The sequence below is a fragment of the Cupressus sempervirens genome, chromosome 10, assembly GCF_028749045.1.
Source record: "Cupressus sempervirens isolate cs-2001-9-10 chromosome 10, ASM2874904v1, whole genome shotgun sequence".
In the NCBI taxonomy this organism is placed as follows: domain Eukaryota; kingdom Viridiplantae; phylum Streptophyta; class Pinopsida; order Cupressales; family Cupressaceae; genus Cupressus; species Cupressus sempervirens.
The window spans coordinates 475,163,001-475,235,089 of record NC_143127.1 but is presented as its reverse complement, the minus strand read 5'-3'; the positions used below and the strand labels follow the sequence as shown (position 1 = coordinate 475,235,089).

At 33.1% G+C, this 72,089-nt stretch overlaps 1 pseudogene; it reads left to right on the top strand.

The window, feature by feature from the left end:
• Nucleotides 1-44,086: 44,086 nt before the first annotated feature.
• On the top strand, nucleotides 44,087-66,871 carry LOC149534750 (monothiol glutaredoxin-S11-like; annotated as a pseudogene).
• Nucleotides 66,872-72,089: the final 5,218 nt, after the last annotated feature.

Sequence of the window (72,089 nt, the reverse complement as noted above, 5' to 3'; positions counted from 1 at the left end):
TACTGATATTTAAGAATTCACAAAGATTTAACATGCATGCATAAAATAAATAACATGAACACAAGAGACACCAGATTTAACATGGAAACCTAATATGTGAAAAACCACCAAGTAACTAGCTACTGATTTTCACTCTTATGAAGTGAGCCCTGTTAGGAGCCAACCTTGTTAAAGGTTACAAAAAACACTATTAGGTGTGACCCTATTAGAGGATTTAATCACCCTGCTAGGAGTGGCCTTCCTAGAGGACTTTAGAACAATTCAATAGAGTTGTCACCTTGTTAGAGGATTTAAAAAATGGTTGTTAAACCAACTCTGCTAAGAGATTTAGAAATCACTACTACAATTGTGAGAAAGTAACAATGAGTTGAATTGAATGAGATGCAATTGAACTTTGTTGATACAGATCTCTATTCTACTTCACTAGATCCTCTCTAATCAAATGCACCTTTGCTGCTCCTCAAGGATATTTGATCCTTCTTCAAAATTTTCTCACACTTTCCTCTTCACACAATCAAATCACTTGCATGCTCCCTCATTATATTTTAGATTTCACAACTTGAATTTTTATTTATACCATACAAATTGTCAAGTCAACTCATTTACAAGTTACAATTACAAATAATCATTACATCAGTCAGCTACAATTATTACATGAAACAATAAAACTTTATTTCCCAAAACAATGAAATCCTTTATTGGTTGACCCTGCTTGGTAAACATTGCTCTAGAAATCCTTTGGAGACTGAGTGAACTTGGTAAACACACTTGGTAAACATTGACCGTCCTTCACTAACCTTGTGAGCTTGGTAGAAACTGACTTTTTCCATAGGAACCTTTGATGCTCGAGTGAGTTCAGTAGAAACTGTTTCCACAAAGTAACTTTCAAGAAAGCTCGATAGACTTTGTAATTCACTTTGCTAACCAATTGAGCTTGGTAGACTCTATTTAATAACTAATATGACATTTTTGTAACATCAAAGACAACACACAATTGAACAATTGTATCCAACAATCTCCCTCTTTGGCAATGATGGAAACACAACATGTCATAGTAGAATGAAATTTGAGAATAGGTCTTTTCTAATAGAATATTTCTCCCTCTTAGATTTTATGCCACAAACTTCTCAAATATAGTAATCTCCCTCTATAAAGGAATTACATAGCTTCTTTTTAAACAACAAATTCTTCACAAAGAAATTCAAATTTCAGAAGGATATGACAGTACACTCTCCCTCTTTGAAAACACATGCCAAAGACAACACAAACCAAATGAGTAACAATGTACCTTGATTACTAATTCATATGCAATGTTTCCATGATTATGCTACATCAACTGATAGATCTTCAACTTGGTATTTGTTGATGCATCACTAAAACTTCATTTTAGTGAGCTTTAGATAGAGGAATGACCCCTAACTTACCTCTTAGATACAAGAATGCATCCTTAGGTAATGTCTTGGTGAATATGTCAACAATTTTTTCTTTTGTATGGACATATTCTACTCTAATCTCCTTATCCTACACCAGTTCTCTAACAAAATGATATTTTATTGCAATGTGCTTGGTTTTTGAATGCATCACTAGATTTTTAGATATGTTGATTGCACTTGTATTGTCACAACACATAACATCTAGTTCTTTGATTTCCACCTTCATGCCTTCCAATAATTACTTAAACCAAATACTATTAGAACAATTCAATACTGCTCAGCATACTCTACTTCTGTTGTGGATTGGGATGTGCAATTTTGCTTTTTACTTGTTCAAGAAACCAACCTCTTTCCAAGAAAGAATGCACCTCCACTTGTACTTTTTTGATCATCAATGTTTCCTGCCCAATTTGCATCAGTGAAAACTTTCAAGTCCAGATTACCTCCAAATTTGTACCATAATCCATAATCTTTAGTGCCTTTCAAGTATCTCATGATCCTTTTGATTGCCATCATGTGAATTTCTCTTAGTTTTTCTAAAAATCTTGCTACAATACCAACTAAAAGAGAAATATTTGGCCTTGTATGAACTACATACTATAGCTTTTCAATCATTGATCTATATAATGTCTAATCTACCTCTTTTGATTCATCATCTTTGGTAAGCTTTAGTCTAGTGCACATAGGAGTTCCAATTGGTTTACAATATTCCATCCCAAACTTTTTGAGTATCCCCTTGATGTATTTAAATTGAGTGATGTAGATACCATTCTCACTCTGTTGAATTTGAAGACCAACAAAGAATTTAATCTCACCAAACATTGACATCTCAAATTCCTTGTTCATTTGCTCTCAAAATTCTTTGCATAGATCATCATTTCCTATAAACAAAGTATCATCCACAAATATTTTTTCCAAAACAATTTTTTTATCTAGTCCTTCCTTGATATACAAGCTACTGTTATCATTAGTTCTCTAAAAACCAATTTAAATAAGATAGTTATGCAATCTTTCATACCATGCTCTAAGGGCTTGTTTTAGACCATACAATGCTTTGTGTAATTTGCAAACCATGTCCTTATTTTTTGGATCAACAAAACCTTTAGGTTTCTCAATGTAGACTTCTTCTTCTAGAATACCATTGAGAAATGTTGATTTGACATCCATTTGATAAACCTTAAATCCTTTGTATGCAACATATGCAAGTAGGGTCCTGACACCTTCCAGTTTTGCAACAGGAGCAAAAGTCTCTTCGTAGTCTATTCTTTCTTCTTGAGAGTAACCTTTACATATCAATCTAGCTTTGATTCTTGATACCTTACCATCTTCATTCAGCTTATTTCTGAATACCCACTTAATTCCAATAACATTCTTATCTTTAGGCCTAGGTACAAGAGCCCATGTTTTGTTCTTCACTATTTTCTCTATCTCTTCATTCATAGCCTCAATCCAAATTTCATTTTCTAATGCATCTTTGACATTTCTAGTTTCAAAATTAGCAAGTAAATAAGTACCTTTTAGCTTACTTCTTGTCTCCAATAATCTAATCTAGTGCATAATGTCTCTTGACATACTTGGCCAATATAGGTTCCTTGTCTTTTGAATGAATTGCATTGTTATCCTCTTGCATTTCAACTTTAGGATCTGGCTACTCTATGTATTTCTTAGGTCCTTCAGACTCGGTAGGCATTAGCTTAGTAGAATTTAAATATGACTCAAGTTCCTGCAACTTGATTTGAACTTCTTGCAACTTGGTGACTGAAGACTCGAGAGTGGAAGTTTCCTGATTGATAGATGCATCTGGCACTGTATCAGGTTCAAAGAAAACAATTCTCCTATAATCTTCTGGTTCCTTTTTGCTTTCTTTTTCAGTCCTTTCTGTAAACTCATCAACTTTCACATGTGCACTTTTTATGACTTTGTGAGTAGACAAATTCAAACATCTACATCCTTTACTCTTGCAAGAATATCCCAAAAATATTCATTCATCACCTTTCACATCAAATTTAATTTTCCTAGATTCTTTCAAAATATAACATTTGCTTCCAAATACTTTTAGGTAACTTACATTGGGTCTATAGCCATACCATAACTCATAAGGGGTTTTGAATGAGTCCTTCAACTGTACTTTTTTCAAGGTATGAATTGCAATGCTGATAGCTTCCTTCCAGTATTTGATAGCAATGTTCTTTTCAATCGTTAAATTTCTTACATAGTTCATGATAGATCTGTTCCTCCTTTCAACTATTCTATTCTGCGCAGGAGTTCTAGGGGCTTATACCTATCTTTTGATTCCTCTTTCAATGCAAAAGTTATTGAATTCATGGGAGATGAATTCACCACCTCTGTCTAACCTCAAGCATTTCAGTATTTTCTTTGTTTCTTTTTCTACTCTGGTCAAATACCATTTGAACTTCTCAAATGCTTTTGACTTCTCTCTCAAATACATGACAGTCATCATTCTAGAGTAATCATCAACAAAAAGAATGAAGAACTTTTCTCCAGTATAGCTTTCAATTCCAATGGTTCCACACAAATTAGTATGCACAATTTCCAAAACTTCTTTAGACTGATAGTTCTTACTTTTAAAGCTAGTCTTTCCCATCTTACCAATCTGACAGTTCTTGCATAGAGTAATATTAGGTTTCTTTATACTAGGAATGCCTCTTACTTTCCTAAATTTTCTTATTTTTACCAAGTTATCAAAGTTCACATGACATAACCTTCTGTGCCATAACCAACTTTCTTCAACTTGAGCAATAAAACATGAACATTCACCAAGTTCAAGATAGAATAAGTTACCTTTTGTCTGTATGCCTAATCCAATCAGCTTTCCTTTGTCATCTAGCAATCTTGCTTTTCCATGCATGAATTACACTTTGAATCCATTATTGAGTAGTTGTGCCACACTCAACAGATTGTCTTTTAGTCATTTAGCCCAATAGGCATTATCACATACAAGCTCTTTGGTTAGTGAGATTCTTCCTCTTTCTTTTATGCAACAAGGTTCATTATTACCAAACCTCACACTACCACCATTATAGTCTTCAAAATGTTCAAACTTTTTTTTATCACTAGTCATATGATGAGAGCAACCATATTCTATGATCTATGTATCATTTTTGCTCACATGAGAGATAAGTGCCATCTTATCTTCCTCATCATTATCAGATTCATCTTTCATAGCAATGTAAACAATTTCATCCTCACTATTGTTAGAATCCTTAAAATTCTTAGCCTTGAAACATGTTTTCTTACCTTTTTCCTTGAATAATTTGAAATCTTTCTTTCCATTGCACTTGTGACCTTTCTTCTCATCCTTTTTTTTCTTGTTTGGGCCCCTAGTAGCACTATGACCAATTTTCTCACATGATAAATAGATTAGAGGAACCTTACCTTTGTATTTTCCTTTGCCTCTAGAATATTTCCTTGCTAGTAGAGCTTCAACCACCTCAAGATCACTATCAGAACTCTATTATGATTCTTCTTCATTTTTTGACTGAGAATCCTTTATCTTCTTGCCCTTTTCTTTGAGTGAAAGCTTGGCTTCAAATGCTGATTCAATGTTCTTGGAAGCTAGAACATAGTTGTCATAGTTATCTAGCTCAAATGCAGTCAATCTTCTTACTATGGCCTCTAAATTTATGTTATGATTTTCTACACATCTTCTTTCTTGAATTGTAGAAAATCTAATTGCATAAATGGGAAGCAATGTTCTAAGAACTTTACTTACAACTGTTTCCTCCTTGATATCTCCTCCAGAAGCCTTGATTGCACTAATGCTTGCTTTGACTCTTTAAACATATTTGGCAATGTTTTCATCCTCTCTCATCCTCATCTAATCAAATTGTCCTCTTAGACTTTCTATTTTTGCTCTCCTCACATTATCATCACCTACATAGATTTCCTTCAACTTGTTCCACATTTCAAAGGTAGTTTTGCAGTCCTTGATATCATCAAATTCTTCATAGCTTAGGGTTGATGCAATGTCTATCATCATGGTGTTATGACTCTTCTTCTCAGCAATGTCATTAATAGATAGTGTACCAAAAGGAGTTATATATGCTTCATCAAGATATTTAAGTCCTATATCTCTAGTGGAAGCTAGATGGAGTTTCATGACACCTTGCCATGCTGAAAAGTTATCCCTGTTGAGCCTTGGAATTTCCCTTTTGTAAGACATCTTGATCTTTAACTTAGATCCTTGAAATCCTTCTTGCAAACACCAAAAGCTTTGATACCAATCATTGGTAATATAGATCGATTAAATGAGGTGTGTGTGGGGGGGGGGGGGGGGGGGGGGGGTGGTGAATTAGTTACCACAAAAACAAATCCACAGATCCTTAAATGTCTTATAAAAACTAGTTACTACTGTCACTCGGTAGCCACACAAAAAAATTTTTGTAACTCAGTAGATGTACTATAAGTTAACTTATTGCTAATCTTTAAGGTTTCACAAAGATTTAACATGCATGCATAAAAGAAATAACGTCAACATAGGAGACACCAGATTTAATGTAGAAACCCAATATGAGAAAAACTACCAAGTAACTAGCTACTAATTTTCACTCTTCTAAAGTGAGCCCTATTAGGAGCCAACCCTGTTAAAGGTTATTAGATATGACCCTATTAGAGGATTTAATCACCCTGCTAGGAGTGAACTTGCTAGAGGACTTTAGAAAAATTCAATAGAACTGTTACATTATTGGAGGATTTACAAAATGGCTATTAAACCAACTCTACTAAGAGATTTAGAAATCACTACTACAATTGTGAGAAACTAACAATGAGTTGACCTAAATGAGATGCAACTAAACTTTGCTAATACAAATCTTTGTTCTGCTTCACTAGATCCTCTTTGATCGAATACACCTTTTCTGGTCCTCAAGGATATTTGATCCTTCTTCAAAATTTGCTCATACTTTCTTCTTCACACAATCAACTCACTTGCATGCTTGCTCATTACATTTTGGACTTCGCAAGTTGACCTTTTATTTATACCATACAAATTGTCAAGTCATCTCATTTACAAGTTACAATTACCAATAATCATTACATTAGTTAGCTACAATTATTATATGAAATAATTTAACTTTATTTCTCAAAATAATGAAATCCTTCATTGGATGACCCTACTCGGTAAACAATGCTCGGTAAACACTGTGAATTCTACAAAATCCTTTGGAGACTGAGTGAACTTGATAAACACTAACTTTCCTTTGTTGACCTTGTGAGCTTGGTAGAAACTAACTTCTGCCATAGAAAACTTTGATGCCTGAGTGAGCTCAGTAGAAACTATTTCCATAGAGTAACTTTCAGGAATGCTTGGTAGACTCTATAATTCACTTTGCTAACCAACTGAGCTCGTAGACTCTGTCTGATAATTGATATAACATTTGTGTAACATCAAAGACAACACACAATTGAACAGTTGTATCCAACAACTCCCATATATCCAAATTCACCTTAAAGGCTGAAGACCCTTGTTGGACTTTCATGACACATTATAACAAGATCACTCTACCTAGAGTTCCTTCTAAACCTAATGCCTCTACTAGACCTACACCCCTAGTAGACCTAATGCTCCTACCTCATCTATTTATAGCCTCATTGAATAGCTTGGAAAAACCCTTGCACAAATATCCATGTTGGACCTACTGTGTGCATCCGCCAATAGTAGTAGATCTTGGACTGAGCTCCTAAAGAGTTAGTAATCCTAACTAACATTGATGTTTCCCAATTCTAGGCCATGGTTGGGAGCCTATCTGCATCACAACATATCACCTTTTCCCCTTGGGATATTCCTAAAGACAGACCCAACCACAATGATCCCCTTCATCTTGAAGTCTTTATCCATAATTCCAAGGTTAGATGTGCCTTGATAGATCGCAGAGCAAGACTGAACATCTATACTCTCAGAGTTTTCAAGGGTTTGGGTTACTCTAAAGATGATGTGGATCCCTCTCGTAGAATCACAATAAAGGCCTATGATGATGGTGAATGCTTCTCCAAGGGCATTATCACATTACCTATAAGAGTTGGTCCATCTATTGAAGACACATTTTTCCTTGTCCTAGATATTGAAATGAACTGCAATATGATACTAAGATACCCTTGGATCCATGCTATGAAAGTAGTGCCATATACAAACCATCAATGACTGATGTTTTCCTACAACAATGTGGAGGTTACCATCCTTGGTGATCCAGACCCATTCCAATTTTGTGCTAATTTGAGAGATGCTACCACAGACCAAGTTGCAACAAACAAATAAGCATAACCCATAGATTCCTCTAAATATGTGGACACTAACATACTCCATAGTAAGGCCAAAGAAAATATGAAGATTGAAGACAAAGGGTGTGGAGAATACTTTATGTTTGAAAAATCCCACATTAGGGAGTCACTAAAATTTCCCTAATCTTATGATAAATGACAACTATTACAAGCACAACATTCTGAAATTAGTACAAAAAATACCACTTTTATCTATTTCATTAGTAGAGGTGGCCTACTTGAAGAACATGTCTATGAGAATACATATATTTGTATTAAGAAAGAAAAAGAAGAACAAGAACCCACTTTTATATCTCTTAACAAGTATGGACCTAGGTTTACTATCATATAGCAATAAGGAATAATTGAACATATCACTACAAAAGGATGACCTCCTAGTTTAGGGCTTGGATTCAAAACCATTACAAATAGATCCTCCTAGTACTAAGGTACCCACGTGTGAGATAGTGAATGTTTTGAATGGTGAAAAGCCATCTGAGGATACCTAACATGAAACAATAGTCCTCTAGCTTCTAAGCATGACCCAAATGATACAACTAAATGCAATATCCATATATATACCTTCAACTAGAGCCCATTCAATACTGATGATGACATCTACTCAAATTATCCTAAATTACTAGATTGGGACCAACGTGGACCATTGATTTTTTATTGATTCAACAATTATGACGCTCTCACAATGAACTTTGAAATCTATGAAGGCATTAAAATTGGTGATCATAAAGAAGAAATTTCTCCTAAAGTGAACATGTTGACATATTTTGGGGAGTCAATTGCACCTTCTAGTTGCAGAGCAAAAATAAAATAAAATGAAAAAAGTAGGTCTCTTGGTGAAAACTGAAAGGTGCCATTAGACCATGAAAAAAAAAAAGCTAAGTAGCTCCCAAGGATACAAGATGAACAAGTTGATGCCATGAATATAAGTGTTCTAGAGGTCAACATTCCATGAAGTCATTTTGGGCTATGTCAATCAACATTTTTATGAGAATTTGTTGGTCTCAATCCTCCCAATCCTTCCTTATATCTAGCTACTTATACCCAAATTGTACTACCTACCTTATCTGATCACCAAAATAAAATCTTCATCCACCTAGCCTTTGAGCACATCATCATCAATGGCATCTTATATGAAGAATCCTTTCAACCAATTATCCTTAGATGCCTGATTCGCGAGAGGCAAGCACTATCTTGTACACAGTACATGATGATACATCTCGAGGCCTTTCTAGTGGTTTGATTTTAGCTACAGACTTAGAATGAATCCTATGTAGTTATGGTCAGTAGTGGGTCTAGATAATATCAACTAGCAAAACAAAAAATAGATTTCTTCTCAGCATTTGTTAGAAACATTTGTAATTCCATCTAAAAGTCCTAGAAAATAGAGAAAAAATGGCAAAAAGTCCAAAATTTTTTTTAGGGAAAAAGGAAAAAGTCATAAAAAAAGAAAAGAAAAAGAGAAAAAAATGGATGCCTTGATAAAAACCTGGCAAACAGGTATCTTGGCACGAAAATTTCAGTCAAGAGAAAAAATTTGTCCAACAGTGAAAACCTGGCAAATAGGTGCTTTGGGCAAGTACCATGGTGAAAACCTAGCAAACAGGTGTGATGTGTAGTCAATTATTGCTCCTCCATCTGGTTTCTAACCCTTTTGTCATTCCCTGATCACATCCTTCATATTGCAAGACATCCCTAGGCCCTTATCATGGCCCATGAACTGGTTAATGTCCATTGTTATCTTACCCAAGCATCACCGGTCTATACATACTTTATCTTTTCTCCTTTGTACATAGTCTGCATCTTGTCTAGGGGCAAATTACCTACATAATGCATGATTTAAAACTTGAACTAGGGGCATCTCCCTAAGCACACGTCATCCGTTGGACTTATCACATATCAAATTGGAGCTAACACCTTAAGACTCCTTACAATCCTAAAAAAATCCAAAACATTCAAATACAATCATGAAAAAATTCATAAAAATCATAAAATGTCCTAAAAAAATCATTAAAAATCATTAAATGTCCTAAAAAACCCCTAAACATTTTAAAATGTCCTAAAGAACCGAGTAATGAAAATATATCAAATATCCTCAAAAACCCTAAAAATCATAAAACCCACAATTTTTTTTTAATAAACCTTGTACATAGTCACTATGGATTATCATCCCTTTTGCTTAAACACTCACACTTTCATAGGTTGAAACTCAAAGCACAACACTTCCATGAAAATCAAACTATATGAGCAATGTGAACCAACCATTAGACCAATGTGTCACAATGATCTTATCAACTGAATCAAGAAACAAGAGTTATCACATGATCAACCTATCAAACACCATCTGCAAATCCCAAACACTAAAAGCCAAGTAATAATGGACAATAATATTTTTTGGCTCATGTTGTTTAGTGAGTGATTTATTTTTTCTTTGTTTTTCTTTGATCATGTTCCTATGCTACTCGATGATATAAACTAATCTATGAGAGTGGTTGTGATGGTTCATGGTCATCTTTTATTTCCTATCTATTAAAGTAATGTACCTTTGAGAGTCTAAGGCATGCCTATATGCCTCAAGAAACACAAGGTTATTTTCTTTCTGCATCATGCTTGTTTACACAAGAGGTTTTCGTTTGTGCTCTGGCCCTTTATGTCATCATGTGTTATGTCCCATTTGCCATATCAAAATAAAGCTCCATTGACATATAATGCACTTTATTAAAGAAAAATTCCTCACCTCATTTTAACTAGTCCTCATTCTAACTAGTCCTCATCTTGTCTCCTCAGTCTTCCATCATTCATCTCTTCATCCACCACCATGATTATGTATTCTAATAAACCAAAACCATCTTCATCTTGCATTCCTACATTATTGCATCATCATACACTGTTTGTCAATCTTCTATGGTCTTCCACCAAGTTTAGCCTAATTTGACCCCAATTTGACCATATTTACCATTTTATTACTGATTTTACCCATGTTTTGACCTCTTTCTATCATTTTGGGCATGCACACAAAGTTTTAGGTCATTCTAAGTCCAGTTAGGCTGATTTTGGCCCCCGAAGCCTTCTGGGGCACATTTTGCACTATTTGAGTGTAGTTGGGCTTCCTAACTGCACCTAGGGTGCACTTGGTACTATCATAGCACACTTTGAATGACCAAGTTTTCCTTAGGTGCACTTGCATGTGTTTTGGGTGTACTAGGGGTAGTTGGATGCATAGAACTGCTCCTGGAACCCTTATTTTGCACTTTGGAGCCCATAACTTTTGTGTTTCAACTCTAATTTTCAATCCATTAATTTCATTAGATTCTTATCTTCATTGTGAAAAATTTGACATGTCATTTTCATCATTTTTTCACTTTCTTGAGTGGTAACCCATGAAACTACTCTCGGGCACCCAATTGACCCCCACTTTGCACTCTGGACCCCATAACTTTCATGTTTGATCTTCAATTTGAGATCCATCAATTGTTATGGTTTTTTCTTCTAATTTTTGAAAAATTGACCTATCATATGCATATCTCAGTCAATTTCTAAAGGGGCCACCCATATATATTATCATTAGTGGGGCATGTTGTTATGACTTTTTCATCAAGGTTCTTCAACACATTGCTCTAAATCACATTGTATCAAAGAGGGGCAAAATGTAGATGCTCAAAAATGGTTTGCATGTATAGTTTAATCACATTTTCATACTCACTCATCCCATTTTCTCATTCCACTAATTCCAATCTTTTGGCCAACTTGATTACATCTCAACAATATTCTTCATCATTCGAATCCATTTTCACATCAATTGCAGATCATCTCTAAATCATATCAAATTAACTTAGAATCACCCCAAATCTACCTAGTATCAACCATAACTAACTTGAAACATGTCAAAAATTCCAAACCAATCATTACGTATCCAATCCTAGGCATTTTTGTGGCTTTCAGTGCCTTAGAAACCTATCAATCTATCAAACTCATCAATCTGACCTTAGTACTGTCATGGCTATCAATGCTAGGTCAAACTGTCATTCTTGTCATTTGATCATTGACATTTTTGAGTCCCTCACTATCAAATCATGACATCATCAAACCATTTTAATAACATTGACAATGCCTGTCGATGTTATCATGATCAACCATATCAATCAATCTCGATCTTGTAGTATTTATGATATTAGTTAAATGTTACATGTCCTTAATTCATATCATGTGTCCTAGGCATGTTATTAAGTTTAGTCAATCAATAAATTTTACCATGGCTTTGGTCTGCCTGTCATTATCCTAATTGATTTGCATAATTGTCGCATTTCCATCGAAGGATATTGTCGCACTTATTTAATCAAATTGGCCAATCATCTAGTAATTTTCTCTATGGGATTAAATAACCCATAATTTAATCCTATATCATGTCAGTATTCATTGTTCCTAACTAACATCCTAAATTAATCAATTCATCATATGCAAACCATGGAAATTCATAATTTCCTAAATCATATTTTCCACCATTAATTTCCATTTTACTAATTTCCATTTGTGTAGATATATGGATTTTTAATTTAAAATGTTCCACATAATATTGATATAATGTTGACATCATCATGACACTTGTGCATGATGCATCATGGATTCTCCATCTAAACTTGGCTAAGTATTGTCATTTCATATATTCTTATTCCTTACACATATCTATATTTGGCTTCCATTATCATAGATTCTTGGCTTTAAGTGGGTTTGAGGTGTCACATCATATGTCATAGACCCTCTTCCATTTTCAGCCATGTTGACTTTTATCCATCATACAATCCTACATTTGGCATCTTATGTCATACATATCATGGATTCTCAAAGGAATATCCTACCAAGTTGCATATCTAAGGTGACAAGTCCAATGCTCTCGTCTTGCATGTTGATTATAAATTGAGCATTCTTCCTCTCATTTCCAATCCTTCAAGTCCCTTGATTCTTAGTCCCTTGGTCTTTTTTCCCTCAACCTTAAAATCATTTCTTCTAGTATTCTTAATACCATTATCCCATCATAGGCTTTTTCTTTTCAATTATGTGCATTGTAGGCAATACGCTCTACATCAAATGGAGAAGAAAGAAGGACATGGGAGCTACAACTAAAGAGCTAGTTTGATTTTGTGTTCTTTCTTTGGTTTAGTTAGCTTTCATGGTAGGCTAGAGGGTATCAGTGTATTTTTATTAAGTTTGTGATTTGATCATAGTATGTTAGATATTAGCCCATTTTCTAGTCCTACAAGGACATCCTGATGAAAAATGACGTAACTTTTTACATGTCTAGTAAATGAAAATTTTCATAACTTTTGGTTCCCTTTTCATAAGAAGATCAATACCTTCCTTAATCTTCTTTTATTCTTCACATATGGATCTATCTTTTCTTCTCTTCTGGTGTATACAATAAACGGATTTTTGATCAGGAGACTCAATAGCCATATCATTACACATATCTGACAACTCACAAAGAAGATTTATCTTCCATGGGATGAAATTTTCTTCATCATACTTAGGACTAATCTTTCTTTCCACGTTCTCCCAAAGATATTAAGCTTATCCTTCAAGGACCCAATGCCCTTATACCAATTGTTAGAATATTTAGTCCAACAATATAACTAAAAGGGGGAGTGAATTAGTTATCCAACTATTATCACAATTATCAACTTCAAATAAACTTAACCATATGAGAATTATAATCAAAAAACACAACAAGATACTCATACACAATAACACTATATATTTTAACTAGGGAAACCCTTGATCATAGGTAAAACCCAAGTGGGCATAGTACCCATAAGATGATGTACTAATATAAATATTCCTTCTTAGAGGATGGACCCTGTTATGATTCTATAACAACTTTTAGTACATATCAATCCCTATTAGGATATTCCAACCCTATTAGGATTTGTGCCAACACTGTTGGGAGTTGTGGAAGATAGCTAGACCCACCGCCTAAATACATTCAAGGTTAAGACCAATGAACCCTTTGTCCAAATGATCTTTATATTATTCCTTGTAGAATAATAGAAATGAATAGTACTTCCTTCCTGTGTCTCATCAACTAGACCTCTACTCCTTCTGATCTTGTAACCAGATCACAAAACTCACATCCAATAATCCCTTGGATCACTTACCCACATTTAGTAAACACTCTGCTCCTTTTCACACTTCACATGTTATACAATGATCAAAAAATGCATACTCATATTAAAAACAAGGAAAAAAATCTTTCCTTTATACCATATCTTCAAAATAATTCCTTGAGTTGGCATTGAGGCTTTCCCAATTAATTATAACAAGATAATTAATTAATTACAATTACAATAGCACTATCAGCTCATAGTCTATAAAAAAAATCATTTTTGTGATACTATGGCTTGCACATATGTTGGCATCATCATCTAAATGTCCTCTATCACTATCTGATCATGCATCTCTTTATTACATCTCATATCAAAGATATAATACAAACATCAAAAACTACTTTCCAAGCACTCTATTTGTGTACTGCTCTAAGTAAATCAAGTGCAACTTTTGTACATCTTTGACGTACATGTTGTGCATTGAACCACATCATCAGGACATTAAATTAAACATGTCCATCACCATGCATCACCAGACAAGAAAAACCTTGTTCATACAACCAAGACCTCTATCTTCTACTCTACCAGTCTTCTTATACTTAGTACTATTTTGACATCAATGACAAACACAATCATGAATGCAACATGTCAATACTCCCCAGTGCTTAGGATACTCCCCTAATGTAGTATCATCAACATTCATGCTAACAACAATAGTTTCCTATAGTTTTGATTATGTCATTATTGTATCCTTTTCAGCCTTCGCCACTTCTATTACTACTGGTATTGATGCTACAAATGTCTCTGGTAAGGTTACTATTATTTCCATGGACTCAACTAATGATTTCTTCTCTACCACTATAAGGTGTGCTCTCCCTATATCCATGCTTCAAAACTAGGTGTGGAGGTATTCAACTTAATAATTACTTATTCAATTTCATTGTTTACCTCTTCTTAGTTTCCACCCATAAATGGTTTTTCTCTTCTCTTATTCCTCAATAAGGGCTCAATATCGTTCATTATTTTTTAAGGTCTTCATCACATTTTAACTCACATGACTCCTTATCTAATTCTCTCTTATTCCCTTATCCTCATTATCTACCCTTCTCTTTCTATTGATCAATATATTATAAAAATATTTTTGTATCTACTTCTAAATATCCTCAAATATTTTGTTTATCAAAATCAAGTGTCTCACAAGTGCATTCTCCATCTATATTCCATCCATGTTTTTATACAAGTCACAAAACTTATTTATCTACACAAAGTTATTATTAATTGCAATATTTAAAATCTTAACCTTTTGTTTAAAAGGTCTTTTGCCAGATGGTATCTTTTCCTCTTCCTTTTCCTTTTTGACTTGTGTTACCTCTATTTTTTTTTTCAAATTCATCATATTCAACTACTTGTAGATTTTTCCTCCTTTTTCCTAGTCCATTGACATTTTTTTTGTCCTTTTCTTTGAAGGTGACTCTACTTGCTCTTTCTTAACCTCGTAGACCATCTGATGCAATGCAAGGTGACTATTTGAACTTTTTTGATACTAAATTCTTATTCATATTTTCTTTATTGTGCTAGAGGTACAACCTTTGGTTGTACTTGTTGATGGTCTAGCTACCATGAAACCTTGTGATAATCCAATAAAAATTGCTAATGGTTTAGGCATTAATACCTCATTTTGATCACTTGCTCACATCTCCATAGTAATTCTAATTACTTCTCTATATTCCTCTCTTGTCATTCCATATTCTTTTAAAATTGCATCAATCTTTTTCTCTACTTTCTTCTTGATTTCCTTGTTGCAAAGTTTGCTATGAACTTCCTTAACTTTCTCTTCCTAGGTTCCCCATCTAGGACACTTCTTGTCTCTTTCAAAATCAAACATTATCTTTACATACCATTCTATTGGTTCCTTGGTCATTTCATATCGCATAGGGTCAATAAAGTTGACTCTAGGTTCAACTACTTCCATAAAAGTAACATCAGTTTATACCATAAAGAAAATATCATTCTTGTACTTTTCAACCAATGTTTGTGGGATTTTGAATCTATGTTTCATGACTGATTAACAACTTTTTATCATCCTTGTAATATCATCTACATTTTATCCTCTAAATGCTTCCTGTAGTAATGGGTTACCGTGCTCATTGTGCACTTATCACTATCGCATTTATGATCAGGCATACCAAGGAAACTCTTGATCACTTGGATGAATAGATGAGTCAACAATGATTCAAATTTGAATACCACATTCTTTATCTTTTTTAATTTGTCAATGTTATCCAATAGTTGCTACGTCATAATTTCACACATATTTACCTTTTCTCTCTTTGTAGTCATCAAGTAAGCTACATGGATGAATCCAAAAGGCACTGAGTTTAGTCTAGAGCTATAGTTCATCTTATATTCAATGATTTGGCTAATAATCCTAAATTCTATCTTGGTTATCAGGTCCAATCTCATGTTTCAACCATCAAATTTAGTTTTGAGGTCAGTCTCAACCAATTTCTTTACATTCTTCTCATTTACTAGATTACAACCTTTATTTCTCAAACCATTAAGCTTGTAGATCAACTCATTAATAATCAAAACAAGTATGTTACCTACCAAAAGCATGTCATCACAAATTCTGCTAAGAATGATTAAACACCACTCATGATTATCAAAGTCCATGTAAAACATATTCTTGACTAAGTTGAAATCATTAAGATGTTCAAACCCTTGTTTCAAAGATAAGTAACTATTACAAACTAGGTCTAAAATCTTATAATTTTTTTTGTCACCAATGCTCTTAAATTACAATGAATGTATGCTCTAATATCCTTGATGTGTAATACATTGTGGGGAAATTGTGAAAAGGATCCTAGAGGATCATCTTCCAAAGAAACATATGGGTATTTCCTAAACTTATATCTAGGCCTCTCACTCACATCACATACTATGGAATTTTTCATTCTTCAAATTAATACTTCAAATAATGATTGTGAACATGATAAATACCTTGTTTTCATAGAACTAGGGCTTTCTTTGGTTTGTACCTAAAAAAAATCTTTCAAATTCTCCTAAAATTGACTCTAAAGCTCTCCTTTATCACTTGCATGATTGAATGGTACTCAATGACTCGATTTTGACCCTTAAATTACTTTCAATTCATTAATGCATTAATTGTACAAGTACACAATAGCTAAAAAGCTATTTCTAATTACCAAAACACTTGATTTCCATTGTGCACTCACATACAAGTTCCAAAACATCTACACAGTTAACCATGGCTTCTACACATCATGCTTTACCTTATATTAGCAACACATATCTTAACTTTCTCTCTAATATCTCTTCTACCCTTCTATGCTTGATCACTTATAAATGTTCGTAATTGAAATAAGATGAATTAATCACTATAGTTGATTTCAATATATGTTTAGGTACTTTATTTGAATGCTCTTCTAACACTACATATGAACTTGATGGATCTTTAGCTTTGGAAGACACCTCCTTGAATTCTTCTACATGTTCTTCTATACTGTCTTCTTGACTATCACTATTGTTATCATTTTTTCTTTCATTTTGATTCATATTCCTTCTAAATTTTGGATTCCTTATGTTTTTCCTCATATCCATTCTATAGAATCTTGTTATATGACCAAATTTTTTACACAACTTGAATATTAGTGCATTATTTCTAAATCTAGATCTAGGTTGGTTAACAAGTGCTCTAAAATTTCTTGCAATATGTCCAAATTTGTTTCACTTGTAACATACAATGTTGTTCCTTGCTCCATTGTTTCCCTCTTTAGATCTTCTTCCTCTAGGGTTAGTACCTCTAAACATTCTACTAGTGCTATTATTGTTATCAAATTCAGGTTCCTTACAATTAACTGCTCTATGCGTAAAATCATAACAATTCTTGAATTTGATGAAAGATCAAGCCATAGGTCCCAAGAATCACCTACATGCAAACACATGTCACAAAAAGAGAGAAGAAAAAGCTATGGATCCTAGAATTCCCAGATCCATAGATGAGACATTTTTTATGAGCAAAAAAGAGATTTCTATAATCAAAAGTGAATTAATGTATGAAAAAGAGATCAATCCTTATAAAAGGAGATCAAAACCCTAATAGGTAACTAACCTAGGTTGCATGATAATAATTAATAAAAGAATTAATTAATATATGCCCAAAGTTTAGCTTAAGTAAACTAGAGATAATAAGTGACTTAATAATTAAATCAATGTGATGTAATTAATAAGAAAATACTTTATTACTCTAACACCCCCCCTTGAGATAAACTTAAGGAGTAGCTAAAAGTTTAGAGACTACTATTGAAAGTAAATTTTGGTCTCGAAAAAAAGGCTTGATGAGGTACCCAAGAACAACCAAATCTCTAAAAAGAGGAGAAATAGAGAAAACCACATGGGAAAAACCCTACTCCAAAAAGAGATGAAAATAATGCTAAAAAGAACTAGTGAAGGATTGAAGAATCCTCAAAACTTGGGAATGTCCTAGAAGATAGAAGCAAAAGATGATCATACACAACCAAACTATTGATCTGAAGAACCTCCGTTGTATAGAACATGACCAGGTAGAGAAGACTAAATCTAGAGATCTAATCAATTGAAGATGGAAGTTGTCTTCATGGCCTCCAAAAAAAAGAATGAAAGAATGTTTATATGGTAAATGATCCATCTCACTAAAATGCATAGGTATCCTGCCACTACAATCACTTAGTACATAGGATCAAATATTGAATACATAGCTCATTGCATCAAACCAAAAAAGCAATAGAACCAACATAACCCCCCTATAATGTTGTGAGGTAAGACATAAGCACTAAAACTAAATGCAATATCTCCTCTAGAAAGAAGAACCAAGAACATCGAGAGTGCAAAAGAAGTAAAAACACCTATAATGGCACATGTCATAAAAATATCATGATGTTAATGTCATGGAAGGAACACTCACTTGACAAAGGAAGATGAAAAATACAGCCAACATGAAACTTCCCAAGGCAATTTATAATGTAGTGGGACTACAACAAAACACAAAGATGTGCAAGATCCTGAAATATAATAGAGTGGCACTTTATCTCAATGCATTTGCAAAAAATCTAGAAAAGGATGTCAACAAAGATCAAAAGAGACATAAGGTTGATACAAGAGATAGTACAACCCATGAAAAGTCATTTGAAACAACAAAATTGATCCCCAAACCTAAAACAACCAAGATATCCACCAGAATGAAAAAAAGAGAAAAACTGAATAGGATGTGCCTGGAGTAGAAATTGAAAAATAGAATGTCTCAAGATATGTCTCCCAAAGTGCAAAATAGAACTTTTGACTTTGACTACATAAAATGGAAACCAAACAACATTAAAAGTCCAAATAAACTATTCCATCATGACAAGAACACAATCTCCTTTCTGATGATATCTCATTTGTGAAAAACAAAGTCCAGATGAGAAAGTTTTAGCCAAAACACCATAGGTAGGTCAAAAAAGATCCGAAAAGGGAAAGTAAAAACTCACCACCTTGGGACCCATGCCAAAATGCATCCACTAGTACAAGAAATTACCTTGGGAAATGTGCTTACTCATACCATAAAATTGTCTTAGGAAGCATATAGGTTCCCTACCAAAAATCACCTCGAGAAATGTGCCCCATCTAGGAGCAATGTATTTTACCTTAGATTCCAACTATGTCAAATTGGAAAAATTTTAAATGAAAATAGGGGTTTTTGGGTGCTTTGAGCTCAACAAAAAGATCTATTTGTGCTCAAAGTACACCAAAAAAGGTGACCCCCCAAAACCAATACAAAAAAAACTTTAAAAGAAAAAACACAGATTTGAAAGCCAAGTGAAAACTCTCATAAAAAGAATAGGGGCATTAAGATATGGAGCTTGTATACCATGTTGAAGTTGATGAGAGATCAATCCCATAGGTTGCAAGAATCACCTTCATGCAAACACCTATCACAGAAAGAGAGAAGAAAAAGCTATGGAGGCTAGAATCCCTACTTCCATAAATGAGACATTCTTGATGAGAAAAAAAGAGATTTCTATAATCAAAAGTGAATTACTATATGACAAAGAGATCAATCCTTATAAAAGGAAATCAAAATCCTAATATGTAACCAACCTAGGTTGCATGATAATAATTAATAAAAGAATTAATTATTATATGCCAAAATTTTAGCTTAAGTAAAATAGAGATAATAAGTCACTTAATAATTAAATCAATATTATTTAATTAATAAGAAAATACTTTATTACTCTATCAACTATTATAACAATAAAAATCAGTGACTAGCTTAAATGGCTCACCCATGAAATTCCTTTTCATATGACCAACTTCATTACATGCATATCATCTTCCTTTAAATTCATAGATCACTTCTTTAGGCAATTCAAGTTGCTCATGTTGCATAGGTTCATTAACTTGTTTAGGTTGCTTGACTTGCTCAACCTCCTTAGATGCATTGTTAGATTGATTTGGCTCAATCTTATTTAGATCTTCTTTATCTTGCATAGACTAATAAATTTCAGGAATTGGGATTTTTTCTAGCTTAAAATTACTTAGTTGAATTTTTTCCAATGAAATATCCAAGACCAGTCTTATCTTAAGATGACCTCTAAATAGATATTTGTTCATCAATTTTCTCACTGATAGAATATGATTTCTCAAGTTGTTGCTTGGACTAAGTTAACTCTCCTTCACAATAATATTATACTTCTAAAGTTTTGCATATTGAAACTTAGTAGATTCAAGCTTAGGTGTAACTTTTGTAATGTTAGATCTTAGATCTATATGATAAGGTTTAAAATTTGATTTGATTTTTCTATAATCTTTATTTAGTAATCTATAGATCATGCTTAAGGATCTCATTTTCTTTCTTCAATCTTGAAACTTCATCACTATCCTTGATTTGATCTTTAGGATCTTTCTTGGATTTGAGATAGTCAATCTTATCTTTTAAATTTCCAATGTAGTCTTTAGCATCTTCATATCTTTCTTTCAAAGCATCTATTTCTTAAGTAAGAATATCAATACTCAAGAACTTCTTTTGGATTCTTTTGTAACTATTCCATATCCGTAGAGATCTTACTAAAGTTGTTAAGATTCTTCTGAGTAACTATGCTCTGATACCAATTGTTAGAAAAATGAAATACTGAGAGGGGTGGGGAGGGGGGTTTGAATTGGTATTTTACAAACTTTAGCCCAAAATTGGATATTATTAACAATCATATAACTTGCATATAAAAGAAAACTAACTATGTTGAATAGTAAACACAAGCATGCAATAGAGAAACTCATAACACCATATTTTGTTAACTAGGGAAACCCTAGCCAAGGGAAAACCCTAGTGGGCATGGTACCCACAAAATTATCCACTATTAAAAAGTATTTTGTGAAAGATATTGACCCGGTTAGGAGTCTATTATAGTTGTATAGTGTCTTGGTCCTTGTTAGAGGACCATGCCTTGTTAGAAGCACTAGTAAATTTGAACTCAATTTTTGACAAAATTTGGTCAAAATTTTGACTTAGGTTGGTTAAAATTTTGACCAAGTAGTTTGTGGCGATTTTTCTCTTCAAAATTTCAACAAATACATTCATCAAAAAGTTTTTGTCTTTGCTAACTCTTATTTGTCATTTTTGGTCAAAATTTTGACCAATTCTTCATAGAAAACTTTCAAGAATTGGTCAAAATTTCCACTAATGTTTTGTCAAATTTTTTCAAGAATTAGTGGAAATTCATGGTAGAAAACTATCAAGGATTGGTCAAAAATTCCACCAATTCTTTGTTGAAAACTTTCAAGAATTGGTGGAAATTTTGACCAATTCTTTGTAGAAAACTATCAAGAATTGGTCAAAATTTCCACCAATTGTTAGTCAAAAAATTTCAAGAATTGGTGGAAATTTTGACTAATTCTTGGTAGAAAACTATCACAAATTGGTCAAAATTTCCACTAATTCTAGGTCAAGAATTTTCAAGAGATGGTCAAAATTTTGACCAAACTAAGTTGTTTTAGAAAAAATAGAGCAGGTGGATTCCCCAACGAATGCCTATTAATGGCTCTTTAGATAAATTGATACATATTGCTTCTATAGTGATGTCATTGGCATGTGTAAGATGAGTCACCATATACTATGATAAAATAAGGATATATTTTGGAAAATGTTGATTTGGGAATGCATCCGCGGTGAATGCAACATTAAAAATGGTTTGTAGGTTCTAACTTTTCCAATGTTGCATTCTTCATGGTGCAGTGCAATATGGATTTCTCCATTTTCCAATTGATTATCACAAGAGGTTCCACCACTGATTCAATAGATGAGATGTTTGGTAAATTATGAAGCACTAAAATTTGTTGAACCAATTGCTACCCTGACAAACTAGTTAGTACAACACATGTTTAAGCATAGCTCCATAAGAAACAAAAAATATATTGTTGTTCATCTTCGATTTCAAGAGGTGCTTAAACAAGTTTTACTTCTTTTTTTGGTATTTATATCTAACTTTAATCATAGTTAACCCATTTTTAGTTATATCAAATTAATCCATATGTGTTACCAGCTCGATTTGCAGCATATGATAGAATTTCCTATTGTGTATATGATGGGGGAAAGGAAGAAAAGGAAGAGTTGGATGTTGCTCAAGAAAAAGGCTAGAGGGGATATTTGAATAGAATAGGTCGTATCATTAAACCTAGGAAAATTAGGAGGAATGGAAAATGTCCATTAACTCTAGTGGAGGTATTTTTTTAAGGCTTTGGACCATCATACAATTCACTCTTTACATATTATGGTGTCTTTCAAAATCCAATCTCACGTGACATTTTTTTAAATTGCAAGTTACAAAGCTTATTAGCTGTGGACTTTAAACATTCAACATGTATACTATTAAATGGGATGATGTAAAACTTGTCCCAATCTCAATTTAAAGCTTCTAGTTTGAGCTCAGTGACTAGCTGGTATTGTAAGATATAAAGAACAATGATACCTATTTGAAGTGTCTTTAGAATCTCAACTCTTTTTCTTAAATAGGTCATTATTGTTAATTTTTCTAACCAGCAGATTGCACTCAAAAAACTAATCTTAAATTTAAATTATATCTTCAATCAAAAAATTAGACCTGAGTATGATATCTTCTATAAATGCTCTTCTAAAAATACAAACTACAATAAAAGTTTGTCTCCTATTAACCAAAATTAATTACACTGCACTCAATTTCTCTCTCTATAGGTTCTTTGCTCTGCACTTGGTTATGTTCCTCAAACCTCTTCCATGTAGTAGGAGATACATGTAAGTGTTATGGATACACATTTTAATGGAGCATTAAGTTAGGAAAAATAAGCTTTATCATTAAAAACTAAAGCAAAAAGTGAGCAAAATAGAAGATAGGAATGACGTTGCTTGAGAAATAAGAACTGCTGCTAAACTTCATAATCCCTTCAAATATAGGACCTCTACTATTTAGGTGATCTTTTCTTCTTGACTTCCAGATTTCATCTTAGAATTTGGTTATTCAATTTGACCATCTAAACAAAAGCATACAATTATTTATTTATTTGCCCATGATGAGAGATAACAACATAAAATATGTAAGTCATTGTTCAGGTACTAAGATCTCAAGCATCTTGTTGAAGATCCTAATTTTTCATTAAAGATTGGAATCAAAATGTCATTTGTTATCCCTTTGGAAAGATAAAAATGGAACAATGATTTCCTAAACATAAAAAAAAGATAGAAAGTTGAGTTTCAAACATAACATTCAAACTTACACAACTTCTTGTTGCGTTCCATAACTATCTAGAGGCCAACCTTGGGAAGCATCCCACTTTACCAAAGATGATCCCATGCCATCAAAAGTATACATTGCTGATGGGAACTAACCTTTGTTGTGCCGCATCCTTGACGATGAAAATGTTATTGTAATAAGGATTTAGGATGCTAGGATGGCTTGTAGGGCTGAAATGCATTTATTCCTACAAGTTTGTATTACATCAAAGTTATAAATCAAAATAAAGAGAGCTCACAAACTTCTCTATTTCTCTATAAATATTGATCCTCTGCATTCAATGACTTTTAACTGATCATCATGGGATAGGATTCCCTAGTCAATGCAGAGATTCCTGCAGCTTATGTATAGAACAAATACATTGTCCCTGAATTTTGTTCATTAGAATATGCATCATCTCAATTTATAATATTAAGGATTAATGAAATATTTTGAGAGATTATAGATTGAATGAACAAAAAATGTGGCTATTAATGAGCTCAAGTTTTACTATTGTGACTCCTTTCTTTCTTTTACAGGATGTATTGCCACCAAAAGAGATGATTCCTGTAGAGAAGCATTTTAAGATGGCAGATCTGATCATATGCTTAAGAACTAGATAACCTCTTAAAATCTACAAGCAATTAGATAAGCTATAGTGTGCCTCTTTACTACTAATATTTCAAGAATAATGGAACAACTGAACTACTTAGAGCTACGGGACTATTCATGAAGATGCATGAAGAAAAATGCATGTCTATTTTATTATACTAATAAACTTAAGACTCTAATGCAAAGAATAAATTATAACATGATCAATAGCTACACTATTATGCATTTTTTGCAATTGTCATAGCTATAGATTTTGTAAATAAACATACCTTTTAACTACTTTTGGCAAGGCTCCACTTCCATCAAAACATGGCTCTTCACATTTTCCTTGACAAGCCAAGGTTAGTGACGAGAAGATTCAATTTAATAGCCCATCAATTTATATCAATTATAAGAATAGTACAAAAAATTAAACCTTTATCTCCTTGATATCAGCCCCTTAGATAGTATTAAGGGCAGACTATTGCAAAGGACTAGGGACAACCTTCTATGCAAGGTGAGATGTTGGGTCCATGGCAAAGGAAACATTGTTGTGTATATCAGTGGACTATATAGATAAGTAATCTTGAATTTCATTGCGGCTATGCCATGTTGATAATATTAATCCATGTGATATCCACATAACAACATTTAGAATTTCATATACCCTTCTTGACAACAAACTTACTTGATGAGTGAAACCATCTATATGGGGCAAATTGGGTTAAATGTAAATTTGTAACTTGTGTATGTTGAAAACTAGTAATCAATGAGATGCTACAAATGTTCTCAGTCAAACCAACTCATGCCAGAAAATAAAATATGAAAATAATGAAGAAGAAAAAAGATAGAAAGAAGTCAATATCATATTTATGTATTTCTATTGTAAAGAACAAAGCCTACATTGACAATTGAAAAAAGTTGTTAGCATAAGTCCTTTCACTCAAATAAATTGCTCTAATACCAAATTTCTGGCATGTCCCATTTAATTGAGATGGGCCTTCAATCTGTAAGAAAAGAGTAACATAAATCTTGAGAAATAAATTTGGTTAAAAAATATTTCTTCCAATATGATCTACTGATTTGAAGTTATTAAAGTCTAGTTCACCTAAAACTAAGAATAAAACTATGTCTCCTTACTTAATCTACTCTAAAAAATTTAAGACAATGTCCACATGAGCCTCAAACACACGTATAAATGTTGTTATTTCAACCTATGATATAGAGACACGGTGTAGAGTGTACACACCAAAAACTATTTATTTATGCCCCATGACATCCCCAAGCATTTCTAGAAGTCTAAATAGAGAAAAAAAAAAGAGCATGAATTTAGTGTCACTCCAGTTAGCATAGATTTAAAGGGATTGGTTTCAAATTTTAAAGACCGGATTCAATGTTGAAGATAATTCAACCCTTTTTGCTGAATTAATTACATTTTCTTGCCTGAAGAGGATCAAATTATGATAGATTCATGTCATTTAGATGGTCTGTCTAGAAGATCTTGGAAATTGATGGTGCATTAAAATTGAAGCTAGAGGAACAACTAGATTATGGATCTGCTCAGTTACCTTAATCTTAAAAAAAAGGTTGAGCCCTAACAACCTTAATGCCTGCAAAAAGTGAATCCTATTCTATAAAAGATATAGATGAATCCTTTTGAAGAGAATAATTCTTTTTGTACTTTGACGTGAGTTTCAGAATGAGCATATAGTTTTATCTCATCTATTCTCTATTCCCTAAAGATCTATTGTCTTTCATTTTTTTTATCAAAATTAATGAGACCAAAATTTGCCTTTATTTTATGATGTTTAAGATACTTTGATGATACTCTGTTTATCTTTTTTAAAACATTTGTGGACCTCTGTTTACTGAACCTATGATAAACCTATGGGGTAGAAACTATGCCATCTTTTTCTAATATTATACATAGTATGCAGTATTTCATATAGTTATCAGAATGTGTGTTCTTATATTTGAATTTAATTTGATAAATGTTTATTTGCAAACATGTTTTGTGTTATAACTAACCTATTAATGGAGACTGAAATATGATTGGAGGAATTCAAAAGCTAAGTGTCAACGACATTTAAGGAGAAGAGAATGCCAAGGAGCAACCATGGTGGAGGAAGTTGTAACGGTTCCAAAAGACACAACAATGAGTAAAGAGGAACTATAAAGACTTATTACCTTCTCTGAATTTACTCTATGGCGAACAGATGTTCAGACTTTATTATTCCCACCTTAAGCTATTATTCGTTCTTCTCGCCTTTAGTTTTTATCTTCCTATTTTCTCTCTTGCAGATTTTAAGCTAGGTCATTTACTTTTTTGTTATGGAATAAATGTTGATTTCCTATATATATAGGAATTGACCCAAGTGTGTTAAGTTTAAGAGAACAGACTGTTAACTTTAACAGTTGTGTTTTTATAGTTTTGTGTATGTAATGAATTTCTAAAATCTAATGAAATACTTTTGGCTTCTATCTTGTGTTAGTATTTTAGAGAAGTCGATCAAGGGGGATCACTTCAAAGGTGTATTAGATTAGGATAGAATAGATTTATTTCCAAGCATTCTTAGTCTCTTAATTAGAAGTTGTAAGTTCCTTCCTATAGCATCGCACTTTGTGAATGTTTCTGTGGCATATGTGAGAACAATTTTAGTGGATGAGCCAAGTTGGAATAATTGTTATCTTTTCATTGTATTTCTAGTATTCATAGAGTTAAGTGTGTTAGTTTCTTGTAGCAATAGTGTAAGTTCTTTTCCTTGCATTTTTACTTTCCTGCAGCATAAGCTTAGTGACTCATTAAGAGACCTACTGCACATTCTGTGCCAACCATTTCAAGTATACATCCCTAGGTTGATAAGATTAAATGCACCTCATAGTGGGAGAAATAGTCCTTAGGTTGAATATATTATTCCTAAGCAAGGCCTAGTGCATGAGTATGATATACCTATTGTGAGGTGGGTCAAAAATCACCCAAATTTGATAAACAAATCTAATATAAGGAAAGAAAGAGTAAGGTATTCATAAACACCATTGATTAACTCACCTTCATGCAGTGTAATAGAATGTTTGTAGTAAAAAAAAGATGTCTGAATGTAATTAGTATGGAAAATAAAATAGGAAGTACCATGTAATCACCCTAGAAATTCATTTTAGATAAAAACCAAATAGAGATTTAATAAGAGGGATCATATTGCAACTAAAATAATGTACTACTGTAAATATTGTAGATCCTGTGATGAAAGATATTTCCCTACTAGCCCTCCTAAATAGGTATTTCAGCCACTCACAAACCTTACAAAACACTTGGCAAACAAACTACAGTTTCAAATACCCTTTTTAGAGATACTGAATATATCTAGAACTCAGTTATAGGTAGTTTGAAGCATTTCCCAGAACCAATTCCCTACAAGATTTACCACTAGCCCAATTAGACCTATTGTCGGATTTCAAACAAGATATCATCAACAATGTTGCTACACATCTAGATACAATGACTATAAATAAGAAACAAGTAGAAGCTGAATTACAACTAGCTAAGTATTGTACTCATTGCTAGAATAAAAAGAAGGATTGCCAATGTAAATTGGTCGCAAGCATGGAGAACTAGCATCTTCCAACTAAATACATCAAGATAGATGGCGATGATGAGAAAGTATTATTTTTTGCTCAAAGCTGACCATGAGACCAACATTTAGGTATGCCTCAAGACCCCTTGCAAAGTTCAAATTCATATGGTAATCAATGGCAAAGCCATAATTCTCAAGGTCCTCCACAAAATCTATCCAATTGGAACAATGTTGGGCAAAATAACCCAAAACAATCCCAATAGTCTCATAATTCTCAACCACCCTGGCCTAATCAATAGAGTAATCAATGGCCACAGAACCAATATAACTACTAGCAAAACCAATAGAACCATTGGCAACCACCCCAAGGTAATTGGTAGTCCACAAACCAATGGAAGGGATCTCAACAATGGCCTAACCAAAATACTGGTGCTCCACAATTACCCCCTCTAGTTCAACAAATTGCTTTAATGCCACCACCTGTAAATCCTGGACCTCAAAAGCAAATACAATTACTCGCACAACCTTAGCCAAATCCAAATAGCCAATAGCCACAATAGCCCATGTATAGTGTTGATACTCAACAGTATCCTACTTATACCTTGAATGTTGCTGATATACATCTAAGATCTAGTACAACTTTACCAGTGCCTAAACCACCTCTTATAACTAAAATACCAAAATCTCATGCAGCATCAGAACCCTCAATTGTTGAAACTATTGACTCACCTAATGTCACCATGTCAATACTAGTTCAACCAGTAGTAGAACCTCCTTTTCCAAAAAAATTGACACAAAAGAAACTTGAACAAACTAAGGAATAGCCTTTTGACATCATTGATCAGTTGAAAAATATACAAGTCCAAATACCATTGTTTCAATCTATTAAGGACATTCTAGTCAATGGAAAAGCTATTAGGGAAGCCTACTTGAAGAAACCTAGAATGAAGAAGAAGGACCCCACCATAGTCCATGTTGTGGGACAATTGGCTGACATCATGCTAGGGAAAGTGACTACACCAAAATACTCTGATCCAGGAAGTCCAGTAGTGAATGTTAGTATAAATGGTCAGTTTGTTAAAAATGCTTCAATAGATCTTGGAGCTACTATAAATTTTATGACCAAAGATACCATGAAGAAGTTAAAAATAGAAGGACTAAGGGCTACACCAACAATTCTATAGCTTGCAGATAGTTCCACTGTCACCCCTGATGGGATGATAGAAAACATAGTTGTAACCTTAGATTCTCTGGAGTATCCTATAGACTTCATGATTTTGTCCCTTAAAGTTAATATATCTGGTTAATCTATCATCTTAGGTAGACCATGGCTAGCCATAGCTGATGCAAATATAAGTTTTAGATCAGGGAATATGACCATATCAAATGGCCAAGCAACAAAGCAATTTGATTTATATTCTCCAGCCCAACCATTACCAAATTTGAGTACATCTGTTTGGCCAGATTTAGGAGATGAAGAAGAAGAGTTAACTTCTATAATACAACTCATGATGTTGCATAGATAGTCTTTTTTAAAATTGTAAGAAGAAGATTCAATACTTTAGAGTATCCTCACTAATACTTGTGTGGTAGAACACGATGTATCTGAAAGTTCTATGTTAGAATTGATCACATATGAGGAATGTGATAAGAATTGTACTTTTCTTAAAGAACTTGAAATTCTTTATCCACTTTTACCTTGTGAATTAGAAGCAAGTCCAATTTTTGAAGCTACTATGATAGAGTCCACCACTACTATTGAGTTGACTAAAGGTTATAATCTCCATGTTAATCCTAAGTTAACACCTGCACAGATGGAACAATTAAAAGAATTGTTTCAAAGGCATGAAATGGCCTTTGCATGGGATTATAGTGATATGAAAGGGCTGAGTCCTACACTGTGCACTCATAGGATATCCATCAATGAAGGTTGTCTACCACTCTGTCAACCCTAGAGAAGGATAAATCCAAGCCTTAGAGAAATAGTTAAAACTAAATTACAAAAATTACTTGATGCTGGTTTTATTTATCCTATATCTAATAGTAGATGGGTGTCACCCCTAGTTATAGTGTCTAAAAAGGGAGGAAAATGGATAATTTGTGTAGATTATAGAGAATTGAACAAGGCTACTAAAAAGGATCACTTTCCTTTTCCATTCATAGATCAAGTTTTGGACACACTAGCTAGAAAGAAGTATTTCTCTTTTCTAGATGGGTATAGTGGTTATAATCAAATCAGTATTGCTCCTGAAGATCAAGATAAAAACACATTTACATGCCCATGGGGTACTTTTTCATATTCTATTTTACCATTTGGTCTATGTAATGCTCCTACAAAATTTCAAAGAACAATTATTAGTATCTTTGCTGATATATCACATGATTGTATGGAAATCTACATGGATGACTTCACAACATTTGGAGTCACTTTTCAAGAAGCAATGGTGAATCTTGAAAAGGTTTTGGTAAGATGTCAAGAACATAATTTGGCACTTAACAATGAAAAGTGTTGCATGCTCATGCAGGAAGGCATGGTACTTGGTCATTTCATATCCACTGCAAGAATACAAGTGGACCCAGCTAAGATAGAGGTAATTCAAACATTGTCCATACCTACAAAATCAAAAGATGTAAGATCCTTTCTAGGTCATGCTGGATATTACAAATATTTAATAAAAGATTTCAACAAAATAGCTAGTCCTTTATATAAGTTACTCACAAAAGAAGTTGAATTTAGTTGGACATTTGAATGTGATGAAGCCTTCTTGCAACTTAAGAAACTTTTGACTACAGCCCCAGTCTTACAAGGCCCTGATTGGAATTTACCTTTTCACATATATACAAATGCCTCTGATTATGTCATAGGTGCAGTCCTAGCATAGAAATCCCAAAATATTGAAAATGCCATCTATTACATTAGTAAGAGCCTTCATGGACTAGAGCTAAACTACACTGTGACTGAAAAAGAATTGCTAGTAGTAGTTTATGCCCTCAACAAATTTTGGCATTACATAACTAGCTATTCCATATTTGTTCATACTGATCATTTAGCAATTGAATATCTCATGAACAAACCTTCTATAACAGGTAGGTTAGCAAGATGATTACTATTGTTGCAAGAATTTGATATAACTATTGTTGATAAGCCTAGAAAAGCCAATGTTGTAGCTGATTATTTATCAAGAATCCATCATGATTATACTAACACTACTTTGGTAGATGATGCATTTTTAGATGAGCATTTGTTTCATATTTCTATTCAAAGTCCATGGTATGAAGACATTGCTAACTACATTGCAGCCAATAAAATACTAGCACATTTTTCTTACAAGGAAAAGAAGCTGCTTGTAGAGAAAAGTTTTCATTTCTCCTAGATAGATAATCTCTTGTTTTACACTAAAATTGATCAAGTTATGAGAAGATGTGTGAGAGAATATGAAACATATGACATTCTACATGAATGTCATAATGAACCATGCAGAGGACACTTTGAAACAAAAAGAATAGCTTTCAAAATCCTGACAACTAGTTATTATTGGCCTACACTTCATAAGGATGCAATCAACTATACAAGAAAGTGTGACCAGTGTCAAAGGATGGGTTGACCAACCAAAATAGATGAAATGCCTCTTAATCCTTAGATGGTATTAGCACCATTTGACAAATGGGGAATGGACTTCATTGGTCCAATTGATCCTCCATCTAATGGGAAGTCCTATATTCTGGTGTGCATTGACTATTTGACAAAATGGGTTGAAGTTAAGGCTATGAAGCATGCCCGTAATGAAAAAGTTGTTGAATTCCTATATGAAGAGATTTTTACTCGCTATGGTGTACCCAAAGAGCTAGTCACTGATCAAGGTGCACAATTCGCCTCTAATCTGATCTCAGAATTAATGAAACATTATAAAATTAGGCACTATAAATCAAATCCTTATCATCCACAAGCTAATGGACAAGTAGAGGTTACAAATCGAGAGCTAGAAAATATTCTAACAAAAATAGTCTGTTTGCACCATCGAGATTGGACCAGCAGATTACAAGAAGCTATTTGGGCTTACAAAACAACCTAGAAGACTACTACAGGATTCACACCATTTGAGCTCTTGTATGGAAAGGTAGCAATGCTTCCAATTGAATTTGAACATAAAACTCTAAGGATAGCCTTGACATTGGATATTTAACTTCTTTTAGCACAAAGAGAACATCTTCTACATCTTAACTCTTTGGATGAGATGCACAAAGTTGCTTTGGAACATACTGAACTGGTATAAAAATAAAGGAAACAATAGCATGATTTTCATATTATAAGTAAACAACTTCAAGTTGGTGACTAGACACTCCTATATCATTCTAGATTCAAGGATATGCCAAGGAAGCTATAGACAAGATGGAAAGGACCATATGAAATTAGTCATGTCTTTTATAATGGAACTGTTCAACTAACTACCATTGATCCGGTACGTTTCAAATTATTAGTTAATGGTCACCAACTCAAGTTATACAAATGGCCACAAAGAAAAGTGGATTTCCTATAGTAGTTCCAATAGCTAGATTTAAATACGACTCAAGTAACTCTTTCTACAGCCGAAGGTGTCAACCTTCTAACTACTACTATTCAACATTAGTTTTTTTTGTGCATGTTCATAATAACGACTTTATGTTCACATAAAGTTCATTTTTTCTATTCACTTTTTCCTTCCATATCATCTCATTTCTTTATCTTCCATTCACCCACTTTCCACATCATCAAATTTTCCATGTTTTCAATAAAATTTTGGGAAATGCTAATGGATGCTACCACTAATATTATTTCTGCCACCTTTTGGTATGTGTGGCAATCAGATTGACAGGTATAACATTTTCAAATTATATTTCATTTATAGTCCACAAATTTCATGAATTATATTTAATACTACATAATCTATATAATTATGACATTATGCTAGTCCCTTACCCATACTGGGTCTGACAAGAAAGGACACTTGTCTAAATTTAGCAGGGGGTAGGGAAGGTCATAATATCCAAAGGCATGTCTATTTATTCGTGATGATTTTCTAAATCTTCATATTACCCTTCATAAATGAAAATTTATTGCCATAAGTACACAAAGTGAGGTGTTGTACTCCCTATTTTTGAATAATTTTCTATGTCAAGCTATTATGTGACCTATGTTTAAATTTTTTTTCATCATCCGAACCCTATTTTTGGACGATTCTCACACAAATTTATGATTTACCTTCATTCAAAGCTTAATTATTATGCATAACAATTTGTTATGACCATTAATTACTTCCTAAAACAAAGAAGTGTGATGAGTCTGAAGAATAATGCAACAGTTTGAAGCTTGGATTCAAAGAGGGAGAAAATAGAGTAAACAGAGGAAGTTTAAGGAAATGGGTGTGTAGTTGCAAAGGAGAGAGCTGGTAGAGCATATTGTGTTGCTCTTGGATGTAGAAGTTATAAGAAGGTTTAATGCATGTGGATGGATAGGGTATTTCTTGAGCTTAACTGCATATGATGAAGAGGTGGCTACATAATTTACCAGGACATTCTACGAGGGAGAAGCTTTTGTTTTGGGGCTTAACAATAGTTGCAATAGAGGAGCACGTCACTAAGGTAACTCAATTACCTATGGTTGGAGAACACTATCCTAGAAAGCATGACACTAGGTGAGTGAGAGCCTAAGCTGCCTGATCCTCAATTGGATGTCACAAAACAAGGTTGCAAGAGAATGTCACTGCCACCACCATACAATGAATTAGCCATGCACATAATTAGGTATTTTACATGTGAAGGAAGATTTTTATACCTACATGCACATCATTTCAAGCTACTTAGTTGTGTAAGACATAATCTTGGTGTGAATATTCCAAATTTCTTGTATAATACGTTTTGCATTAGTGCAGAGGAGACTCAAAAAGGAAAAGAGAATTCTGTTACTCATCATGCTTTAATTAAGTTGTCAATAGAGAGGTCACTTAGGGATGTATCCCCCTTAATGTGGGATGAATTTGTGTGACTTAAAACCCTGCAACCCCAAGCCGGCCCTAGTGAACAACATAATGAAGGAAATGTAGCTCCCACTAGTGAGCCTACCAACCAAAACATCCAAGAGGCTAAAACTGAAAAGACTCAAGGAAATGAACAAGAAACTACCCTTGTTCAAGAAAATGTACCTCCACCTATACAAGAAATTCCTAAACTTGATAACAACAAAGCTAAGAGAAAATGAAAACTCCCAAAAGAAATTTCTATTCAGCAAGAACTAAGCCCTACAATTGTAAAACAAAAGAGAACAAAGAAGGGTCCTATAGAAATTGCTGCTATAGTAGAAACACCTAAGGGGAAAAGTAGGCTAAAGGTTGTAACACAGGAAGAAACCCCTGTAAGGAGAAGCCCTAGAATGAGAGGGAAAGTTTCTAAGGATCCTATTCTGTCTAAAACATCCACCAGGGAATCCCTTGTGCAAATTATTTTTGATCATTTTCCTCCTCATCCTGAGATTACAAGCACTCCTGATAATCTTACTAAAGTATGTAGGGAAGAAATTAAAGGAAATCTAGATGATACCCCAACAAGCTTACCAAGCACCTCCAGTTGCAGGGATGAGACAGTTCCTAAATATGTTGATCCAAACATTTCCTTAGTTACACATAGATCAACATGGATCACTGGTTTAGCATAACATCTATGGCAAGAACAAAGAAAGAGAAAAAGGGATCATGAAGAAGACAAAAATTCTATCACATTGTAGAAACTCCTGTTTCAATTGTATGGACAATATTTGTGATATTGCTATCAAGATTTAACTGTGTGATTTCTGAGTCAAACTCATTGACCCATGTTTCATGAGTAGTGATTCAACATGAATCCATCTCTCATGAGAATAAATGGAACACTTAGCACTCATTAGATCTAGGTGATGCTCATAGGGGTGAAGCACCGAGACTTCCTGGGGAGGTCACCCATCCTAGTACTACTCTAGCCTAAGCATGCTTAACTACAGAGTTTCCTCCATGGTTAAACAAAAAGCTTGCAACCCCATTTGCAAAGCCTTCACCAAGTGTTGTGCCTTATAAACCATTCATTAGAAAGCCCCTTAAGCTCATTAATTGATAAGTCCCAGTGCTTCACCCCTGTGAGCATTACCTAGATCCAATGAGTGCTAAGTGTTCCATTTATTCTCATGAGAGATGGATTCATGTTGAATCACTACTCATGAAACATGGGTCATAAGGCACAAGACTTGGTGAAGGTTTTTAAAATGGGGTTGCAAGCTTTGTGTTTAACCATGGAGGAAACTTTGTATTTAAGTGCATTCAGGCTGGAGTAGTACTAGGATGGGTGACCTCTTGGGAAGTCCCGATGCTTCACCCCTGTGAGCATCACCTAGATCCAATGAATGCTAAGTGTTCCATTTATTCTCATGACAAATGGATTCATGTTGAATCACTAATCATGAAACATGGGTCAATGAGTTTGACTTAGAAATCACACAGTTAAATCCTAATAGTAATATCACAATTTAACTTGATGTGGAAATTATCTCCTTATCAATGGACAGTATTTGTTTGCTAAGGCATTATGGAAAGAAGAAAAGAAAAAGATGAATAAGATTATAGTATCTCAAAATGAGGAAATTGAAAAATTAAAAGAACAACTAGAAAGCCAAAAATAGTGCATGAAGCATGCTCTTAAGCTAGCTGACCAGGGCCTTGCTTGTAGGCCACCACCTAGAGTTTATGCTCTCTACTTGAAAGAGAAATTTCTTTTGTTTCAATTAATGTTAACCCTCAAGAATGTGAATGGAGAGTTTAAATCAGCACAAGAATTTTGTGGACTATATCAAACTCTGCTACCATGGCAACAAAACTTATTATGAACTATATGTTCATAATTTTTTTATCCCTTCGGAGACTGAATGGAATCCCTTGCTTTACATAGGAGATGTACACCTAAAAGCCCTCATGTCATGGATGTCCAATGAAGTGAGTTATGATAGGCAATTGAATAACTACAGGAATGAGGAAAGAATAAAACTTTTACCTTTAAGAGTAGAAAGTAGCAAGTCAGATAAAATGCTCAGGGATTGGTTCACATTGACCTATTAAAAGAAGAATCTAGAAGTAAGGGAGAAGATCTTTACTGCCAGAACTAAGGTTTATGCTGAATATGAAAATTTTCCCTACTTTGCATTTCAGAGAGCCATGACTAGTGCTAGGAGTAGGTGGGCTAGACTACCTAAATCTCTTAAGAAGTTAGAACCACATAACCCTATTAACTTGGAAGTAGCACTTTATAGAGTTCCAAAATATTTAGCATTAGGGTAGCAACCTAGACCAGAGTTGAGGTGTCTCTTAACAATGCAGCCTCCAATGTTTCTGTAGCCCTTGTATGACATTAATGTTGATAGACATCACAAGTTGTAGGAAGATCATAGGAGAGAAGTATGGTAGAGAACCAAAGGATTTTACTACACTTTTAAGAGCAACAGAAAGGGAAGAACAAAAATTGGAGAGTTAAGGTCACTAATAAGGAAGTACAATGCTTGAGGACAAGCATTAGTTTGGCAGGGGGAATATGATGAGACTCAAATTTGCCTTTATTTCATGATGTTTAAGATACTTTGTTGATACTCTATTTATCTTTGTTAAAACATTTGTGGACCTATTTTTACCAAACCTATGATAAACCTATGGGGTAGAAACTATACCATCTTTTGCTAATATTATACATAGTATGCAATATTTCATAGAGTTATCAGAATGTGTGTTATTATATTTGAATTTAATTTGATAAATTTTTATTTGAAAACATGTTTTGTGTTATAACTAACTTGTTAATGAAGACTAAAATATGATTGGAGGAATTCAAAAGCTAAGCATCAAAAACACTCAAGGAGAAGAGAATGCCAAGGAGCAACCACAGTGGAGGAAGTTGTAATAGTTTGAGAAGATACGGTAGCAAGTAAAGAGGAACTATGAAGACTTAGTACCTTCTCTATATTTACTCTATGGAAACTGTATGTTCAGACTTTATTATTCCCACCTTAAGCCGTTATTCCTTCTTCCCACCTTTAGTTGTTATCTTCATATTTTCTCTCTTGTAGATTTTAAGCTAGGTCATTTACTTTTTTGTTATGGAATAAATGTTGATTTCCTATATATATAGGAATCGACTCAAGTGTGTTAAGTTTTTAGAACCAGTTAGAAGAAATAGTTTAAGAGAACAGACTGTTAACTTTTACAGTTGTGTTTTTACAGTTTTGTGTTATGTAATGAATTTCTAAAATCTAATGAAATAGTTTTGGCTTCTATCTTGTGTTAGTAGTTTAGAGAAGCCGATCAAGGGTGCCCACTTGGAAGGTGGATTAGATTAGGATAGAATATATTTATTTCCAAGCATTCTTAGTTTCTTAATTAGAACTTGTGAGTTCCTTCCTATACCATTGCACTTTGTGAATGTTCCTACAGCATATGTGAGAACAGTTTTAGTGGATGAGCCAAGTTGGAATATTTGTTATCTTTTCATTGTATTTCTAGTATTCATAGAGTTAAGTGTGTTAGTTTCCTGTAGCAGTAGTGTAAGTTATTTTCTTTGCAATTTTACTTTCCTATAGCATAAGCTTAGTGACTCATTAAGAGTCCTAGTGCACATACTGTGCCGACCATTTCAAGTATACGTCCCTGGGTTGATAAGATTAAATGCACCTCATAGTGGGAGAAATAGTCCTTAGTTTTAATATATTATTTCTAAGCAAGGCCTACTGCATGGCTATGATATACCTATTGCGAGGCGGGTCAAAAATCACCCAAATTTGACAAGCAAACTTGATGTGCGGAAATAAAGAGTAAGGTAATCATAAACACCATTAATTAACTCACCTTCATGTAGTGTAATAGAATGTTTGTAGTAAAAAAAAGATGTCTGAATGTAATTAGTATGGAAAAGAAAATAGGAAGTACCATGTATGCGCCTTAGAAATTTGTTTCAGATAAAAACCAAATAGAGATTTAACAAGAGGGATCATATTGCAACTAAAATAATGTACTACTATAAATAGTGTAGATCATGTGATGAAAGATATTTCCCTACTAGCCCTCCTAAATAGGCATTTCAACCACTCACAAACCTTACAAAACACTTGGCAAACAAACTATAGTTCAAATACCCTTTTTAGAGATACTGAATATATCTAGAACTCAAATATAGGTAGTTTGAACCATTGCCCAAAACCAATTCCCTACAACCTTTACTAATAGCCCAAGTAGGAAATTTTTACAAAGAGAACCCTCCAAATAATTGTCTCTAAATATCTACACCCACAAACAATCTTGTTACAATGCCAAACTTCAGATTTCCTACATATGGAGTGGTGTCATGCCCTTCTTCACACCTAACCACAAAACCCTCCCTTTTAAGATTACAAAACTAGGGCTTTCTAAATCTCACAACTCCAAGCACTTCAAGATACAACCAATGGATCAAACACCTTGTATTGCATCTGCACAAACATAATCATTCATAAAATTATCCTCTCATCCAATGATCTCACTTAGACCAATACATGGCACTGAGAATGCACAACTTCCCTTTTAACCCTTTACCTTATGGTATTAACATGTAATATACATGATCTCCTCTACACTCCTAGTGTTATAACATCCTATAATACACCATTCTAGACCCATTCCACAATGAATAGTTGTCACATAAAGTGGAATGCATCATATCCACATGAACCCTCAAACTATGAAGAAACTGTTAAATATAATAGTCTATAGGAACAATTAAGATGAATTGAACATAATGGTTTAAATGAAATTAAAACCATAACAAATGAATTTTAGAACATTATTCTATTATGTCCAATGTGATTTCAATCAAAAAAAAGATTTCCAACCACCAATTTGTAGAGAAAATTTTGCATTATCAGATTTGTTGTCTTACAACCCAGATCCTTCCACACCATCTTTTTGGGCATGTTCATGAGTGTTTAAATACATTATAAGCCTTCCCAACTAATCCCAACCAACTTTTTAGCTGAAATTAGCCTTTGGTGAAAAGTTGTCAACAAAAGTTACTAAGTCACTTGACAACTTTTTGCATTTTATTCTTCCAACCATTCTATCAACCCAAAATGGTTATATTTAGTATATTTACTTCAAATATGACATAGAAACATGAATTTTCCCTTTATCACATGCATTTGACCAATTTCACAAATGGAGATCCAATGGATTGCTGGGGGAATGCCATCTAGCAAAAATTGTATTAGAATCCTCAATGAAACTAGAAGCAACAAGTACATCTCAAACATATAGTAGATCAAGCAATTGTTCCTCTAACAAAAAATACCATCCATTCTTAGAGATTCAATAATGGACGAAAATATACTCTTGGACATATGGGGTGTTCCAACCTCTGATGGTGTGTTGCAAGTATTTTCCCTTGCAATTTCCTCATCTCCAATTTTATGATCTTTGAAATGTAAGTTGTCCCCATGTAGGAAATTTTCAGACCTATGCACTGGTCTTTATGACCCCTCACACTTGAGTAGATGAAGTAAATATAATGTGTACATTACATGAGACATGCTCTAGATTTCATTGGAAAAAAAATTAAGCTAATGACAAAATCTCGCATACCATGAAGATTTGAACTTATTTCTTTGAACTCGTTTGGGATGGAAAAATATTCTTGGAAAGGACAATCAAGAACAGACACTGGACTTAGATGTTCACCTTTATCAATATTTATTTTTGGGACATGGTTCTCAAATATAGGCAATTTCTTTATTGGACTGCAAGGTGAAGGAAATTTTGGTTGCACTATTGATGAATTTCCTAGAGTCACATTAAACCAATTCCATGGGCTAATATCAAAAACCATAGAAAATGAACATGAATTATGTTTGAGTAAGACCATTCTATTGAATTCTATAAATATATATGCAAACCTAGAAAGGTATTTAAAATTAGATACAAAAGTAACATACAAAACCAAACATACCTCAATAATGTTATCAAATGAAGACTATTTCAACATCGCATACTCACATGTTGCTTTCTCTGCTACCATCTTTGAATAGCAATACCAATTATGAGCACCAAAAGAAAAGGAGGAGATATTAGTTTAATAAAGTTGAAATATGGAGATAAGTTTACAAGTCTTTCCACGGTATACAAAAACAAAGTAAATGGGTTACATTGCAGGTTTGGATGCAATAATGAAGGTTGCTCCAGTAGTCCTCAACAACTATGGTTTGTAGATTTCTTATGGGGTTGAGGTTGTTCAAAGAAACTATAAAATGAATACTAAAAACTAGAACACTAAGGAGGGCTGTAATTTCCTAATTGCAAAATGTCTAAGACCATAGACAAACATCTATTTGAAATAAGGATTGTTTGTATGGTGGCTTGTGGACTACAACACCATTTATTGTTAGACAGGAGTTATGGTAGGAGAGAAATAGATGCATTTTTAAAAATAAAAGGATAGGATAGGATCAACTTATTGACAAGTTGGAGGCTACCATTATGACTTATTGGGATGAGAGGATGAGAGGTGGATGGATTTGGGTTTTGCAATTCCTTGGTATGTTAGTTTGAGCTTCACTTGGTTTCGAGAATACTATAATATTCTCTACTTAACAATGCTAACCACATGAAGGTGGAAGCTCATCTGGCCTCACCCCCTCCCCCTAACATCAATCTAAATTACCCATTATCATCTAATTACATACTTCATTCATTCATTCATCCATTTATGAACAGTAACAGTCAACCAGTACAATCATATAACATTCATTAATATGATATAAAATTCATGAAATTCATGACTATATTATTTATGGCATGGAGATTTACATTTTGTTGGAGCAAATTCACTACAAAAGAACCATATGGTGAAAGAGTTTCTTAGTATTCAGCAAGAATATTTCATACTAGCAAAGCATTACAAAGAGGAATTTGTTCCTAGAGATTTGGATACAATGAAAGTTGCATTGGAAATTGTACGCACAAATTTGTGTGGATTGATCATTAACTAGTAATGTTTATTTTATAACTTCTATTGATGATTTCAATTGGAAGACTTCAGTTCGTCATCAAACGTTTGAAACTTTTACTGTATTAAAAAGGTTTAAAGCATCAGTCAAAACTGAGATTGGAAAAATATGTTAAATCTCTATGATCAGATAGAGGAGGCGATTATATGTTAAATAATTTCATTGTGTTTTTCTAGTGTGATTGAATCAATAGACAATTTACTACTTATTTCACTTTATAGTAGAATGGAGTTGCTAAAAATAAGAACTACACCACCATGAACATGGCTCAGACTATGTTGAAGGAGAAACATATTTTAATCGAGTGTTAGGGAACACCTATCATTTATTTAATTTATATTCTAAATAAATAATGTACTAGTGATTTTAGAATTAAAAAGTTAATCTTGCCTTAAAACCAAGAGATAATTATAGTCTAATTAATCCTTGAGATAAATGTAGTTTAATTATTACATATACCACAAGTAGATATAAAGCATGTGTACCTTTTGGTGAATAGTAATTAGATTCTAGTCCAATGGTGTCTTATGTGTTGTTAATGCTGCAAGAAATCTTCTATTCTATTAATGTTGCAACAAACCTCTACATAGCATAATATGGCAAATAGTCACAATAAATAGTGTAACATATGTGCATCTTGATTTCCTAATCTCTATGTATTCATATTAGAAGCGCAATAAAATATCTACAGTGAATGCAGTATAATTTTTTATAATCAATGACCAATAACAACAAGACAAAGCTCATGAGATGAAAACTACATGTTTTTTATGAAACAAGGAATCTACCAAAATTACAATCAATGACCTGTAATAGAAAAACAAAACTCAGCATACTAATATTACATGGGTTTTTATTGAAAATTGAATTCAACAACACTTCTGCAAAATAACATTTACATTAGGGGATTGAACTCAAGAACAAACTCCAACTTACATAAAAGCACTACACTATCTAAAAAACACATGATACATCAACTGATTCAAAAATTAAAATCCAAAGAGAGACATTAATGTGCAACACAATCTATAGCAGCCACTAAGACCCTTGGGCCTACATAATGCTACTTAGCAGTCTAATAACAACTATAAGCAACAACGAGGGGGAAGTATAAAACATAGAAATCTCTAAATGGTCTTGCTTCAAAATGATTGATGACTATCTATGTATAGTGTAATGTCTTTGAAGAATAGCATGACACCATTAGAAATATGAAATGAAGCAAAAGAATGCATTGCCAATGCACCATCTCCAACAAGCCATCTATGTTAACTCCCAATCTAATCTATTGGCCATGAGTAGGGTAACTATTGCAGGAGAGAGGGCATGCAAAATCCATTCAAATACCAATGTCAGGAGTATATGTTTCCAATTTGGTAGCAAAGTTATTTTCTATTGATGTTCTTGACTGTTTGGCACCTCTCCACTCACCTCACCAAGTATGTCTTTGACAAATTGTTAAGGAACAAAAATATTTGATCTTGTGCTTTAGGCAATAATTGGATGTAGTAACATAATAATCTTGAGCTCTCTAAACATGTGCCATCATGAGAGATCAAATACAACTTTTAAACTACATGAAAATCTGCATAGAGGCAAACAAAAATCTAAGGAAAAAGAATCCAAGCACCAAAATTTAGTGATTTTTCACGACTCTCACCCATGATCAGTAGAAAATAAATAAAGTGGAGAGTAAATGGTTGCATAATAAACATAAGGCTTTAACATGACATTAAAAATACTCACTTTTAATTCTTATATAAATTAGGAGGGTTACAACTTACAATACCATTGAATTCTATGTAGCAATGCTAGAAGTTAATTGAAGCTAGCATCTACCAGTTTAGCTTCCTCCATTCAACTCTAGTTTCCAGTATTTTCCATTTTCTTTAATCCAATCTTGAATAATTTTCAACAAATCCATCTTTTACTTCCAATCCCTTTCTACTCGCGAATTTTGTCATTTTTAATCCTTCTAGCAAAGCTAACAGCTTCATCCTCATTACTAGACTTGGTGCCAAAAAATTATGATCCTCATTTTATGAAGGAGCCTAAAGGATAATGAATAACCATTCCCTCTCCCATTGGTCTAGGGTTGCCTTTGGCAGCCCTAAATAAAATCAACTTTGAAAACCATCCTTAGGTGAAGACACTTTCTTGCCAACTAATAATTTTTATTCTTCACAACTATTCCAAAAATGGGAATGTGAGTCTTATTATTATGCATCACTTAATTTAGAGCCAACTACAATTAGTTAGGGTTAGTAATTAAACTAGCATATTAAAGTGGGTTAAGTGTGAGCGGCAAATCATTAGACCTTTAATAGTGAAAACCTATATTCAAATCCACAAGGAATATTTTACATGTTCATATGCCAAATTACACCATCCTATTTTGGGTGTTGTAAAGTAATTTTGGGTGTTGTGGAACCCGATGGGTGAAATGAGGTGCAAGTCCTACATCTTATATGGATCTAATGCAAGGTTATCACTTGGTTGTGGCATCTAATCCCAAGGACTCTGTGCAAGGGAAAATTACCAATGGAAAAAATACTCAAATTCAGTTATGTTTTCTAAACTCTTCTTACCAGAATTTCAACAAGAGAAATGGGTCAATTTTTGCCATCTAGAGCTTGGTTTTAGTCAATAATTTTTGGTTATAGAGATTTATACCTCAATTTTTCCACATTGATATTGTTAAAAATCAATCTTAATTTTTTAATTAGTGAAACATCTATTTGATGATAGGGGCATGTAAGGAAATCTAGTTTGTTTGATGTGTTTGATATATATTTATTTTAGAGCTAGTAGGCTATAAAAATTGGCATTGTGTTGAGGGATGCATAAGCATATTTCAACATCTGTTGTTTTATGCTTTATTGGAATTTTGTATGTGCATTTTAGTTAAAATGTGGATTGCAAAATAAATTAAAATATGGGGAAATTTTAAAAAAAGAGATTAAAAAATTAGCACTTTTCTCATGTATAAATTAAATTTCATCATGATTTTTTTTGTTGATATAAATTGATTATTTCATTTTTCTACATTGATATCCACAACAAGACCATTTCACACTGTATATGTATGAGATTATAAAAAACCTTTTTTAGATGCATTTTTGCTAAGGTTTCTAGTCTACATGTAGAATTGGTAAGACAAACTTTGTTACTATGATATCAATGATAATAAATCCAGACTAATGTTCCTATGTTAGAAAATGGTACTCAAAAAAATTAGGCCTTCGTCACTATGGTTGCATGTTTGGTTTATCTCTAATTTTCTTTCCCATTTATCAAGTTATGAGTGTTTTTCTGGAGTTTCAACACCCTGATACATGCTAATATTTGTAGGATGGGAAGGTTGTAGATACACTAGAGGGTGAAAATCCATTAGAATTGGCTAAAAAAGTGGCCAAGGTGTCTGGTTCCATAGACATTGCCAAGACAACTAGTCCTGCTAGTTCAATAGTTATCGAGACAATGAAACAAATATATAAGTCACCTCAAACTGTTAAAACTAATATAGAGTTTGGTGATGCAGTTAAGAGAAAATGGCAACAACTTGTGAATTCCAAACCAGTCATGTTGTTTATAAAAGGAACACCTGAGCAACCACGATTTGGATTGAGTAGAAAGGTTGTGGATGTTTTGAAAATAGAGGGTGTGGAATATGGAAGCTTTTATATTCTAAGAGATGAACAAGTGCGGGAGGGCTTGAAGGCATTATCCAACTAGCTGACCTTTCCACAATTGTATTGTAAGGGTGAGCAACTTGGAGGTTGTGATATCACCCTTGAACTACATGAAAGTGGGCAACTAAAATTAATGTTTAAAGACCATGGCTTGCTCTTAACCACTCATGAGTCTGGTGAGTTAATTGTAAAAGCTAATTCTACTAAACCCAAACTTGATATTGCTATATCAGAGTCTAATAATGGTAGTATAGTGGACTCAACTGGTATAAGTGAATCATTAAGTTCTTAGCAAGCGAACATCATTAATTCCAACCCAATCATGTTATTTATAAAGGGTACTCTTGAAGAGCCACATTATGGTTTTAGTTAAAAGTCCATTGAAATTCTTAGAGAGGAAGGGCTAGAATTTGGGAGATTCAACATTCTAACTGATGAAGAGGTAAGGAAAGGTCTTAAAACATATTCTAACTTGTCTAGCTATCCATAGTTGTAGATAAAAGGTTAGCTTATTGGTGGATCAGATATCATGATAGAAATGCACAAAAGTGGAGAGCTAAAAAAAATTGCCTCCGAAAAAGGAGTGCTACCGGTAGAGTCACTCGATGATCGGTTGAAAAAACTAGTTAATTCTCCTCCTCTCATGCTCTTTATGAAAGGCACACCTAATGCCCCTTGATGTGGCTTCAACACAAAGATTATAAATGCTTTGAATGAAAATGGTCTAGACTTTGGTCATTTTAACATTTTGAGTGATGAAGAATTTAGAGAAGGCCTAAAGAATTATTCTAATTGGCCAAAATTTCCACTGTTATATCACAAAGGTGATCTTATTGGGGGATGTGACATTGTTATGAAAATGCACAAGGTAGGAGAGCCAAAGTCATCCTTGACAGAATATAACCAATATGTAAAAGGGGATAAAGATTCTAAATACAAGCTTATCTGGTTGTTAACTTCTGGCTTTTTGGTACTATTATATGGCTTCATCCTTTATTAGGTTTGCCAGAGAGAGAGTACGATTCTATGAATGGTGACTCAAGTTTTTGAATTGTCAAAGGAAGTGTATACTGTTTAACTCATCTCAACAACTTCTACAACTCTTTGTTGCATCTATAATGCTAAAAATTGGTAATTTAGGTGCGAATGAAGACATTAATTTTGTTTTCTTTACGTTTTGACTCATAAGACCTTATTTTTTATTGTGTAGCTTTTGATTTTCTTCTGTTCTATTAATTGGTTCTCCTTTTTATGTTGATTTTCATATTTCATGGCTAATATGGCAGACGCTATTATAATGATTCTTGAGCAATTAACATGCAAATTTTATTAATATATTGTCTCATGTCTTCTTATTGTTGAGCTTGGAACTATTGGTACTTGTGTTTGTGAGTGTTCCTTTCTTTGGAATTAAATGGAGAGGTGCATGTTGTTATATGTGTTTCTACCTAGTCCAATATTTACTACAGTAATTAAAGGAAGACAATTTTTTGCATGAATGAGTGAAATTGAAATGGTATTAACTACACTCTTGTTTATTGCATGCCCACTATGTGACAAAGACAATGAATTATATTTGGTAAGTTTGATTCTTATTATTTTGGACACATCACAAGATATGTGACTTGCACTAAAATCAATCAAGCACACCTAGTTCCAAGACTGTATGAAGACTGTAATATGAGGGTAGATGTGAATGCCAAATATTGTGGTTTAAGAATGAAGATAGAAATAAAAAATTCTTAACATGCCCACAAAAATACTTAAAATATAGTAAAATATGGGCTTTGTTGAATAGAATTTTAACTAGTCAAACATTAATATTCTACAACTATAAGCAGAACAGTTTTTTTGGTCAAGAGGATAACTATTGTGAATTATGTTGTAATATGTTGTTGTTGGGAGCTCAAATCCTAGGAGCATGAATAATTAAGCTCATTTGGTTTAGTGTTAAGATAGAGATATCCATTTCACCAAAATTGGTTGGGCCCATATGATCTAGTATTGTCTTTTTAGTGTTAGAGCCTTTTCATTTGATAATATATTAATATTTAATTCTTCTTTATCTTTCCATAGCTTTTGAGAGTAGAAAACACAAGGACATAGAATGAACATGATCAATGGTAAGATGTTACTAATTATGTGTTCCCTTGCAAAGTTTAGACAATAATTGATTGCAAGCAATTCATAGTAAAGATTGACCATAATAGTCAAAATTCTTCCTAAGACAAAAAATTCTAAGACTTAAATAGTAGATAGAAAAAATTGGTGAATAACTTGCAAGCATTCAAATTCAATATTGAATACATGAAAGGCTAAAACAATGTTATAAGCAATACCTTGTCAAAAATATTGAGCTTGTCTGAGTATCAATCAATACCCAAGAAGATCAATTGCATAAACCCTTTAGGAATTTGTAAGAATAGGTAGATTCTTCCTCCATCAATCGATCACTACAAAATGAGCCTTAGAAAACCATACCTACGATAAATGGTAGGTAGTTGGCTCACATAGTTTTGATGCAAAGTGTTGGATCGATAATGTAGGATTAAGTTCCCATCCTTCTGGCAATCCATAGTCTTTTTATTGGTTTAGCTACCTCTCTATCCATCCCAATAGTGGATCCACCTGAGACATGAAAATGTTGCAATATCATTAATAATGGCTTTAAGAGTCCACCCAATAGCCCTGAAACAAGCATGGCTAATATTCTAAAATTCTTTTCTATAACATCTTTCAGTGACAACATGTTTGAAGAAAATGATAGCTCTAATTTCTTATCCTACACATTTTGCAACAATTTCTTCATAAAATATGAAAAGGAAGTTTGGAGTGATTAAGAATCGCAAGAAACATGTCAACATCCCTAAGTCTATCCCTTTCAAACATAAGTGGACAAGTCTTCATTAGGAACAACAAGAAGAGTAGCTAAAGAGGGCTTACCTCATCCTCCGAGATTAAGGTTTTGATCATCATTCATATGGCTTACTACCACATACTTTTCCTTTTCCACATATTTCTTTGATCCTTCAATAATGATTTACAAAGAGGTGGTTGAAATCCTAAGGTAGTCCTTCAATGACATGACACCAAAATCACTACCCATACAAAAAGAAAAATTTCCCTTCACAAACAAGGGAGCCAAGAAAGGAAATGGGGAGGTCAAATTCACTTGAATCGAGTAAGTACAACCCAGTAACAGAGTAAGCTAACCCACAAAGCAAGTCCAACCCAAGAATGAAGATGGGGAGGTGAGATTCACATGAACTGAGCAAGTCCAACCCAGTAATGAAGTAAGCCAACCCACCGAGCAAGTCCAACCCAAGAACAGAGTAAGCCAACATGAATGAATAATAGTATATTGGGGTTGGGAAGGAGCAGAAGGCAGTCTGCAAGCCTATTACCCACAATTTTCAACCTATGCAGGAATGAAGCCTAGCTTATATAATGCATGAACATATAATAATAACATATCTTTTCTTTGTTATGACCCAAGTTGGTCAAAATTTCAACCAAATTGGGAAAACTTAGGACATTTTTGGCCAACATGGGGATGAAAACTGAAAAAAAAAAAATCATAGCTTTGGTAAAAAAATTTGGTACAAAAAAAAGTGCAAATATACTAGTGAAATATTTCAATACATTGATTATATGTCAATATCCATTGCACTTACCTATACACATACCTAAATACTATCACTAATATAGTCAAATCCAAAGGACTTCCCATCTGATATCATTTTTGTATTAGTGCAACCCATATGTTTTCTAAAATAAGTTATTTCTAATGCATTATGTTTTAGATCCCATTAATTTTTTGGGCATGCTATCATAATATGGGAATCTTTTTGTAAAGATGAATTTTTAAATAAAGGGTAGCATTTGAAGTCATTGTTGTACCAAGGTTCACGAAGTTCAACAGAATTAGATAGTTTGGAGGGTTCAAATAATTCAATAAATCTAAGTTTAGATTCAGAAGATTAGTGAGTTTAATTTTTTGAGAGTTTCATAATTCCTCAAAAACTACCATGTTTCTGAAAATAATGAAAAGATACTCAACATGTCCAATACTAGTAATCTGGCAATAGACCCTAAACTAGAGGAGACATCAAATTTGAAAAAATAGTTTGTTAAAATTGGATTGAACTTGCAACTAGTTGCAACAAGGCTAAATACAACACCTACAGATGCTCCATGAATGACCATCTTTGATATTCAAGGAAAGAACCAAGTTATAAATGAAATCTTCAAGTGCATGTTGAGAAACAACATTACACATAAAAAGAGACAACATATCTTACCTAATATACCCCACTCAAACAAATGGATGAGAATTTAAAAAGGCCTTGACTCAAGATAATGAAGGAAAATAGTTTTGTGCAATGTGATGACAATATTTGCAAAAGATTTGTATACAATACAATTTTACCATGACCCAAACAAAGAGAATGGATAGATTATAAAAGATGTAGTTAATAAACAATATGTTCTTACCTTATCATGCATGTTGAAATCGATAATATAAACATATTCTACTGAAAGAGCACACTACTATAAAACTAGAATAAAAAAAAAGTAATCACAAAAATAGAAACAATTACGTGGAAGATTAAGATCCAAGGAGAAGATTATTCTTATAAGGCTAACAAAATATTCTCAATTATTAGGTAGGCCTGAATTCTTGAGGTAGACATTCACTAAAATTGTTGTCTTGATCATAACAACAAGAATTATCCATTTCTTCTTCAAAGATTCTATCATGAATTATTCATTTCTTTCTCAAAAATTCTATATATGAATTACCCATTAATTGTTGCTGAGATTTTCCTTCCTCTATTATTGGGAAACTAATTCTACGTCCTTTTCTTTTACCCATTAACACTTTTAGACACTTATGATCATCACTTTCCTCTCATTGCAATGCCTATATTTATTATTTCTATTGATTTAGTGTTTGTATGAAGGGATTGCTAGGCTTAGAAGGACATTTGAAGTAAAATCACTCCACATCACAAATTTTTTGGGTTCATATTTTAACTCGATCTTGCATCGACATAATAATGGAAAGGGATTTCTAATTTATTTTTAGTTCTATTAAAGTAAAGCATGTGTATTACTGCTATGTAAGTTTATAAACCTTCAAGAATATTTCAAGCCTAATCTCAAAAGAATCTATTGAAGTAAACATAGAGTATAATGTCACATGAGTAGACATGAAAATTGTCTTTATGGACTATCACACAACCTCCCCCCCCTTTATTGAAGTGGATGTCTGCTACTAACTATTTCAAGGAAAATTCAAACTCATAATTCTAATTTAGTTCTAAACCTATTTGTTTATCAGTGCCTTCTATTGGAAATTATTATGCAATATGTTAAAGATAACTTTCATGATTCTTTCACTAGGAAAGTGATTAAAATAGATTAGGTAGATGACTCAACTCTTACTCGATAGAAGACTTGTCTACACGTCCACTACATTGCATTTTTGGCATTTTTCTTTTTTTACTCTTCAATAATTGTATGAAATTTTTTATTTTTAAGAACTTGGGAAAACATTAGTTTAGGGTTAGGGTGTATTTTCAAGAGAATGGATGTCGGGGAATTTAGATTAATGGACACTGAATGATAAATTATACACTTGAGTATAAACATAAGTCTCATATTGAATTTTGCTAAATAAATTTGGTACAAAAATCTTAGGAATTTGTTCAACCATTTTTAGGATTCAAGGAACATTGGCAAGAGATGTGAGGCTATAGAAATTGAACTAATGCCCATTAAAATTAAATGTACATAACCATTAAGTAACAGTGACAAATTTGCTTCATAGTTTTGCTGAACTGATCAAACTTATGTGATTATATGGAACCCTAGAGTGGGTGAGAGAATTAGTGTAATGATTATAACAAAATTTGGGTATTCAAGTTGGTTTATGAAAAGCTATGAAATTTTAACTAGGAACTCAATTTTTCCCCTACTATTTCAATAGTAACATGTAGAGGAAGATGGAGATGAATTATTTAGAGAATAACTTTCACAACCAACTTCTTGCAATGACTGAAAGAGAGGAAACTGGTACAATAAAATCCATAATTTAAATTAAACACTTTGGCTAAATCCATGATTTACATTAGACATGGATCTATCTATTTGAAACCCCCACAAAAATTAATAGTAAGAGAAGAATCAAAGAAATGATCAAATTAATCTAAATCATTTTTCTTCTAATTGAAGAGACAATGAATACACAAAAACATAAGGAAAATGAAAAAATATTCTCCAATGAATAAAATGATGTGGAACATACTAGAAGGTATATTTCTCACCCTAAACTACTAGTGTCAATGCCAAAAGAATGAGCTCATAGTTGTGGATAATGGAGGTGATCGGAAGCCATAAAATGCTTCAAAGAAACATTCTCTAGTTGTATTGCATCATCCAAGCTTGATTCCTTCTACCTCAACAACAAGAAAATGTGTTTTGAAAGTGGATCCTCATGACATTGAATAGGAAATCACATATATTCATTCTCAAAGTGGCTTCCAACAAATCATCACTGTGCATAACATGTAAGCATATCAAATGATTTGTGTGCAATCTGCAAGAGAATCTCTAGAGAAGTCAAAGAACCTAAAACCACGCCTAGACTTAGCGTATGTAGTTGAATTTGTACAGAGCCAAAATGAGAAAAGTCCACCCAACACATGAATGAATCCCAATTGTGCTACTACCCGCGCGCATACCTTTAATACCTATAAATGAATGATTTTTTTCTATTTTACCTGTGAATGAATGAAACATAGTTTTTTTGTTATAACATTGAGTTGGTCAAAATTCAACTTGGGAAAACATAGGTTGGTCACAATTTTGACCAAATTGGGCATAGAATTTTTATTTTCGACCATTGTGAGAATGAAAAAAAAAAAAGAAGAAGGAATCATAGCTTTGGTCAAAAAATTTGGTAGAAAAACAAGTGCAAATGTACTAGTATATGTACAGGGGATAGATTTGTATAGCATGTGTTTTGAGGGTGAAGGATAATGTGACAGAGTTGTTGATAGAGTATACAAGATATGTTACATTTGGATGTGTTTATAGTACATGTCAAGATTAGGGATGGTATCATACATGGTGGAGCTATAGTACATATGGTTCATGATAGAGTATAACGTTTTTGGATTTTTTGCAAGTATAGAGTTTTGTACAAGTGTTTTGATCATGTGATTTTGAAACATCTTGGGGATATGGGTAGATGGATGATTAGGTCAGTTGAGAGGGTAGGAAGGTGTGGATTGCTAATAGATAATGGGAAGGCCAAGTACACATGGCACCTATTTACTAGTTTTTCACCAAGGTAGCTATCCAAGGTGCTTGAATTGCCAAGTTTTCACCATTGAATTTTTATTTTATTCTTTAATTAATTTATTTATTTGATTTTTTTCACAATTTGTAGGATACATTGAGGGGCTCAAGCATAGAATTTCTTGAGGTGAATGATGTTGGTGGGATCATTTAAAGTTTCACCTTCTAGTTTTGATATATGATATGCTCCTAAGCCAAAAGATTTTGTGACAATATATGGACCAAGCCATGTGGGCTCACACTTTCCCTTCTTCCCTCAATCTTCCTAAACTTTCATGCTTTCTTTGAGGACCAAGTCACCTACTTGAAATTTTCGTGGGTGAACCTTTTTTTTGAAGTTGTGCTTGAGTCAATTTTGATAGACTATGAGGTGGTCATAGGCATTTTTCCTTCTTTCATCTAGTAGATCCAGTGAGTTTGGTGACTCTGTAGTCCTCATTTGATATTTTTCCTCGTAAAGATATGTGCAAGTATGGGAGTTCAACCTCAATTGATAGGACTACTTCGGTGCCATAGACTAGGGAGTATGTAATTTTTCCTATGGATGTGCAAAATGAGGTTCAGTAAGCCCATAAGGTTGGGTTGATTTACAGATGCTAATTATGTCCAGAATCATTGACAATTTTCTTAAGGATTTTGAGTAAGGTTTTGTTAGCTTCCTTAGCTTGATCATTACCTTGTGGAAATTATGGGCTAGAGAAATAGTGATGAATGTAGAGGGAGCTATACAACTCTTCCATATATATATGTTTAAGTTGTGATTGTCCTGGTAGACATGCATGCAAAATTAACAATATTAAATTTCCACAATCCATTTGTAATGCAAGTTCATTTTGGATTTGATTTTGTGTTTTTTAGCATCATCATTTCAAATCACTCTCTATAATCCATCATTAGCTAGATGAGAGAGTTCAAGATGCATGAAAAATGTCAAATCATATGCAAGGCATGTGAACTATTTTATAGAATGCCTGAAAAACACTGACAGTAAATAATCAAACTATCTTAAACATCGATAGTAACTAATATGCTTCTTCATTAATCTGCCTGATACAATAAGAAAACTTGGCAACTATGCACATCAAGTTATATGCTAAAAGGAAATCATTTAGTAGATACAAAATATGGGGAGAGTGGGACAATCCCTATCTGAGACTTGCTCCAAAGTATAAAGCTGCACAGATTGAAGTATTTGGGCAGATGTTTTTTCAAAACCACATTTATAGAGGCTAGAAATTGATTCATTGGAGTCCCTCATCTGGCACAGCTTTGGCTAAGGCTAAGTTGGAGTATCCAAAGGGACACATATCAAGAAGTGTTGTGGGTGGAGATTACATAATGATAGAATCTAGAATAGGGCTGGTTCATACTTCTCTAGGCCATAACCAAGAAGATTTTTTGACTAGCATGAAATATAAGCTTCCAATACTATCTCCTGTAGATGATAATGGCAAGTTTACTGAAGAAACTAAGTAGTTTACTAGTTTGGATTTCTTGGGTGATGGAAATGTGGCAATTTTCAAGAGCTTAGATGAAAAATTCACTAACAATATCATCCACAAAACCCTTGTCTTTGCATGGCCTTCTTGGATTTACCAAATGATAAATTGTGAGCTTCTCATTTGGGAGGTCTTAAGTTCAAGTCTACTTGAGCTTAATACATAATCTTAACAAATCTCAACATGCAATAATAGCATCATACTTAGAGAGTCCTCTTATGTTCTTGTATTGAATGAACTAGACCCTATGTGCTTGTAATTAAGCTATTTTCACTATCAAGAACCATGAAGAGAAATGTAGGTGTGGAGATTAAGGACTCACCATTGTTTTTAGACAGTCCTATTGATCAACTAAGGGCTATCCAAGAAATATCACAGTATTAAGTTGACAAAGGATGTGAGATGGAATGGCTTAAGACCAATTCCATTCTTTTATGACTAACATGTTGCAAATATCTCAAAATGCATATGGAAAAACTTGTCTTAAATTAACTGAAGGAAGCAAGAGATAAACTATGAAAATATAATTAAGGAAAGATCATTACTGACTTGACATGCAATGGTAAAAAAATTAACCATTAAAAATGGAAAAAGCATTTTACTTTGGAAAGTTTCAAGAATTGCAAAAAATACAACTATATCCAAGAATATATCTCAAACATGAAAATACATATCTCACATACAACCATTGTAACCACTGATAAGCAACAAGATCAAAATTATATCTAAGTCAAATCAAAAGGAATAACTAAGGAATGTTTTCTTCCAGAAATGCATAAGACAAAACATATTGGAGCACTCAAACAACTCACTCTAATTTTGATGAAATTTATAACAACATAATTCAATAAAATTTACAAGAAAATAAACATAGGTTTTAAATTCTAACCTTGTTCATAATATGAAGAATCTCTTTAGAAATTAACATAGATGTAAATGATCATAGGTAAATGAAGGCATGTTCTTTTACATTAATGCCTTTCTTGGCCTTTGGCTCCTTGTCACTTTCTTCTAAGCTCTCATCCTCCTCAGATCTACTCCCCTCAACCTTTTTTGTCAGTTGTTGCATTTTAGTGACCTAAAAATATGAAACACCATAGTAATTATTAGGATTATGAAATATACAAGAATATATATAGAGAAAAAAACACAAGCTTTACCTTTCAAATATTTTCCATGTGAGATTATAGGCTATAAATCCAATGATCAAAAATGTGAAATATGAAGTGAGGTAATTACATGTAAGATAAACTACATAGTAATTAATAGAATAATAGAAGTCCAAATACATAAGAATTTATATGCACAGAAGAAAAAGCTTTACCTTTCAAATTTAATCCTTATGAATTTTTAGGTAATGACTAAATCCAAAGATCAAAAATAAAGAAAGGTGGTATAAAAAAAAAGCTACCCCAAATGAGAAAGACAAATGAAATGTTTTGTATTTTGGCAATAAACTTTTTACAAGTAGCAAGTCTAGCTGATTTGGATATATACCAAAGAATCATGTACTCATGTGGACCTAGAAATACATGATTTTCCAACCATGCCAAACAAAAATGTTATTTGAATTTTTAAAATATTGGCCTACATCTTCCCAAATTTAATTGTAAAGAACATATTCATACAATTTTTCAAAAAAAGATTTGGCATAAACAAAAGCTATCAAATGAGAAAGAAAAATGACATGTTTTCTATTTCAGCAAGAAATCTTATACAGTTCAACACTAGTTCATTAATGGAACAAACTTCTTTCATTCTATTTTGACCTAATAACCACTTAAATGGTGTAAATGTAAACACAAGAGATTGAAACTGCCATTTCTAGTATCTATATTACTTGATGTGAGTAAAGGTTTGCCCACTCCCTTTACAAGATACTTCTTTCATTGGTACTTGTTTGACAACAATAACAGTTTTCTAACAGCCGCCATTAGATGTCCTCAAACATAAACAACAAACATAATATTTCACACAAACTAAATATTGAAGCACACAAACACCAGAAAATAACCATGTAACTCTAGAAATAGTACACAAGCCAAGCAATTGTTCCAATCACAAAAATTTCCAAAAAAATTAAAAAACACCAATGTAAAAGCAAATGTCACAATTGGGACAAGGTCAAGTGGTAGAAAAACTTTGCAATATCCTCATAAGACAAGCTACATGTTCAAAATGTAAAGAAGTTGAATATTAAACTTAAGATATATAAATCTCAGCCACATTAATCAAAAGAGAGGACATGCAACAAAGGAGACCTAGCAATCTCAAAATATAGGCAAATGGAAAAAAATGTTTGGTACCTTCTGAACTAATTTTTGAGGTGCAGGCCCTTCATCAATCTCCTCAGAAGAGGACGACTCCTCACTGCTACTACTTCCCTATTTACCAATTGATTTGGCATGAGTTTTCTAGAAGGCATTTATGTGTTAATTTAATCCCCAAATAGAAAATATGATTGCATATCACCATCAGCTAAACATAAATAAGAAATAAAATATAAACATGACATACTTTGGGTACTAGCTTTTGCAAAGTAGGTTCTTCATCGCTCTCATTAGAAGAGTCTTCTTCGCTACTACTGCCTCCTTTCTTAACAATAGGATTTGGGGCAAGTTTCTAGAATATGATCAATTTTTTTTTTAAAAAAGATTAAATACTAGTTACTCAAAATTAAAAGATCAGCAATTAAAAGATAGACGTTGTATTAACTAAAATCGTATGTAACTATTCAAAAACCTTGGTCAAAGCCAAGCTACTCCCAATCCCCTTGGACCATGTTCTACCTAGATTTGCATAGTATCCTATCCTTGTTCACCTAGAAGATATGAATAATTAAATATAGACATATTTCAAGAAGAGATAAAATAGGAAAAAATATGACAATCAGATTGTCAGAAATTATTCTTGACACTCAAGTACCAATTACTGTAACACACAGTAAACTATTAAAATTGTATTTAACATCACTGACATATATAAGTATGCAATAACTATTATAGGAATAAGTCCCATGATTCTCTAAAGCCCCAACCATGCCTAAACTATGATGTATTTCAAGAAGAGATAAAATAGGATTAAATATTACAATCAGATTGTCAGAAATTGTTCTTAACACTCAAGTACCAATTACTGTAACACACGATAAAATATTAAAACTATATTTAACATCACTAATGTATATAAGTATGCAGTAACTATTATAGGAATAAGTCACATAATTCTCTAAAGCCCTAGCCATGTCTAAAATATTACAAACTGGATCCTAACACTGGGACAAGAGGTACTACCTATATTTACACAAAATCTTGACCAATTCAATCAATGTACTACAGGTGGAATCAAAGAATAAATTTTGAGGTCACTCAAGTCTTCTAGCCTTGTAGTGTTTATGTTGACCTACAATGGCATAAGGCTATCTGCAAATTTATTTAGCCATTTTCCTTATAACATACATTTACTCTCAACCTTGCACAAAAGGGCCAACATGGTTAATTTGTAATGATGGTGAATTTTGTTTATAGGATCATTGTTAATCTTTTGAGAAGCGACCTCACAATCAACCATCAAATCATGTGGTTTTCCTTGACAGTATCATTTTGATTCAACTCCAAGGCATTAGACATTCTTATAGATAGGAGGTAATACTTGACTGGGTTCCTCGATTTAGTTTACTCAATCCTTTATCCAAGGATAAAAGAGATACTCCATATGCCACTAGCTATTCATGGGTCTCTTCCTTCATGTTGAGATTTTCACCAAGTGGAACAGCTACATTCCTCCCACCCGCCCCTATGCCCTCTCTTATTCTAGGGAACCAAAAACCTAGAATTGGAAGGGATGTGGTCTAGGCCACGCAACCCAACATCACAAAACAACTGAATCAAATGTAGATACCCATATATCAATAATTTAGATCTTACAATTTAACGTTTGACAAAAGCTCATTGAATTATTGTCATTCATTTAGTAACTTTGAAGAAATGATATAAATACAAACACAGAGATAGAGACATAATATCTTGAGTCCCTGTAATTGGAATCAAGATTGTTTCTAAAAGAAAATGCAAATGCAACGATAGTTTTTTCTACATCGACATAGTTTTCTACATCAACTTTTAAAGATAGTACTCCAATGCATCATCAAGATGAAAGGAAAAGAATGATAGATTGCAAAAAAGTGCTCACAAATGTAGGGGAAAAAGTAACAAAGTTTAATTTGACAGATAAGGAGCCTCAAAAATGACAAAATAGGCAATGATATATAACTTCAAGTTATTTGCATTTATGTAATATACAATATCCTCTATACCAATATGGTAATCTCAAAACATTGAAAAAAGTATTACATGTTAAATAGTGCAAAAGAAAAATTTACATTAGAGTATCTAATTTCTGTGCATTGAGAATTGATCTTTGTTATGGTTTGGTTATTTATTACTTAACAAGCCTTGTCTATCATGTTTTAGTCTTGACTCAATTTTGGATCCACAAATGGATTTTTTTTTCAAATAGGTGGATAATTTGAGTGTCAATTTTTTGAATATTAATGTTAAGAAAAATTCAGAGTATGTATGTATTTTGGTTATCCATAAATACATTTTTCCCTGGATATTTTGTATCATGCAATATTTTAACGAAGACATAAATATTCTTTTCTGGATGTTTTCAATATGGTTTCCGCAAGATTAACTTGGATTTCTCCTAGATTTATTTGCCTAGGTTGATCTGGGAAAAAATCCCCTTTCCTATTAGCTTGCATGAGTTCTTTTCTTTCAATTTTTGGAGACTGGTGGATTTCTATAGCTATAAAAATATTATAATATAGAATGCCAACAATTATTAATAACCACTAAACTAGCTTTCCTTTTTGGATATTTCTATTTATAATTTTAGTTGAGCTTCACCTATCAAAAGATCAGCCTACTACTAAATCAACATTGATCTGAAACTTACCATTCTTCTCTTCCTTGTAATGATGTATAACAGAGTATCGAGTTAACCATTGATGAAACTCTTAAAATAGTTTATCTAGACACAAAATGTGCAATCAGTCCAAGGGAAAAATGACAATATCTGAGAAGGTAGGATAGAATAATTCCAATATTGATATATGACAAACTTGACCTTAATACAATAACTGTAACAAATATCAGAGATTTGAGATTTTGGATGTAGTTTGCATCCCCCCCAAGATGATAGTAAATCTAGAACAATAGAGAAACATTCATATTACCTAATAATAGCAATAGAAACAACAAATATATTTGTACAACTATTTATGTGCATAGGATACACCATCCATTTATTGACTATTACTTCTAATATTATTGTGTGCTCATCACATTAATTTTGAAAGAAATTTCCTTTGTAACTCTTCTGCAACTATTCTCTATGCCCTTGTATTAGGGAAAGTTTTGAACAAAATGTTAACACTCCATTCAAAAGACAATTTAGAATAAAACTAGTAACACAGATAGATATTAACCTTTTGAGGAACATTCACCTCCTCAGACTCACTATCAAGTTCTTCAGAACTACTCTCTTCCTTTTTTGAAGGAGCTTTGACTAGAAGTTTCTATAGTAGAATTAAAATATTCACAAAAAACCTAGGAATTAATTAAATGGGACAAATTAAGAAAAATAAGTAGCAACCTTAGCTAAATGCAACCTAAACTAACTACCTAGTTTATTATACCCTCTAAGATTCTGAGATTGTTGATTTTTTGTTTGGCTTAGTGGTAACTTGAGTTGGCAAAACTTTGTGTTTCTAAAAAGACATCACATTTACATTAAATTCCACTAAATATCAATAGTCAAACATTATTGGAAATAGATAATCAAAACATGATATTATTGAATCAGTACATATAGTTTTCAACTCTTTGCATGTAAAAAATCACATCTAATGATTCATTAGAATGTGGAAAACAAAAAATAAATACAAGCAGAAACAATATAAAGAAAGCAATCAAAGTTAGGTCTTTTATGGGATCAATCAGGGAACTGGGGCAATATGTCCAATGCCATCCCTTCTTAGGAATTGGGGAATTATCTTACAAATATTGACACCACTAAATCTAGGAGCCATTCCCTACAGGTGTTGGAGATGCAGGTTAACTTCAAGAATTTTGTTAAATCCTTGAGAGATTCCCTATTGAGCATTGCCATTCTTTTACTGTTTAACTTAGACATCAATTAGAACTGCACAACAACCTCTTCCATTAACAATGTAGCCTCCACCTATAGAATTATTCAGCATCAAGGCTTGTTTTCTAACTTATTTTTTGATGTGTTTAGAGTATATCGCTTAACCCTTCAAAAACTCATACCTTTGTGATACTGATAATAATATAGCACATGAATACATTATTTCCTAAGCTTTTCTAAACAATGGATTGACAATTTTATAATTAATAAAATTATATATGAATCTATCCTCATTCCTAAATGTTTGCATAGCTTTTCCTATAAATTGCAATCCCTGCTCTGAAACTAGTAGAAACACTAGAAGGAAGCATCTTCAAGAAACTAGTTCAACTACTACCTTTTGATTAATATCTTTCTTAGTTTCTTCACTGTCGGACTCTTCAGAACTGGTCTCTTTATTCTTTGCAGGGGCTTTCCCTTGTGTATTATGCGCATCAAGATTTTAACTTTTCCATAAGAAACAAAGAATCAATAAAATGTATTAAAAATATTGCTTACCATTTTTTGTCTATTTGACAAACATTAGCTATAGGTTCGCCTGTACACAAATACAAATTAAAATAGAATGTAGAAGAGAAAAATAGTCATTTCTACAATAGTCTAATAAGATTTATTAATCTAATTGATGCAAACACAATGTACTATAGTTTATAATCTCTATTCATAGATTATTAGAACTCAAGTCACCACTCACACCGTAACTCTCTAACATTTACCAATGTTCTAGACCTCAAAGCCTCTTTGTAGTCCTTCAATATATTTTACACATTATATGTAATATACCTTAGCTTTCAAATTTTTGGGAGTAGGTTCTTCATCACCATCCTCAAAAGTTTCTTCTTCACTAGAACTTTCTTGTTTAGATATCAATTTAACGATGGGTTTCGAACCAAGTTTCTAAAATTTGAAAAAAATTAACAATTCTATTTTTTGGTTATAACAAGAGAAAGAATAGAAACCTGTACAAGAATACTATTTTATAATATATGCACAAAAGGGGAAAAAAACGTTGCTAGAATAGTATAACAAGATCATCAATTTAATGGGTGCAGAGACAATAGCTATAGTTTATCATGACAAGCATAACTCAACATTACACATCTTATTTCACTGATGTTTACCAATTTCATCACCTTGAACTCTCTTTCTAGCACTACAATACTATTTAGTAATATACCTTAGCTTCCAATTTTTGGGGTGCAAGTTCTTCATCACTATCCTTAGAAGTTTCTTCGTCACTGAAGATTTCTTGTTTTGATATTGATTTAGCAGTGGGTTTGGAAACAAGTTTCTAACATTTGAGAAAAATATTAAAATGCTTCCATAGAATTTTCTTTCTGGTGCAGAGACAATGAACTATACTTTGTTTAACACAAACATAATTCGAGTCACTATGCATTCTAATTCACTAATATTTATAATATTCATCGCCTTGTGACTATCTTTTTGGAACTACAATACTATCTAGTATTATCACATGTTTGCAATATACCTTTGCTTCCAATTTTTGGGGTGTAGGTTTATCATCACTATCCTTTGAAGTTTCTTCTTTACTGGAGCTTTCTTGTTTTGATACTGATTTAGCAATGGGTTTGGAAACATGTTTTTGACATTTTAAAAAAATTAAAACACTTCCTAAACACAAGTATTTTCATCTATAATTCAAAAATATAGAAAATAAGTTGAACCAACCAATTGTCACATTTGGAAACTAACATTGTTTTCACATAAGAAGCATCTCATAGAAGTATATGTCTCATATAAGAAACAAAGATTATTTTAATAAATAAGTGACTTTTCTTTTGAGAAAAACATTCTTAAAACTAAACCATCAAACAAGTTACAGAACATGACCAATAATGAGAGCTAAACATTTACCATATCTTAAACTACATGTTTTATATCATCAAAAATGAAAATAACAATCAGTTTTTAAAAATACAATTTCAACTACACCCCATAAAGTCATTTCAAATGAGGAACTAACTTAACTGTAAACAATTAGCAAAGTGTACTTAATTTTTTAATAATATGTGTTTAATAAAACATGCAGTCAGGCATGAGAAAAACAAAAAAGGAGTTGTGTAAATAAATAAGAGTTGTCAACGAATACTTTTTCACAATTGAACCAGTAGTATCACACATAAATAGATGCTTTGATATATGTCAGGAATTAAAAAGAAAAAAGTATTTGAACAACAAAATGCTTCACTCTTGAGGAACAAACTCAAATAATCTACATATGAAAATAGTTCAATGCATGCAACTATGAGAGTGATACTTCAAAAGCATCAAATGCCTGCTGAATAGACATGGCATTCTACCTAGGATTTTTGAAAATCCAAAGATAAAAACAACTTGAAGCAAACTAGTATATTAATTAGCATTATCCTCATTGCAAAGAGATTAAGCAATCTACCTTTTGTACAATATCCTCTTCAGACTCTTCACTATCTGATTCTTCAAAGCTTGTGTCTTTCTTTGGGTGGGCTTTAACTAGGATAGAAGCATTCTGTAAATGCAAAATATAGTAAAATTGTTATACAAAATATATTAACAAGAAACTTGAATTTCATAGAAGAGAAACTAGTTAATATTCTCACACAAAGAATGGACTTCATTAGAAACAACATCAAGAAAAAAGTGGCATTTAAGTTTAAAAAGAAATTTTAGGCACACCATAAACCCTAAACAAGAGCTTAACTACTTGACCACATCTTTTATTTTATTATGAATACATAACAAGTTAATAGGATAATTGAACATTTGAGGTCAAGAAACTGGGTATTAAAAAGCTACATTCCCCAATCAAAAAATATTTAAATAGAATTTCCCTCAGAGAGATAATTGAAGTACATTTAAAATCTCTATTAACAATTCAAGAGGATATTAAATAACCTTAAATGAAAACTGTGATATCTTTTTCAGAGAATTACAATTGGCAAAAGGATCAAATAAGTAATAAGAAATCAAGAAACTTTATGAATAGTGAGCCCATTTAGATATAGAGAAAATCCTTCATGTTTGCATAAACAACTTTTGATTGTAGACATATTTTATGGCAAAAATATCAAATATGTAACATGTATCACATAAAGGCATACATAAAGGATCACAAGATTGTGTGCTTCAAAGAAAAAGTACATTGTTTTTTAAATGCATATAGAAAAAGAATACATTAAACATGATGAAATATAATGCTGTCCAAAATTACCTCAACTACAAATAGAGTACACCTCTATACCTTTTTCATAGTGCCCTCTTTAGATTCGTCAGTATCAAATTCTTTAGCACTGCTGCTATCCTTCTTTTTTAGAATGGCTTTAACTGGTATTGAAGCATTATGTGAAACAAAATGATTAGCAACTTTTATAAAAACATCAATTAACAAAAAATAATATTAACAAGAGAAAAGTTATAAAAATATGAACTAGCATCATGGATTTTGTTAGGCAAACAAATTACGATGTTATATCTTCTTAGTGCCTGAAATAAGGGTGTCAGTTTTTGCTACATATGTACATATAAGTATATATGTTTAAACACATATATAACATGTGTGTTTATATTCAAGAAAATGCAATTGGCAAGTGTAAAGCTAAATCACACAACCTTTGGTAGCATTATTGCTACATGTGCCAAAACAAGAGCTTTAGATGATGTGGATTCTATTGACATGCCCATGATACTTAGTTTGGATTTTGTAATTATGCAGATTGTATTTGTTGAAGACAATCTAGTTTGTCATTTCCAGGATACTTCTCTTGTTGAACCTTTAATTGTTCTTGATGTGCTCACCTTGGAGAATTTTTGAAATCATTGAGTTGTAATTTGGGGATTCTAATGGCAGAAATACTTCTTCAAAGTTTCCAAAATACATACCAAACCTAAGCCATTGGCAATAAACAAACCCTCGTCAATTTTACAAAGTGCTTCTTAAAGTTCAATTAAAGCGCTTCTCTCATCCATAAAGAAATTTCACTCCATAAAGCCCAACAAAAATCACTAAACCAATAAATCTTGAGTCATTACCATATTTCCCTAAACAAGAAGGCTTAAAGTGTGTCTAGCAATGAACCTATAGAAATCTCATAGCAATCCAACCTTGTCTACATTTTTTTGATAATAAAAAACTAGATGTCAATGGAAGCTTTGATAACACTGGTATTTTTCAAAATGCCATTGAAAATTTAAGGAGCTCAACCCATAATAGAATAATTGTACCCTAAATGCTCGGCTTGTGTAATCTTAGGGCAGGAAGAAAAGGATTTATCATTTACCTTGAGATATTCTTTGGCCATGTCTAAAGAACTTACCACTAAAATAGGGTGGCTACCAAATTTGCGATGCATAATAGGGTCATAGATCGATGAAAGTGAGTGTAGAATTGTGCTCCTGTAGCTCCCACGCTCCAAATGGAATACATGTGTAGCTCTCGTGCATGCTCTTTAAAACATAACAATAAACCCTAACTTTCCCCTTTTTTATTTTAACATGTTAAGCTCATGTTGGTCAAAATTTTGACCAACATGGGAATGTTTAAAAAAAAAAAGACATATTTTTCCTTCCATATTCTGACCAATCTAAAACATTTTAATAGATGGTCAAAAATTTTGGTCTAAAAATAGGGTAAAATGTGCTAGTGTGTGAGCACCAAAAAGTTTAGAATGTACCTCTTTTAATTCCATAGTTGCCTCACTTTGGTCTAAATACCTAGAGAGAGTATCATGATAACCTTGACGATATATGGTGTTGGCTACAATAGTGTAGTAGGATGCTCTATGAACAAGGTTTTGGCATTGGTTTCATGTGAGGTGAGGAGATATGATACCATTTTTTAGATAAGCATAAATTTTGTGGTACCACAGGGATTAAGGACCAACCAAGACACATACTCATTTTGATTTGTCATCCTTGTATGCGGGCTTGTGTAGCTACTCAACTAAGAATTCATATTGTGTAGTTTCTCAAGGAATTTTCAAGAGTGAATTGATGGTAGCCATTGTATCTGAAGCCTTGTTTTGTATCCTTGGTACCTATGTGAATTGGATCTTGGTGAAATGTTGCTTTAATTGATTGACCAATTCTTGGTAGGGTAGCAACTTGTCATTGTTTGTTTGATATTCATCAAACACTTGTTTTCTAATTAATTGTGAGTCTCTAAAGACTTGTAGCTTGGTTATGTTCCATTTAACTATTGTCTTGAGCCCTGCAATTAGAGCTTCATACTCTGAGATTTATTGGTTCATTGGAATTGTAGCTTGAATACTTTGAAAATGTAGTCATTTTGAGGGATAACCAATAATATTCCTCCTCCTAACCCACAAGAGGTATAGGATCCATCAAAGTATAACTTCCATGATGGTTGTTCTTCTATTATGCAAAGATGTTTGTCTGCAAACTCCATAATTAGAGGATATGTATCAACTAATGGTGCATTAGCCAAGTGATCTATTATAGCCTATCCCTTGATTTCCTTTCTATCAACATATTTGATATTAAATTCACTGAGGAGCATTACCCATTTCGCTAGGTTTCTTGTGGGTTTTGTGAGCTAGGATGTTTTTTAGTGGTGAATATTCGTAATTTTGTGAATTTTAGAAAATTGTTGCTAGTAACTTAAGATTTAATGCAACCTAAATCACCACATTTTTATTAAATTTAGTTCTAAAATATTTAAAATCACTCAATAATTTATTTTATTAAAAAAATTAAACTCAAATATTCATTACTATATTTGATATATGATTAGATTTGATTCACCTAAATATTATATATTATCAAAGAAATTAAAATTAATTCACAAATAATTATCATAATTATTAGTTACTTTAGGGATATATTACCAATACTTATTTTCACTATTGATTTAAAATATAATGTAATTATCCTCATAATTTCCATGAGATAAAACAAGTTTAATTTTGATTTGTAATATTCCATGACGATTAGCAAACTTCCTATTATTATTGAGATTCACCAATAGTTTCTATTCAAAAATTATGATTCCAAAATAATCGCCAATATAAATAATATTTAAAATTAAAAAATTGAGAGATTCATCGATAAAAACTATTTGATTTTTCAAAATAATGAAAGATTCGCCAATAATTTATATCTTTTTCTAGAGGGGGATTTCTTAAAGTTTACCCTAGTGATAGCATATATTTTAAAGGGTCAATCTTGCAGATGAGTGTTATAAATAGATAATACTGAGAGGTGGGGGGGTGAATCGATATTCTACAACTTCAACAATTGAGCATTGTTAATTGCTTTATTACTTACATATGAAAGTAAACCAACAATGTTGAACAATAAATATAACCATACACATAGAGAACTCATAACACTATTATTTTTTAACTAGGGAAAACCTTAGTGGAGATGATACCCACAAGATGATTCACTAAACAAAAGGATCATGTTAAGGATATTGACCCTGTTAGGAGTCTATGAAGTACATATAGTGTCTTGATCCCTTGTTAGAGGACTAGGCCTTGTTAGAAGCCTCGACCCTATTAGGAGTTGCTTCAACCCTGATAGGATTTGATAGATCAAATACAATGTATGCAAGAAGAGTCCATTGCCCTAACATGCAATTATACAATTAAGTTCTTCACAAGAGTAGATATACATACAATACTTTCTCATTGTTGTTATTCATACTTTCTTTGATCATACATCAGATATGGCATCATATAAGTCTTATCTATATTTCAAGTTGTATATACAATAGTTCACATGTAATAATTCATCACATCAACTTGCACACTAATACATTAGGGATCAATTTGCGACGACAAGTAAATGTAATGTGTTTTTGGCTTTTTTTTTTTCAATTTTAGCCTGATGTCGTCGCAATTGCGACGCTATCTCCAATACATGTGATTGCGATGAAAAAAAATGTTATGTGATTTTTGGCCCTTTTTTTAAACTATAACTCAAAAATGTCACAATTATGACGCTAACGAGATATAAGAGAAAAAAAAAAACCAAAAATGTTCATTTGAAATTGACACAGGGACCGATCATTATATCTTGGTTCTTCGAAAAGGAAAGGCAGGAGACTTCAGTAGCGAGTTAACTCAATGCAAAAGCCTGATCGCCATCTACGTCCAGACTTCTCGTTCGAGCTTGCATCTATCTCCCTCAACTCAAGGCATTGAGAGGGGCAGAGACCCGCATCTGCTAACTGCTTTCTTGCCCTACTATTCTATGGCGATCTCTGCGGAAAAAGGGCCAAGGGCAACATTTAGAGGAGGATGATGGCAAGATGCAAAACAAACAAACCCATTACTCTTAGAATCCTTTTTTCTCCAATCATTATATTATCAGTTTCAAACATTATAAATGATAAAGAGGATTAAACAATGTGAAATCTGGAGTAATCCATTAGCAGATCTCTGTAAGTTGAGATATTTTCAAACCTAACTTTTACATTTTTGTAACAAGATCTCCAATATTATCTGATCGCTAAAAAAATAAAATTATATTAAGATAACACCAAGCAATGTGAATTGTCAGATAAATCTCCAAACCCTTTATAAAAATGTGACTTTTCCCACACAATCAATCAATTTGCATCTCGCCATACCCAAGAAAAACATTTCTACACAATGAAATTAAATAGGAAGCCTACAAATTGGGGTGATCTTCCATTTCTAGCTCATTTTTTTGTGCCATTTGAAGAGAAGAACCACTGCCCCTTCTCTAAGGTTGCAGTGATGTTTATCATCATCTAGCTTGGCTTTCAGATTGAGCTTAATGTCATTTGCTGGCCTGATGCATTGATACCCTCTTCGCACATAAGCACTCTGGGTAAGTAGAATAGCCTTAACACTCTTTGTAAACAGAACAGCCTCATTCAAATTGTCAAGGTGGTATGGACCCAAGGACACCTGCACCATCAAAGCACACAAACAATTATACCAAATCCCTCAAACCCCACTATAGTTCCTTAATAATAGAGAATAAAAAAGACTGGCTTCGAGAAAAATTACAAACCCTCCCTTTCTCAACATGTCCATGCCTTACAACCTGGCCTGTAACTCTATTCACCCATGCCCAACTACCGAATTGCTCTTAAATCAAAGAATCACCATCAATCAATAAAGATTTCCTATAATAACACAAACTAATATCCACACCCAACTGCCCAATTGCTTTAACATCATTGAAATCCTTGTCACTAAACAATCAAGTGGCTTAAACATCACACACTAAGGCTTGATTCCTAGTGTAGAAGTGTTTAATAGTCAAAGTTTGACTTACTTTTCCAGGCTTAATTTCTTCCTTAATGTGTGATGTTTAAATGATAACCATCCCCTCAATAGAAAAAAGAGAATCACAGCACAGGACCACATATCGTTGGTAGCCTCTCAACAATAACTTACAGGAATCTAATATAATAAGCTAAAAGAAACTTGGTCACCTTCAACATTTTCAGATGCATCTTACCACCAAGCAAGGCTTTCCTCAACACCAGAGCCAAAAGTATGGATTGGAATTTGACCCAAAGAGCTCTAGATTGAAGCAATAGAAGTATTGTTGCGCCTTTCACTACCACAAGAGCGAGTCTTTAGTTGTCATGGCCTATCTAAGAGCAAGTTCTTCTGATCGCTATAGTGTTTTGAACAAGCTTATGTGCTTTTTTAGAAATTTTTGTACAGCCTATGCAACTTAGGCAGGAGTGACTGAAGATTCTTTTGCTCCAAATCTCATCATTATATAGAAATCTTGGATCTTTCTTGCTTCAAGACTTCTAACCTTTAAATTCAATAGTTAAAGAAATACCATGCCATTAAACTACCCAGTGATTTAAATTCAATTCAACATTCAAATGAAAACAATATTCAATGGAAACATGAATATATACATTTATTCCCATGATCGATTCATAGTTGGTTTGATATTGAAATCAATAGCATCCCGAGTAAAACATACTTGTTTTCCTAACAACAATGTACAATAAAAAAAAATTCATGGTTTATATGTACAATAGACTAAAAATATTATCATAGCCAATAGAAAATCAGAAAATTTGTATTTTTAAATGATTGAAATTAAAAAATAGTAATCAAACACAATATAGGTGCCAATGAAAAAATCCATTCTTTGTTGGATTGGCCATTTATATAGTGAGATGAAAAATTTGCAGGAAGTAAACACTAAGAATATTATAGAGAAAAAGTAGCCCTTGAACCCCAACAAAGATGAAAATTAGAATCTAGGCAGTAGATATATAGTCCACTAGCATGAAAGTATTACTGCTGAATAAAACTTAGATACTTAAAACTATTGCCACAAGCTAGAAGGAGATCCGAGCACAAAAAAGACATTTCTTTTTAATTTTGTGATACCTCAATGTATAGAAATCTATTGAGTTTAATGAACATTGAAGAATCCTAATTTAGATTTTAGGTTGAGTATTTTGTATGCAATAATTAGTCTACATTGGACTGTAACAAGAATGGAAGATAGGTTGCATAAAATTTTACGAATGGTAAAAGGAAATTGAACTACATGTGTCGATGATGACCGAACAAAGCTCTAATCTTTGTAATTTGGTGACAAAAATGAAGCAAAGGCATAGAAAAGGGGACGAGGATCTGAATGAAAGATACCTCCAATCAAATGACACATTCCAAATGCGAATGACACGTTCCAATATCGTGGCCGGCTGTCCCGTCTGCACATGCCAATTGCGTGGCCGGCCATCTCTTCTCCACCTGCCAATCGTGGTCTCCTTCTTTCATATTCCCAATGCCTATCAGCTAATAAATGCTTAAATATGTTTAGTTGCATAGTTAAAGTCTTCCTATCAGCTAAAAATTTGGCAGCCCACATGACATTTACCAGCACAAGAAGCCAACATCTAACATTGAAAACCGGCGAGCGTCCTCGCACAAGGTAGCCTATCGGCTAATTATTATTCCATAAAGAAGACATATTTGTTCAACCAAATTAAACCTAGCAAATATGATTATATTAAGAGCAATATGAATATGAAGATTGAATCAAAAGTTAAAGTTGATTGCATATTGAGATATGCTTTCGAAAAATAGTGTCATTTCAATACAAAAGGTGCCTCATTATGAATCCATATGCAACGGTGACGGCCACCAAAAGAACAATATTAAATGATCAGTAGAAGTGGCTAACCTACATTTACCCCATGGAAAATTCACATTCACCATAGGTTATTTGCAACTAGTAAAGTGGGAAAGATATAACTAAGCAATCAAAGAGTCGAAAACTAGATCACCAACCAATTTTCTTCCTTTTTCTTAGAAATTGATCTTTTGTCTTCTAACATTGTGAATCAAGGAGCTATTATAAACTTCTCCATCCTTGTGAGATTGCTAGATAATACTAAAAATTGATGCTTGGGCATTGGTCCCTTGGCGTTATCTGGCACAAAAGAATCCAAGGCAGAAACTATTGTTGCTATTAATTTGATATAGTCAATATCTAGGATAAAGTGATGATTTTGAGAATGATTTGACTCTTATTAAAATTGGAAGGGAGAGAGAGAGAGAGAGGTGTAGAAGGAACTCATGTAGGTGCCACTAAATCCAATTTAATACTTGTACACTAGTCCCCAACAGTGCCTTGTCACACCACTCAATCATGTGGTACTCTCAGGTCTGCCTCACTATACTTGTGGAGATAGTCACATAGCCCAAACAAGAACACAAGGCATACAAGGAGGTATAAGCATACTCACACCAATCAATGTATATAGTGCAAATAAATCATAGGCTTATTTAAGAGAAAACATGGAGCAACACAACATGAAGTAATGGCCACAATGCAATATCTAAACACACTCAATCAACCAATGCCCAAGAGGTGCTATTCATACTACTAGGACTTTGGTGGTTGAGTACAGTGCATAGGGAATGTCATCACATGTCCATACATGTGTCAACTACACTCACAATTCAGCCATAGCCTTGAGAAATTGCTTATGGTGTGCTCGAGGATTCTATTATGCATACTGCCCTCAGAAGTCACCCATATCCTTGTAAAAGCATGTATGGCCTGCTTGGGGATTCTATTATGTGTACTATCCTCACAAGTCACCCACAACCTAGAGAAACTGCCCATGGCATGCTCATAGATTCAATCATACAACTACCCTCACAAGTCATCATAGCCTTGTGAAAGTGCTAACGTGCTCATGGATTCTATTATTTTATTTTCCATACCTTGTCAAAGCACCTAATCCTATGGCTTAAACTTCTCAGAGAAGATAACAATATAAACTCAAAAGACTTGATTGGTCTTCACCAAGAGTGCAGGTCCCAAGATGATCACACAATATAATAACATGACTCCATTGGCCAACATGCCAAGAGGGTGGATCTCAATAAGATCTCACATTACCAAGAAATATTCCAATATATTAATATACCAAATCACAATATCCACAACATTGCATAGATCCCCTTTTACAAGCAAAGGCAATGTGCAACAAGCATACTCAGTTGGCATCTCAACCAAGAGTATGAATCCCTAAGTGATCCAAAGTACATTTCACATCACATAGCCATATAATAGCACATGTAAAGTTTAAGTGTATTACCACAAAGAATATAACCTCAAAATGACAAATGTCCAATCAAGCACATATGCACACTCAATCAACCTCTATATCAAGAGTTTAGATCACAATGCACCTGAAATAAAAATTCCACAACAATTATACCCAATGCTCCACCTGGGATAAAATATCACAATGCACAAAATCCAGTGTTAATAAAATGTCATTCATGGCCTAAAACTAGTTTTAGAAATTAATAAAACTGATCTAGACTCTAACTATATACAGTAATTAGAGGTGCAATTAGTTAAACAAAGATACATTGACCCAAATAGAAATGATAATAGCTATAGATTATGAAGGGCCAATGTGACTATCTCCTCTAACCACTGTCAGGGATATAGACACAGGTAGACCTGTGAAGTTAGTTGGAGTTGATGTCAGGTACCTACCATCACTACAACACACATTAAGTGTAGTTGCTCACCAATTAAACAATTTTTAACCAATGATAAAGGGTGATGTTGATATCTTGGACTGGTGACTGATATCTGACTAAACTTTTAACTACTGAGAATATAGCCTCAACTTCCCAAGGAGAATCCTTAGTTCATTTATTTTAAAGTCAACGATGGTCTTCCCAAATAAACTTGTTATGGAAAATCTATAAGGCTTAACAAAAAAAGCGAGCTCTGTGCTCAAAGGAGGAATCGATGTGATCTAAATATATTGCCAGGATAGACTAAAATTGGGGGAAATCATGTGTCCCCAACTCAGTATATTTCCAGCACATATCCTATTTGACATTGGCATTAATGTTCCTCCTTTCCTTCCCAATCCCTTCTTCATGAGAATAATGCAAGGCACACATCCAAGGACCATCCAAATTGAAGACCCACCTTGAGGACACTCAAGAGAGTGCAGAGGCAATTTGATCTA